Raw genomic sequence first — 72,089 nt, forward strand, 5'->3', positions numbered from 1 at the left:
ACTGTGAGTCTTCAATCTTGACTAAAATTTGCTTCAGAATCGGCTTCAATGGTGTTTTTTGAGTTGTTTTATTGAGCATTCTATGACGGCTCTCTTCCCTCTTCTTATATTTGTCATATATAGGTCTTAGAATGCGCGAAAAACCTAAACAAAAGTGTTTTTCCGTAGGATTGGAGTGTGACTCGTGATTTCTACGTAGTCTCGCACATGACCGTGTAGAAGCTCGTGTGGCCACACGGTCGTGTGTCCAGCCCATGTGGCTCCTGAAACTTGCTCCAATTTTCACTTATTTTTCGCTCCTTTTGCTCTCAAATGCTACTAAGCATAGAAACATGAATTTAAAGGATTAGGAGCATAAAATTCACCATTTTAATTCGAATAATAATCCAAAAATGCATTAAGAATGAGGCTAAAACATGTTACTTTTGGCATTTATTAATTTTGCCAACACCCAAAATAGTTGCTTAAAGGTACAAATTTAAACAACCCAAAAAAGGGTCAGTATAATCCAAAAAGCGTTGTGTTAGGCTTTTCATATGATAACACTTTTATATAGTTGGGAAAGGTATAACAAAAGTCGGCATAGTGTTGGATAAAACTGATTCTTATTTAAGCGTTGCCTTAGGCATGCATATCCCAACCTTTATACAAAGAGTTGGCCAAAGCGTATGTCGACAAGTCTATCCTAACACTTAGGAAAGTGTCAGCATAGTGTTGGACAAACTCGAATCTTATTTAAGTGTTGCCTTAGGCATGCATATCTCAAACCTTATACAAAGAGTTGACCAAAGCGTATGTCGGCAAGTCTACTTATTAGCTCAATAGATCAAACAGAAATTGCTAAGAGGGGTGAAGTGGCTTTTAAAAAAATGTGAAAGCTAGAAAGAAAATTGAAAGATGAACAAAATAATTTAGAATGGTTCAGCCCCAATTGCCTACCCTACTACCTTGACTTTCCACAACTAAGGATTTTCCCAAATTCACTAAATTGATAACCTTTAAGTATAAGGTTTAACATTAGAACTCTATTAAGATTTCTGTAACACCCCAAACCCGGCCTAGACGTTATAACCGAATCTGGCAATGTCACATGGAATGGGATTTGAAACCTCGTTGTTACGATGAAAACATTTCATGCTATTATCTTTAGTAAACTTTTGTTAGAACTTAGGAAGTCGTCTTTATTCATTTAAAACATTTGTTTTGAAACATGCCTCGTTGTGGAAGTTTTAATAAAATAGTCTAAGTGATCATACGTTTAGAAAATAATTTAACTTTTTGAAAACCAAATTTCCTATGACCAGCAGGTAGAAATTCATAAAGTAAAATAAATAAATAAAAACCCAAATTTAGAACCAAAGTCCCAGAGGGTCCTTAAATTACATCCCAAATAATCAATAATAATCAAATCATAAATCGTAAATTGAAAACCATGAAGTCCAAAAATTACTATGGTTACCGCTAAGTCCTCCGTCGCACCGATCCGTCTAAGTCTAGGGATTAACTATGCACATTAAACAAAAAAGGTGAATTTATGTAAACTCAGGGTGTAGTCCTGTAGAAACAAACAATTAGTATCCACAGTGCACAGTTGAACAGTCTTGGGCCTAAGCCCTTTTCAGTATCAGTGACAGTTTGGGCCTTAGCCCATCTCAGTACAGTGTCAAAAATGCAGTAGGTCCTTAGCCCATCACAGTATCAGTAGCAGTAGCAGTTATGCAGTAGCAAAATCCTACCTAACCAGCCTCTACACACCATCTTCGTCCAACCCTACACTCCATGTAGGGATATAATCAACCTACCCATCCCTTTTTAATAATAACCCATGCTAGCTAAATATTCTATGTTTTCACTATTTACTTATATGTTCATTCAAAGCTGTCTACTTGAGTCATTGTCACTAAATTATTTACATCTTAAGCTACAAAATTCCAAATTAAGATCTGCTTGATGTTTTCAGAACTAGACTCAGATACCTTTCTACCATAGAATTTTCAAAATTTATAGCTTATCAAATAAGTACAGTAAAATCTTCAAAATTATCCCTATTCTGCTATTTGACAGCTTCAACCTTTCCTTACTAAAAATTATTAATCTCTTAGTACTAAATATGAATGATGTTTCCATTTGTTTCTCTTGAAAGTAGACTCATTAAAGATTTAAATGTATAAATTTAAGCCCCTAATTATTTGTTTACAATTTTTGATGATATTCTAAAATCAGAATAGGGAAACAAGAAATCATTCTGACCTTGTCTCAGAAAATTTATTATATCTCATAATTTACAATTCTATTGCTTACACTGTTTCTTCGATGAAAAACTAGACTCAATAAAATTTAATTTCATATTTTATTCAACCCTTAACTCAATTTTCACTATTTTTGATATTTTTCAAAGTTAGACTACAGCTGCTGTCCAAAACTATTTTAGTGCAAAATGTTGATTTCCAAAGTTATAACACCCTTATTTCCTTTCTCTACAATTTTTTTCGCATCATTTTCTCTTATGTCTTGACAGCAAGCGGTTTTGACTTTTTTCCAAATCCCGTTTTCCGCATTTTGGGTACACACCTGGTTTCGTTAGATGCTAAAATAGTTCCCGATCACTCCAAAGCCTATAATTGAACAAATAACATCAATTTAATCTCACATAACGTGATCTCAAATCGAAATCGTATCGAGGTTTTAACCCATAAGAGACTAAACCTTACTTTCAACCGATAACAGTAATTCCCACACAAACTAAGACTCCGATTGGTGATTACAAGCCCTTGAATCATCCCCTAATAGGCAGAAACAAAACACTTTAGAAGAAAGTTAACAAATAGAGACAAATCACTTATCTAAAACTTGTTGAATGATCGCAAACAAACATAGAGCAACACAAGGCAGAGTGGGAAAAAAATCAAGAAGATGAAGGGTGGAAGAGAGCAGAAATTTGGCAGCAATGAAGAGAAAAACGGCAAAAGGGTGGAGGGATTTTGGGGAAAGTAAAAAAGAAAAAAAGAAAAAAAAAGATTAACAGAATATTTGATAACCACCCCAATCCCTTATTTCTCTCCATCAAACTCCCCACAAATCCACTACTCATATTTTTAGTCTATCTCAAACTCTTTTGGAGACACAAGCAAAAATAATGCCTATGCTAAGATTCAAACACAAGACCTCTTTCACACCAACACTCTACTTATCCACCAAACCAACAAGCTAATTTTGTTAATTATTTGCTAACTTTTACTTAAAAGTCTACTGACCAAATATAGGACTTATTCATAAAAATACCAAAATTTGCCCAAGTTCTGGCTTGAACTTGGGACCTCCCAAACACACCCAAAATACTTAACCACTGAAGCAAATACACAATTGTGTCACACATTCACAATACCCAAAATTAAAATTTTGAGGTGTTACAATTCTTGTTTTATTGACTTAAACTATAACCTTACTAACCTCATAAAATGCATAAAAAAGTAATAAATCACTTGATTACAAACTCATTAAGTATAGAATCAAGCTTAATTTGCCACAACGAATTATGGTTAATCAATTGTTAATATGAAATTTACTTTTCTAGAACACCAATTTCTCTCAACCGCATTTTGAAGCAGTGGTGCATCCTAGGACAAAGTTTGGAGGGGAGGCTAGTAAAATTTTTAGGAATTATAATATATATATTTTCCATAACCATCTAATACTCAAACGTGTTTATGCTTATAATATAATTTTTGTAACTAGTATAAAAATAAATTTTTAAAATAGGATTTGAGTGTAATTACGTATGTAATCATTTTAATTCTCACTCCCCTAAGAATTAGAAAGTGTAATTGAGTGCTCTAATTACAGCAAATTCGTGGGACTCACCAATCAATGGTTACCCAAACATGTTATCTTTGTGTAATTACTAGCAATTACACCCAAATTCAATTACTAGGTGGTTTTCCAAACATTGTGTGATATGTCGCGGCATCTAAGCCCTTTTGTTTTGTACTTTTTTTAACTGAATTTTTAAGAGTCCAAAAAAGGTAAATTACTTATTTGGTAATACTTATATTTAGTCAAGCTAAAAATAGCTTAATCGATTGATGTTATATACTATATTTGTCAAACCATTTTAAAACTAATTTTGGCTAAGTCAAAATCACTTTTTATTCAACTTACCTTTACTATTTTTAGCCAATTGAAGTCTTATAAATACCTTGTTCATTTTCATAATATACACACTTGCTTATCCTTTCCATCCTTTTAAGATTGCTAACACTACACCAAAAGAGGGTTTTAATGACCTTTTTAGCGGCGTTTGGACAAAAAACGCCACAAAAAATTGAGCATTAGCGGCGCTTTACGTAAAACGTTGCCAAAGATACGAGCATTAGCGGCGCTATATGTAAAACGCCGCTAAAAAAAAGCATTAGCGGCTGTCGAAACCATTTTTTTGAAAACAAAAAATTAGTTGTCGACTTTAAAAAATAAAACTGGAGTCGCCACCGATCCGTGATTTAGGTGTGATCAGCCCACCTTAAAAAAACAAATTTGGTCTACGAAATTTGAGAAAACGGGTTCGGGAGTCAGTTACGCACGAGGAAGGGTTAGCACCCTCGTAACGCCCAAAATCGGTACCGAATTTGATTATTTAATGTCTTAGTGTCGAAAATTTAAAAGATTTTGTAAACTCAAATATTGAAATCTGAAAAGGACAGTCAATTATTCAAGTCATGCGAAGAAATTGAGACCTAATACATTAGGGTACAATTTCTCAAAATCGCCGAATTTTGAATATCACTTTTGCTTTATAAGTAAAACTTCATTTTGAGGAAGCAATTATGTCATGTCCAATACGTTAGGACATAACAAATTAAGTTCCCAAAAATGATTTTTTTACTTATATATTTTAAATAACAAATATTCTCGGTTATTTGGAATTAACAAAGAAAATCGGAACCCAATACGTTAGGGCTCAATTTTCCTCGAATTTCCCTAACTTTGAATATCGTTTTTATTTTGAAAACCTTTGAATCATAAAAATGATTTTAATGTTTTGACAAAATCAAAATATATTTTCTTTAAAAAGTATAGTAAAATACTAATGTACACATAAAACCCATACTTTAATTTTAAATTATATGTATATATGTATTTTCAAAATATAAGTACAATACATAAATAAATTTTGAAAACATGTATATGCATATATTAAAACAAGTATATATAAGTATAAATATAGAAAATAAAAAAATGAATGAAATATATAAAACAAAACAAAAACTTATTATAATTTCTAAGAAAATATGTATGTATATATATGTATGTATATATATGAAAATAAGATAAAAATATAAAAGTATATATATGTGCATATATTTACAAAGAAATACAAAATATATATATAATATATAATATATAAATAAACTATGAAAATATATATATGTATGTGAAAATATGTATGAATTATAAAATGGAAAAATGTATATGTATTATAAAATGTAAATGTATATATGTATATAAACTATATATAAAAAACAAAGAAGATAATATAATAATAAAATATATAAAATATGTACATGTATTTTAAAAACATTTAAAATATATACATATATTTATTATAAAATACAAACATATGCGTGTATATATGTATAAGTATAATAATAATATAATAATAGTAATATATAATATAATAACAAAAATAACAGCAGCTTAATAACAATAACAAGATTTACAAACAAATATATAATCTAATTTGTAAAAGCAAATACAATGGACTAAATTTGAATCAAAACAAAATAAAAAACACAAAATCAAATTAAAGCAGAGGATGAATTTGCAAAATACGTGCAACATGGAGGGCCAAAAGGGAAATTAATCCCACCCTTCCAAAACGTTGTGCAGCATGGGATTAAAATAGAACAGATTTAATATGTCATGGAAAAATTTGAAAACAATAAAACCAATGGTTTTGGAAATGATGAAAAGCATGAAAGGATTAAAAACGTAAATAACCCATCAATGCTTAAAACCCATTTCAAATCCTAATTAAAATCCCTATTCCATCTGCAACTTCAACAGCCACATTCATCTTCTCCTCTGCTTTTCCCGCCTAAATCCCTCCTTCAACTTTGATTCCGACGAAGCATAGCAAGGGCATCGATGGCCCACCAAAACTAGTAAGAACCTCTTCTCTTCCTTTTTTTATTTGCTTTTAGAAACAAGGAAAAATAAAAAGAAAAACAAATAAAGAAACTGGAAAAAAGAAGAACCAAAATCGTCACCTTCAAAACTGTTTTTGATTTCTCCCTTTCGTATTTCTTCAATATTTTTCATACAATATTTGTCTCCCCCCCAAAAATGATTTTTTTACTTTGCTTTTATATCCCCAAAATAGAAAACTGTTTACAATCTACAATATTTTCGGTTTCTTCTCTTGCTTGCTGCTCGTGGTTGTGGTCTGTTGCAGGTACGTGCGTGTGTGGAGGTTGCTGCGACGTGGGAGCAGCGACGTGGGGGCGATGGTAGCGCCTGGATGGTTCAGCTGCTGACCTGCTGCTATGGTAGCGCCTGGATGGTTCGGCTGCTGACCTGCTGCTAATCTGTTAGGGTTTTTGGAACTTTAGGCCAAGTGGGTCTTGTAATTGGATTAGGGTTGGCCCAAGTTTTATTGGGTTTGAAATTGTATTTAGTTTGGGCCCCGGTCAATAATTGGGTATTGCAGCGGCGTTTACAAATAAGTGCCGCAAAAAACGGAAGCCGAACGACACCGTTTTCATATTTTTTTGGGCCCTTAGCTGCGCTTTTCAAAACACGCCGCTAATTCTCCTATCTTTAGCGGCGTTCTTGAATAATCGCCGCTAATGCTGCGGTCTTTAGCGGCGTTTTCTAAGATGCGCCGCTAATGCTCAGGCCTTTAGCGGCGCTTTGTAAGAGGCGTCGCTAATGCTCAGGTCTTTAGCGGCATTTTTTACAAAGCGCCGCTAATGCTACAATCTTTATCGGCGTTTCTCAGAAAGCGCCGCTAATGCTTCGGTCTTTAGCGGCGTTTCTTAAAAAGCGCTGGTAAATACCTGAGCATTAGCGGCGCATCTTAGAAAACGCCGCTAAAGACCGGAGCATTAGTGGCGCTTTCTGAGAAACGCCGCTAATAATAAAATCTAAAACCAATAATATTATCTCATTCTTTGATATATTCTTAAGTAATGTTTGAATTATATTTTTATATTATAAGTTGAAATTTTTTTATTTATTATGTATTGGTAAAATTTACATTTAAATGATAATAAATAATATTGTTTAATACAAATTATTTTTATTAAAGAGAAGTCCTAACTCCTAATTAACTATATATATATATATTATTTTTCAATTCCAGTTTATTTAAAATACTTTATTAGAAAAATTTATTAAATTATGAGTAAAATAAAATATCACACTACACCAAAAATTTATTTAATTTAAAATACTTAAATTGTTGTACGTGTTGTAAAGAATAAAAAATAAAATAAAATTTTATAAGAATTACAATAGATTAATTTTGATATTTAATTAGACTAAATAAATCGATCAAAGAAAGTAATATATATAAAACAGTACCAAATATCGTGATAAATAATATTATATATATTGATAAATTTATAACCAAAATCAAACATGAACAGAACAATGACTTAATAGTACGCCTAAGAACTGAAAATGAATGAAAAGGGACAAATATTAATGAGGTTGTTACTTGGTCTAATACGTACCCACTAGAAATTAATATTAGCTAAGTTTACATTTTAGTGTTAATGTGAGGTTAGTGTTTACGGCTTATAAGATAATGATCAAATATTTACTGTTTTAGGGCTTGATGTTTATTGGTTTATGGTTTAGGGTACTTAATGATTAATTTGAATGTTACAATGCATGGTTTTTGCGTTTCGGAGTTGCATGAAGAATACGAGCTAGGGTTTAGGCTTTAATTTTAAAATTTTCGGGTTATAGGGATTAATAGCTTTGGGTTTTAGGGTTTAATTAATTATCTATCTAAAACAAAAGCAAAAAAAAAATTATTTGTATTTTTTACTTCTTATTATAAGGGACTTATAGAACATATGCCACGATATATATATATGTTATATATATTATGAAACATATTAATATTGTGTTAGTTACGTACATTCGTTTTTTAGCTTAAAAATAGAGCATATATTGGGATCTAAATTAAAATTGTTATACATTATCAATTTGAATAATTTGAATAATTTATAAATTATAATGTTGATTATATTTACTGCATAAAATTAAAATAATTTTATAAATTCAGATTAATGTATCAATTTAAAATAAAGTCATAACAATTATCAAAATTAAAAATCTATTAAAAATCATTAAACTTATTTATAAAAAAAGAGAAATAAAATAAATTTAAAAATTGAATAATAGCAGCGTTTTCAGAAAACGCCGCAAAAGATAGGCCTTTAGCGGCGCTTATACAGAAAACGCCGCTATAGAACACAAAGTTGCGACATTTATTGTAAAAACGCCACAAAAGTTTAACCAAAACGACTTCATTTTTTATACTGTTTATTGGTATTAGCGGCGTTTCTGGTACAAACGCCGCAAATGATAGTTATGTATTTTAGGGTATCGGGATTAATATTTAAGTTTTGTCGTATACGGTTTGGGGTTTTAAGGTTCGATACATAATGTTTATTAATTTAGGATTACAGTTTTGAGTTCAGGGTTTTGGGTTTAGGTTTACGACTTGGGGATTGGGGTAGTTTAGGGTTTGAGTTTACATGTTAGTTTTAATGTGAGGTTAGTGTTTACGTACGGCTTATAAGATAATGATCAAATTTACTGTTTTACGGCTTGATGTTTATGGTTTATGGTTTATGGTTTAGCCTTATTGATTTGAATGTTACATTAATGCATGGTTTTTACGTTTCGGATTTGCATGAAGAATATGAGTTAGGGTTTAGGCTTTAATTTTAAAATTTACGGGTTATAGGGATTAATAGGTTTGGGTTTTAGGGTTTAATTACCTATCTAAAACAAAAGCAAAAAAAAATAAAATAAAATTATTTGTGTTTTTTTACTTCTTATTATGTCATTAATTAGTATATATATAGGATTATAAGGGGCAGGGTTATAGAATTCCGCCGCGATATATATATATGTATCTATATATATATGTTATATATTATAAAACATATTAATATTGTGTTAGTTACATTTGTTTGTTAGCTTAAAAATAGAGCATATATATAAATTAAAATTGTTATACATTATTTGAATAAATTCAATAATTTATAAATTATAATGTTGATTAATTATATTAGAATCATACATACTGCATAAAATTAAAATAATTTAATAAATTCATATTAATGTATCAATTTAGAATAATGTCATAACAATTATCAAAATTAAAAATCTATTAAAAAGCATTAAACTTATAAATAAAGACAAATAAAATAAATTTGGAATACATTATTTTAATAATTTCAATAATTTATAAATTTTAATGTTGCTAATAATTAATTTATTCTTACTGTATAAAATTTAAAATTTTTATCAATTTTATCAATTTAAAATAATGTATTAAGTCAGAAATATATTAAAAATAAAAATTATAAATAAAAAGAAATAAAATATTATAACAACTGAATTATTAGTGGCGTTTCTATGCAAAACGCCGCAAAGATCCAATTAAAAATAAAACAAAACGGCGCCGTTTTGTTGACAATTTAATTATCAGTGGCGTTTTTTCTCAAAACACCGCAAAAGATATAAAATTAGTGGCGTTTTCTTATAAGCGCCACAAATGTATTTAAATGAAACGGCATCGTTTTAATGAAAGATCAGTTTTGGGGTATACCCCCGCTCCCAGCCCCAATTCCATTTTTTTCTGTTCTAAAATCCCTAAGTACTGAAATCCCTAACTCGTTTCAGTGTTTTTGCTATCTCCCATTTCTAAAAATCAATTCTTCATCTCTTTCAAATTTCATTGTTTGGGTGTTTCCATTTCTTGCAAAACAACAAAATATCCGGTTCGTACATTCGGTAAACACACACAGTTGACGGAGAACGTCGAGGAGCATCATCGGAATCGGTGGTCGGGGGAATAAGTATTCAAGGTTCACTTTCCCTATTCTGCCTCCGTATACATTGGGTTTTCCCCTATTTGTTAATTTTATTTTTGGTTTGTTATTGTTTGTTGATCCTGAAATTAAAAAAAGTGTACGTATTCTCTGTTTATAGGGTTTTCGGTCTTCATCTTCAATTTTTTTTCATCGTCCTGAAGGTAATGTAATGCTTGGAATGTGAATTTATTTTGTGAATGGTTTCATTGGTTAGGAACTGATTTTATTTTGTTTGTGTTTAGGGTTTCATTCCATTCCATTTCATTGCTTCTTTTTCTGTTTTCTGCATCGTTCAGCAGGTACACAACTCATGCTTTCATTTCATTCCATTGCTTCATTGCTACTGTCCGATGATTTTATTTCATTGCTTCCTTTTTTGTTTTCTGCATCGTTTACTGTTAAGGGTTTGGACTAAATGTTAAGATTTCATTGCTGTCGGTGGAATCATCTGCTACTGTCTTTTTAGTGAATTTATTTTGATGTCTAGTTTAGGGTATAATTTATTAATTCATAATATTTTGCTGTTACAAGTATTTTTCATTGCTACTGTTTTAATTTGCGCTGTTCTGTTTGCTTTCTGTGTTCGTCTGAATGTTGTTCATACATTGCCAAATAGAAATGCATTGGTTCAGTTGACAAAGATAAAGACCTTGAACTGCAAAGATTCGAATTCAAGTTTTATTATTAACAATTTCTATGTATATATGGGTCTCAATCCCACCATTTTGACTTTTATCTATTATCGGATACATGTTTATACTTGTAAAACTTATAAAAATTTTTAATGATTACCAATAAGCTTTATGTTGATTATCTAATTTATTTCTCAAATCCAAATTAAATACTGAAGTTTTTTATTAAGAAAATAACATTATTTGTTTTTTTAATGATTTATTCGTAAGTGTACTATTTATGATTGTACATGTAACTTCTAAAAGATAGAATATTAAATCTGCTCTAATTATTAGCTTAAATTTGATTGACTATAATCTTAATTACTAATTATTTTATATTAATTCTTTATGTTTGTCCAGTAGTGATGACTTTTTGACTGCTTACCACTGTACATAAAGTATGCATATTTAATATGCGGTGTAAAGACTATGAATATAACCCTAGAAAACACAGCTATGTTAAATATGTCAATCAAAAGCTTTATAATTAGTCTTCAATTTAATCGAAAAGCTTGCGTACACATATTACTTCTGGCGTAATAAACTTTTTGAATACATCATCATACATAAGCTAAGATGGAACATAATCAGTTCAAACAACACAAATCATTAGTATTAGTCTTTTCTTTTTCCACCACCAATTTGTTTTCATTTGTACTGTTTTCATTTCTACTTTTTCCTTTTATTAAAATTCTGGTTTGGTGTTTTTTGGGTACTAATTTAGTTGTGTTTTTTGTTTGGCAACCGTCTGCTCTGATATTTGGGAAATTTGAGGTATTTATTCATATATTTCCATAGATTGTTTTATTAAAAAAACACCTCCAAATGTTTAAATTTCGTATTTGGTTATATGTTTGCTTTTATAGTTTACTTATTATTTTCGAGTTTTCAAATGGGTTTTGATTAATATTTTTGTTTTTAAACATGTGTTATCGGTTTTACATGACCAATTTTTGCGTTATATATTTGTATCCCAATTTACACGTAATTTTGCAGCCTATTACATAATTTAATAATTCTAAATCATAATTTTATTTTTTCCCCGTATTATGTACCCAAGCAAAAGCAATTACACAAATTGATCGATTAGTTTATTCGGTTTAATGTGAATTATTTATGGGTTTACGATTTTATGACAATGAATTATCAATTTTACTTCTAATTTAATAAATTATCGCCGTTAGATGTGACTTGCATAATTTAATGTATGTGTTTAATTATCTTTTAAATACAATAAAGTCATCGATTAATTGATTGAATGTCAATGAATTACCCATTTATAATACATACATTACATAACTTATTAATATATATATTTTAAAATGATACATAACTTACATAACTTATTAATACATAACTTATATAATACATAACTTACATAATACGACATAATAACATAAATATATATCATATGATAACTTACATAGTGAAATAATACTTATAAGTTAACAACTTACCCTTGTAATTTCTGCTGAAAATCAAACTTGCAAGAATTAAGAAATGGACCGGTCTTGGATGAATTTGTCAAGGGTAAGCAACGAATATAGAAATGGAGTACAAACTTTTTTGAATTTTGCATTTCAATATGCAAGCCAAGAGAACATGATTCTTTGCCCCTGTAACAAGTGTGTCAACATAAACTGGCATTATCATGAAGTTGTATACGAGTATCTAATTGTTGATGGGTTTGTTCGGGGTTATAAAAAATGGTTTTTCCATGGAGAATGTCCGCCTAGTACTTCTTCTTCAACAATGGACGTATCTTATCCTGGTCCTGCTTACCATCAGTCTATTGGAGGGGACGACATGGAAGGTATATTGCGGGATGCATTTAATATGCACAGTCATGGTTTTCAGTTGTTCCCACTTTGTGGCATCTGATGATTGTAATGTTGGTGCAAATGCTTTTACCGAACGGGGAACAAGTGTACCTCATGAAGAGCCGAATGGAGAAGCGGCGAAGTTCTATGCGCTACTTAATGAGATGAACGAAGAACTAAATGAGGGATCAAAATTCTCCAAAATGGCTTTCCGCGTTCGTCTTTTCCAGTTAAAATGTTTGGGAGGGTGGACCGGGAACTCTTTGACAATGCTGTTAGAGTTTTTGAGAGAAATGTTTCCGTTTGCAAAAATCCCTCAATCATGCAAAGATATGAAGAAAATGTTAAAAGACCAACAAAATCCATAGTTGCCCGAATGACTGCATGTTGTATTGGGGGGATCGGAGAAACCAACAGTGCTGTCATGTATGCGGCGAATCTCGTTGGATAAATAGAAACATAGAAGATGGGAACGACGATGATAATCCATCTTAACAAAGAAAGAAGCCGGTCAAGATTTTGCGGTATTTTTCGCTGATACTAAGGCTTCAAAGTCTTTTCATGTCGTCGAAGACAGCGGAGTCAATGACGTGGCACCATGATGGAGGAACCAATGATGGATTATTAAGGCATCCGGCAGATTCTTTAGCTTGGAAATCATTTGACAATAAATTTCCAAGCTTTGCAAGTGATCTTAGGAGTGTGAGGCTTGGCCTAGCATCTCATGGATTTAATCCTTACAAGACCATGAGTACTGCATACAGTACCTGGCTAGTAGTGCTTGTTCCTTACAATCTGCCTCCGTGGATTTGCATGAAGCAATCTTCCCTTATCTTATCTATGATTATCCTTGGAGAGAAAGGGCCTGGGAATGATATCGACATTTATTTACAGCCACTTATTAAAGAGTTAAAACAATTATGGGCTGGTGTCGAGACATACGATGTGCTGAGAAAGGAGAACTTTAATTTACGTGCAGCTTTGATGTGGACCATTAATGACTTCCCCGCTTATGCCAACTTATCCGGTTGGAGTACCAAGGGTCGTTATGCGTGTCCTTGTTGTGCTGCACATACATGTTCGCAATGGTTATACAATAGGAAGAAGTTCTCTTACATGGGGCACCATCGGTGGTTACCGAAAAATCATATATTTAGATTTCAGAGTTCAGTATTTGACGGTACTGAAGAGTTCAGAGAAGCTCCTTCACAGACAACTGGATCTAAAATCTTGTTAATGTTGGAAGATATGAATTTCAGTTATGGGAAGATGAACCAACCGGCAAATACGCAAAGAAATAAAAGATCAAATGATGAAGCTGATGATGACTCTGATGAAGAGGATGATCTTAATGAGGCGGACTTGTTGAAAAAAAAAGTATTTTTTTGAGTTGCCTTATTGGGAGCACCACCTATTACAACACAATCTTGATGTTATGCCTATTGAGAAAAATGTCTGCGAGAACGTTGTCGGTACAATTTTGAATGTAGACAGAAGATCAAAAGACAATCTTCAGAGTCCACTTGATTTAGTTTAGATGGGAATTTGACCTGATCTTCATCCGAATCCACTTCCGAATGGGAAATATCGGTTGCCGCCTTTAATTTTCTCAATGTCCAAGATGGAGAAAGAACTGTTTTGTATGGTGTTGAAGGATATAAAGGTTCCAGATGCGTATGCATCAAATATATCTCGATGAGTTAGTGTTAAAGATCGAAGACTATATTCGCTAAAATCACATGACTATCACATCTTGATGCAAGATTTACTCCTAGTTGTTCTACGGTGTTGTATGTCGAAGAAGGTGATGTCTTGTATAATTGAACTATCCAATATAATGAAAGCCATTTGTGGAAAAGTTTTGGATGTTCAAGAACTTCAGAAGGTACAGGATCGAGCCACTTTGACTTTATGCAACATGGAGAAAATCTTCCAACCTTCCTTCTTCACTATTATGGTTCACTTGATAATCCATCTCCCGCATGAAGCAATTCTTGGCGGTCCCGTTTTCTACCGATGGATGTATCCCATAGAAAGGTGTTATTTTATTTTTAAAATTTTCCTTCATTCCATTCCATTTATGCCTTTAAGTACAACTTTTTATAATGTTGCATATCGTGTTTAGGTTCCTATCCAAATTAAAGTCTTACTGCCGCAACAAGCGTTATCCAGAAGGATCGATTGCTGAAAGCTACTTGGCAAAGGAATGTATGACCTTCTGTTCGCGATATTTGGAAGATGTTGAAACAAGGTTGAACAGACCAAATAGAAATGTTGGACTCACAGATCATAACTTGGCCGATACTTATTTGTTCCAAAGTTTTAGAGAACCAATCGACAAAGCTGAAATTGTAGAATTAGATGATTTATCATGGGAACAAGCACATCGATATGTTCTGTTTCACCACGAATCAATGGAACCTTTACGCAAGTAAGTTCTAGAAATTTGATAAATATTCATCAATTAAAAATTGTTTATCTTCTAACAAGCTGAACATATTTTTAACATAGTGAGTAAAAACAAATATTGAGATCTCGTTCGCGCTTCCAAAGAATACAACATCAAGATATCAATAAGTTGTTCACAGAATCTTTTCATGAATGGTTAAGCCAAACGGTATGCAATTGGAGCTTTCATCGACAGATAATAATAATCTTTTCTCATAACATGTTTAATAACTCTGTTTACCTTCCATACAATAGGTTTGGAGTGGGAAAAACGTCACCGACGAAGTTAAATGGCTTTCCCAAGGTCTAAATCGGGTGGTTAAAAGATATAGTGCGTTCCTCATCAATGGATTCAGATTTCATACAAAATATCGTGAGAGATTGAGGAGAACGCAAAATTGTGGAATAGTTGTTAATTCATCAATTACAAGTTATGCTAGTGCTAGGGACAACAATCCTGTCGAGGGAACTGTGGAATATTTCGAACTTCTTACTGACATAATTGAGTTGGATTACTACGGCAAATGGAAAGTTGTCTTATTTCGAGGTGATTGGGCCGATGTTAATACTGCTCGTGGAATCAAGCAAGATCAATTTGGTTTCACAATGGTGAACTTCACTCGATTGATTCAGGCAGGACAACAATTGATTGATGAGCCGTATGTATTTTCTTCTCAAGTCAAACAAGTTTTTTACTCAAAAGATCCAACTGATGAGGGTTGGTACGTTGTACTCCATAACATCTCTAGAGACTTGTTTGACATGGGCAGTGGAAGTAGAGATGAAATTGACGACGGAACACAAACTTTGCCATTTCCAGAACAAAACTTAAACGAAAACATCCCTAGTACTAGTACACAATTTCAATGGGTCTGCCAGGATACGGATGAAGATATTTACGAATGATAATGTAGTAAGATTTTACGATTATTTAATTATATGTAATATCATAATATAAATATTGGTCTTTTTATATATTTCAACTATTTTATATGTGCTATTATTGTTGTAATTGTGTACTAAGTTTTCAACTAATTTATTTGTATTGCAGATAAAATGCCTAGAAGAAAAGTGTGAGAGCACCGCATTGTTCAAGGTACTCCAAACTCGGCGGAAACAAACAGCACTGAACAACAGACTGCTATTGGATCTTCAAATGTTCCGGTTACACCTGAGGAACCTATAGAAGTTCAAAGTAATTTAACATTTAATTTACATGTGTGTTGACTTATTGTTTATTTTTTTAAAATTTATTATATTACAATACTTTTATTTTTCAGCTGAAACTGGTGGGACGCAGAGAGTTCGCGGACGTATGCTACTGAAGGATTTATACGAGCTAGATCCAGTCGAGCGTGTCCAAGTATCCAGTAATAGCTTTGGTCAGCCTGTTGGATCAGAAGCTCGCCTCTTAGCAGGATACATGGGCATTCTAGCACGGAATGCAACTATGTTGCCAATTAACTTCGAGTTATGGCATAAAGTGTCTGAGAGTAACAAGAACCAAGCTCTCGATAACATTAAGGTAACAAAACGTGCATGTCATTTATAATACTTGGGTTTAAGTTTTGTTTACATTTACTTTCTCAAGTTGTGTTTTTTGTAGGCGAGATTTGCTCTAGAGGTCTCCGATGCTTAGGTAAAGAAGGTATTGGGAAAAAAATGGAGAGACCATAAGAGCACTTTAAAGAAAGACTATTTTAAGACAAAAACAACACTCGATGAGAAATTAAAAAATGTCCCGCCGGGAATGCTGAGGTACCAGTGGGAAGAGGTCGTTAGATTTTGGATTTCGAAGAAAGGAGAGGTATGTGTAACTTATAAAATATTGTAATTATTTTGGTGTATAGTATTTACTAATTAATGTACTAATAATTTCATAACGTAGGATCGTGAACGAGTTGGAAAAAGTAGTAGGTAGAAACAAAAATTCACTCACACAGCTGGGTCGAAAAGTTTTGCATGTGTAGCTCAGGCCGAGGTATTTTGAATTTTTTAATACTGGCAGATATTTATTACTTTCTATCAAATAATATTTTTACTATTGTATTGTATGAACTGTCGTCCGGTTAAAAAGTTAGAACTTCTACTTTTTGACATTACACATAGGAAGAAAGATGGAAACCCTATGACTCCTGAAGCTGCAGAAATTATGGTACATTTGCTTAATACAATTTGACTTGTTTTAATTATTTATAATGTTTATTTTCTAATGGTTTATTTCATTTCTTGTAATACTGGCAATAAGATTAAGTTATGTTGCATTTGTTTTTTTAATATATATTGCGTTCCTAACTATTTGATTTATTTTTTAGGAAAAACTAAAGGATAAAAAGGCGGAGTACGAAGCGATTGCTTCCAGTGATAGTTCTGTTCATATTGACGACATTGATAACCGGATTATCACTGAAGTTTTGGGTCCTGAAAGGTAGGGTCAGGTTCGATTTCAAGGATCTTTTGTTAACCCATCCCAATATTTTGGATCCAACTCGCAACAATACATGCCTTCGGGGAGTCAGGCTCAAGCTGAAGTTCAGAGGTCAAGAGACCAGATGGCTCAGATGCAAGCGACAACAAATGAGCAAATTACAAAACTTAAAGCGGAGGCAACATCGAGAGAAGCTGAGGTTCAAAAAAAAATGAAGAACTCCAGCTACAACTTAAAGCAGATGCAGCAGCGAGAGAAGCTGAGGTTCAACGAAAGTATGAAGAACTCCAGCAGTAGCTTAAAGCAGATGCGGCAACGAGAGAAGCAGAGGCTGCAGCGAGGGAAGCAGAGCAGCGTAAAAATTATGATGAACTCCAGCAGCAGCTTCAGAGTATGATGAAGATGTTTCAGCAGTTGAAACAGCCGCCGTCTTAGACTATCATGTAAATATACTTCAATTTTGACTTTTAATTATGATTTTAACTTTTAACATTTTTATAAGAATAATACGAATTTTATTTTATTTATTGATATTTATTATATATTATAGATTTATTGCTTTTGGTTTGTTTAGATTTGGTTTCTTCTGATTTGTTTTTACAGGAGGGATGAAAATATAAAAAAATTTCTTTTACAAATCTGCCAAAATAGTGGCGTTTTTAAAAAAACGCCGTTAAAGGTAATGGTCTTTAGCGGCGTTTTATGCAAAAGCGCCGCTAAAGATCAGGGTATTTAGCGGCGTTTGTAAGGAAGCGCCGCTAAAGGTCGTTGTCTTTAGCGGCATTTGTTTGGTAAGCGCCGTTAAAGTCCATGACCTTTAGCAGCGTTTGTTTCGTAAGCGCCGCTAAAGACCATAACCTTTAGCGGCGTTTTTAGAAATAAACGCCGCTAAAGTTAGCGACGCAGCCATTAGCGGCGTTTTTTGCGGCGCTTCTCAAAATGCCGCTAAAAGTATTTGCCGCGCTAAAAAGCGCCGCTAAAGGCCTAAAAAAGCACTGCTAAAAGCCTGTTTTGGTGTAATGTAAGTATTTTTTTTGTTGTGATCTATTATTGATTCCTACTCCCTTTTTATAATGAAAGAACTTATTAATACCTTAATATTTTACTATATATTGGTTCTTTCTCACATTTGTTTTATTTTCATCACTTTTAAAATGTATTTTATTATCTTAATTATTTTTCAAAATTAATAGAATTTTATTATAAATTAGGACAGTTGTCATTTAATTAAAAAATTTATATATATTAAAATTATAAAAATATATTATTTAGTAAATTAAAAAATAAACAAATACATAGTTTAATTAAGAGTAATTTTGTATTTTCTCCATTATGTGGTGTTTTCCCTATAAATACATAGTTTTAGGTTTATACCTAGAGTTAGCCACCTTAGTATTATTTTGCTTTAGTGTTTTCTTTTCTCCATGAATTTCTAAATCATCTTTTCTAGTCAAAGGGATTTTGAAGTTTGATTGTAATAGTTTGTAAGATCTAATTGCTCTTCATCTATTCTTTGTTCTTTAGCGTTTGCATGTGTTCTATTTTAATTACAAATATTCAAGTTTGTTGGATATTGGTACCATATTCAATTGCTTAGAACATAGTGACAAATAACATGATTACATATAAAGTATGTATGCAATTCATGGTATGTGGATACCCGATTTAATCTAAATGAACCTCGTTGGTGTGTGTTTGTTGGTCAGAAATAAGTTTCTCTCATTCTTAATACTACCGATAATTAAGCTAAATCCTAGGCACGAAGTTATAGGGCCTCTTGGTTATCGAAAGGTAATGAGAGATTGTTTATAGGGTTCTTAATGCTAGGTGCGACATGGGCAACTATAACTAATTTATTAAAAACACTAAAATTATATTTGCATCATTGATCAAACTCACGAATCAAAATTGAGATTTTACCTTGGTTAGACTCTCATTATATTGATTTTGCTATATTTTATTTTGCAATCTTTTTTTACAAAGTTTTAATTTTAATTTTAAGAATCCTTATTTTTATTTTACTTGTTTTTTTGAAGAATTAGAACAATCACTAGTCTTTGTGGATATGGCTCTACTCACAGTCATCTACAAATTTATTATTTTAGTAAGAATTTATTTTTGTAGGTCACGACAACCAAACAACTTTTGACACCATTGTTGGGGATTGGTGTCAATAATTTTATTTCCTTTTAAATTCAAATAAGAGTTTTCAAGAAGAGTGAATGAGGTAAATATTTCTTTTTCCTAATAATCATTGAGACCAAACGATAACATTAATGATGAAGTTGATATTTGTGGGTGTCGAAATATCCCTAAAAAAATGTATTTCAAATATTAACTTTCCTGAAAACATATATTATAAATAATAAAATATCTAATAACATAGTAAAAAAAATCCAAGTTTTGGTTCCCCTATAATCGAGGGCCAAGTTTGCCTTTAACGAGGATGATGAGGAAAGTCTTGACGATGTTGTGGATAGCTCGGTTCAAGTTTAGGGTGCTTCTAATAGTTTCTTCTATTGTTCCATCGACTGGGAATCCTTCTTCTATTAGTGTAGCTGCTGATACAGTTACCTCTACTTCAATAAGAGATGAGACAATACAGATTGACTAGGTCATGTTTAGTCTTTTTGTAAAACTTTGGTATTTAATGCAAACTTTAGCCCTTATTTGGATTCCCTGTTTATGTTATGCATCCTTGCATTTCTTTATCAACTTATTGTATTGATCTTGTGTAGCTTTTTCAAGCTTTTTTTTTTACTACTTGGAAGATGTAGGGAATTTTATTCTTTCCTTATTTGTTGTATTGTGCTCTTAGATTAACTTAGTGAGAAGTACCCTTGGCTAAGTCTTTCAGAAGGCTAGTAGTTTTATTTGCTATTAATTTAACGGGCAGTATCCTTGGAGGGTCTGTGCTAAATTAATAGAGCAGAGGATTTGTTTCACTACCTTTCTTAGTTGCAATGTGACACCTCACACTCGATTCGGACGGCAAATTTATATATAAAATATCACATTCGTTATCAAAACAACTCAAACAAACAAGAAACTGACGTCAAAGCCAAATCAAGAAGCATAGTACATAATTCATAATTTCCAAAACGCTAATAATTAATTTGTAACTTTTTTAATATAGTTAATTTAATGACTAATACCGTAATTAGTCTCACTTAAAAAGAGCCCACCACTTGACTTGATGCAGAGGTCAAGAAATATCTCTAAAAATGGGAAGCAATATATGATGTTTATAGTTGATATTGTTCTATGTAAGGGTGTTCAAATGGTTGATTGATCAGTTAACTAAATCGAGTTAGTATTAATTGACTTAATCTAACTTTTCAATCTTTAATTGTTAATTAAATCGATTTTTTTTTCAAAAAAATTAACCGAACAAAAAAATATTTCAATTAATTCAATTGGTTAACCAAAATTTATTTATTTATTGTTTAAAATGAATATAAAACATATAAAAAAATTGATAATGTTCATTTGACTGAATTAACCTAATTAATCAAATTAGTAATAGCCTAATACATATGACATATAATATTATTTATTAAGTTTAGTTAATTTGGTTAATTACTCGATTTTAAACTGAATTAATCGTTAACTGAAATTCCAAAAATCATTTAATTGATTTCTAACCAAATTAGATCAGTTAACTGATCAATTAACCGAATTAAATCAATTAATTTAATTTTAACCGAAACTTAAACACCTTTTTTAACTCTATGAATGCCAAAATCCATATATAGACTTATTTCGGATGTTAGAATTTTCCACCAAAAACCAAGTCTTTGTGGAATTAAAGTTTTGTTGCTAAGACCCACTGGATTTTTCATAACCACTATAATTAGATTAGAACTATCTCTCCGCGGATGCTCGAGTTTAAAATTTTTTAATTAAATTTTATTTATCTATTTTTTAATTATTATAATATTAACATAGAAATTAAAATTGTGATTATTGTTTATAATATAATATAAAGTCTTAAATTATAATGATAACATCATGGAGAAAATATTTTAATTTAAAAAATGTATAAAATTTATATATTATCTCTTCAATAATTTAAATAATAATGATAATTTTTATATATTAAAATTAATATATTATCTCTTTTATAATTACATAAAAATTATATTAATATATAAAAATGATAAATTAAAAGAAATTCTCTTTTAATTGTTTGCCATTAGATATCTAGTGAACTGATGCCACTAATTTGACTCTCAGAAAATGGAAGTTTGGGAAAGCTAATGGTTGTTAAATTAGACAAAAAGAAACAAGAAGTCATGCCAATATTTCAGTTAGCAATTTAACCGGACCAAAGTAGAACTAAATGATAACATTAATGATGAAATTAAAAGTTTTTTGTAGTTCAATGACAAAACAAAAATACGCTAATAATTGAGCCATTCATTGTGCAATTTAGCCTTAATTTATTTTTGGAAGAAATTGTATTTATGTGATAATAATAAATTTCAAAAAAATTATTTATTTTGTCAAAAATTTGTGATTATAATCATTTAAATATATATAAAAAAGTATCCAACAAATATATCAAATTATTGCAATAAAAGGATGAAGAAATCATAATATAACAATACACCAATTAGAAATAACTTCATTTCAAATATAAATGAAATTTAATGATGAAACCAATTCTATTAAAGACAAGGACTAAATTAAAAAAAATTAAAACCAATTATAGATTAAGATATGAATATATAAATAGTGAAAAGTGTAATCATAAACTTTTAAAATAAAAATATTCTAGAAAGCAATTATTTCTTCCACCCTCTTTTATTTATTATATTTTTAGATTGAATATACTATATTTTTTTACTTGTTGAAAAGGTTACAAAGTTACATAAATTTCCTAAAATCTTATTGCACTTTTCCTAAGATCCAATACAGCATGATACACCATTAATTATTAAATTATAGATAATCAAACAAGGTTATAATTTAGTCATTAATATTTTTAAAATTATTTTTATGGTGACCTGATTAAGTGTATGATAACAATTCTATTCTTTGATATTTCTATTAATTTAACTCTGATTCTAAATAAAAATTATAAATAAATAAATAAAAAGACAATTTCAAAAACAGTAGTGATCAAATTGTAATATTTTTAGTTTAATGAGTAAAACAAAACCTTATCTATAATTAATTTAACGGATATATACCCTTTATTTTTTGAAAGGAATTATCTTACTTAAAAATATCCCACCACTTGACTCACACATACGTCAAGTAAGGAAAGCAAAATTTGATGTTTACTGTTGATATTATTTTATGAATGCCAAAATCCATATATAGACTTATTTCGAGTGTTTGAATTTTCCACCAAAAACAATGTCGCTGTTGAATTAAAATTTTGGTGCTAAGACCCACTGGATTTTTCACAGCCACTCTTATTAGACCATAATTATCTCTTCACGTATGCTGGGGTTTAAATTTTTTTAATTAATAAATAAACAGAGATAATAAAGAACAAAGAATATGAGAGAACAAAAGAGAGTGTGTTCTTTATTGATCAATCAAAATATCTACAAAACTTCTTCAAAATCTCTATTTATAGGTATAAAAAGTATAAATGAAATAGAGATCTCTTCATGATTATTAAAATTTAAAGTACATCAAAAATTTTCTCGATCTTAATGGATATCAGTTTAATAATAGATCCATAACATTTATTTATTTTTAAAAATTATTATAATATTAACATAGAAATTATATTTGTGATTATTGTTTATAATATAATATAATATAAATGATAACATCATGGAGAAAAAGATTTTAATTTAAAAATTGTATAAAATTTATATATTATTTCTTCAATAATTGAAATTATAATGATAATTTTTATATATTAAATTTAATATATATATATTTAATCTTCCTTTAAACGAAATAAATTACTTGTTGAGTTATTGCATTTATTCTATGAATTAATTTTAAATTTTATTTGTCAATCTTCACAAAATTATTAGACACTTTGAGCAATTTAGAAAATCATTTAAAAGTAGAGAAATTCCATTGAAGAATGATACTTTTGATTATTGAAAATATCTGCTTTATTATAGATGGATGATATTTTAAAAACTTTTTTTAAAAGAGTGACCCCTCAACTAATAGAACAATAATTTGAAACAGTGGTCTGGGGTGATTGAATTTTGTACATTGAAAACGAGGGTAGAAGACAATTGCTTTCTTGTCACTATTGCTACAAATGCCATTGAATTTCCACAATAAATTTATCCCATATTTAGTTAAGGGAACCTCACTTGACTTGACACATGACACAAGTCAAGATATATCTCTGAATGTAAGTATTATACATTTTTATTTTTTTCTATTATATCAAGTAAATTTTTTTTATATTTATGCCATGTAATTATATTATGCAGTAAAACGTACAAGTCTAATTCATAATGACTTTCGATATTGCCTCACGTATCATCATGAATATGCTATTTTTGTATTATCCTTGTTTTCAAGGCAATATATATTTATATCAATTTTGTTTTAGGTAGATTTTAACATGTTTTTTTATTCATCTCAAGTACAATTTTTTTTAATTTTTTTCATATTTTAGTTATTGAATGTTGGGCTTAAAATATTATAAACATTCCTAATTATATATTAATTTTACATTAAGTTTTAACAGATAAATTTAGCATTATTATATTATATTATAATAAATTTCTTAGGTCAAATTTATCTTTGATTTTTTATCCAATTAGATATTCCTACACATTGTTTTTCTTATTTCTAATAACAAATTCAAAATTATCTATATCTATCTATAGTACAAACTAGCTCTTAAGAGAGTTTTAAGAGTAAATGGGTTGATAATAGTGTTTTTCAATTTTATCTATATATTAATATTTTTAGCTCTTAAAAATCTAAATTATATATAATATTTATTTACAACTCTAAATATTAAAGCTTGATTAGATATGGGTTATTTGAACTTTTCATCTTAAATAAATTTGAGGAAATTTTAATTAAATTATTTTAATATATATATATACATTTCAATGTATAATAATTTTAAACTAACATTTATTCTTCAGTAAATTTCACTTTAATCCCTTTATTTACTTTTTTAAAGTTGTTTTTTTTTTTTGGTCCTTTACTTTTCTTCTTATTGATAAAGTCTTTAATCTCATATGTTTCGAGTATCAAAGTGTAAATAAATATAAATATTAAAAAACACCAAAATTTTAAAATAAAAATAATTAAATAATAAATATTTAACTTTTGTAGTACAGATGTATAATTCAGACAATTTTAATATAACAAATAATCAAGTAACTGGGATTTAATATTTAATTAAAAATATTCATCCAAAAATTGTAAATCGCATAACATTAAAAGTCTTTAAATAATATTTAATAACTCTATTTTAATTTAAATGAGAATAGTTTATTAAATTAAAATAGATTTATTAAATAAAAAATGAGTTGAAGGGGAATAAAAAGAAAATAATAAATAAGATGGGCTTAGAAGGCAATTAGCCACATTTCAATTTTAGTGCGCACAGCAATTCACTTTCAAAATTCAAAATGGTAAATTTGCATGTCAGGTCCTTAAAACTACAAATGGTCACTTAATTAGAATTCTCTCATTTAATAACTCTTTTAATTTAAAAAAATTAAGTATTACTTAATATATTATTAAATTAAAATAGAGTTATTAAATGAGAATAGTTTATTAAATTAAAATAGAGTTATTAAATAAAAAAATGAGTTGAAGGGGAATAAAAAGAAAATAATAAATAAGGAGGGCTTAGAAGGCAATTAGCCACATTTCAATTTTAGTGCGCACAGCAGCAGCAATTCACTTTCAAAATTCAAAATGGTAAATTTGCATGTCAGGTCTTAAAACTCCAAATGGTAATAGTTTATTAAATTAAAATAGAGTTATTAAATAAAAAAATGAGTTAAAGACGAATAAAAATAATAATAAATAAGGAGGGCCTAGAAAGCAATTAGCTTAATTTTAGTCTTTTGACACCATTGGTGCCGCTAATCACTTTGGCACCATTGGTGCCACCAATCTCTTTGGCACCGCCAAGGTGGTGTCAGCTTTTTGCAGGCTTTTGCAGGTTTTTTTTTGTTTTTTTATTTTTTTATATATTTTCGTAAATAATAAAAAAAGTAATATTTTGATAAATAAAAAAAATTATAATATTTTTGTTAATTTTTATTTTTTATAATATTTTTGTAAAAAACCCAAACAATAATTATACACAGGGGTGACCGAAAATTCATATATAGACTTATTTCAAATGTTCTAATTTTCCACCAAAAACAAAGTCGCTGTGGAATTAAAATTTTGGTCCCAAGATCCGCTGGATTTTTCACAACCACAATTATTAGAATAGAATTATGTCCCCACGTATGATCGGGTTTAAAAAAAATTATTAAAAAAATTATTTATTTCTAAAATTATTATATATTAACATAGAAATTAAATTTGTGATTATTGTTTATAATAGAATATAAAGTCTTAAATTATAATGATATCATCATGGAGAAAAATATTTTAATTTAAAAATGTATAAAATTTATATATTATCTTTTGAATAATTTAAATTAGAGATAAATCTCGAAATTGAACATGAATTTTGATTTAATGTGAAATGATATACATAAACTTTAATTTGATTTAATAATTTACAAGAATTTGATCAAAATAAAATTTCATGTATAAAATCAAAGTTCATATATACAATTGCACATTAAACCCTAGTTCATGTATAGTTTTGAGATTTATCCATTTAAATTATAATGATAATTTTTATATATTAAAATTAATATATTTAATCTTCCTTTAAACGGAACAAGCTACTTGTTGAGTTATTATATTTATTCTGCGATTTAATTTTAAATTTTATTTGTCAACCTTCATATAATTATTAGAAGAAGGAATTTATGACCACAAAAAATAAAGATATATTTATCAACTAAATAATAAAAAATTATTTAAAAATAAAAAAAATCCCACAGAAGGACAATATCTTTAGTTATTAAAGGGATCTGTTGATAATCGAATGAAGGATATTTTAAAAACTTTTCTTAAAAGAGTCAGATCATCAAATGCGTATTTATTTTATATGTGCATGTATACATATATTTATTTTTATATGTGCATGTATACATATATTTATTTTTAATGAATATTCTTTTATATATAAATATATATGCGTATATATCCCTTCTTTATTTTCAAAAATGCTTAAATATCTACTTATATTTTAACACATATTTTATAATTTATATATATATATATATATTTCTATACTCTTCTTTATTTTCACAAATATGTATTTTGTTTATATAATTTTTTATAATCTAAATTATATATATAAATTCATGTGTATTCTTCATAGTTTTAATGTATATGTCATGTACCTTTTATTCTTTATATTTTTGTTTATTTATTTATTTATGTTTTCATTAAATTTTTTTATCTTGCTCGTTTATTTAATACTTTGCATGTCATTAACTTTTTTTTCTCCCTTATGTATATTTGTTTCATTTATTTATTTGTTTATATTATTTCTATGCCATTATCATATTTATTATTGTTGTATTTGTTATTGTGACATTTATACATACAACATAACATTGCATCATCTTTTTACTCGATTTTAAAAATAGAACTTTTCAAAATAAGGATAATACTCGTATTTAGGATTTTCAATAAAATTGAGCCCTAACGTATTGGGTTCCGAACTTTTTTTTGTAAAATCTAACAATCGAGGATTGCTCTTTAATCAAACAAAATAAAACTTGTCATCGGGAATTCAATATGTTGTGTCCTAACGTATTGGATGTGACACGTTGATTTCTCGAAATAAAGATTTAAAAAAGAAGAAGGAAATATTGGATGTTTGGGATTTTAAGAAATCGTGCCCTAACGTATTGGACTGCGATTTATTCATAAATTTTAAACAATTAGATTTTTTCTTAAATTTTATTACACGAGTTTTTGACTAACTCAACATGAAGAGAACAAAATGTTGTGCCCTAACGCATTGGGTGTGATATTTTTCTTTTGTCAAAATGAGAAGGTCTTAATAAATAATTTAATTTAATTAAGGATCGCATTTTTAAACTCTCGACTTCAAGGCATTAATTAATCAATTTGGTACCAATTTTTGGGCGTTGCGAGGGTGCTAATCCTTCCTCGTATGTAACGACTCTCGAATCCGTTTTTCTAAATACTCGTAGACCAAAGCCGTTTTTCAGGTGATCCAATCACACCGTAATAAAAGATTGGTGGCGACTCCCAACTTTTTCCATTTTTTAAAATCGACAACTTATTTTTATTTTTAAAAAAATAAAAATAGTTTCGACAATCATATCCAGAAGCTCAAGTAGATTGAATCCATGTCAAAGCAAGGGATTTTACTACTCAAGTTATTTATTGATTTGCGAATGTTATAAGCATTTTAAGTTTATACTAATTGTAACATAGGAGTGATGTATGGTGTATGATGTATGATGTATCTCATTCTTAAAACTATACATTTTCACTTTAAACTCCAAACTTAAATAAATAGAGATAATCTAAAAATTTAAAATAAAAATAAATAAGAAATGAATATTTAACTTTTGTAGTACATATTAGGGGTGAACAAAATTCGATTCGACTCGAAAAAATCGAAAAAAATTTCGAATTTCGAGTTAAACGAATCGAGTTATTCGAGTTAATCGAGTTATTCGAATCAACTCGAATTTTTTTTTCGAATTTCGAGTTCGAATCGAGTTGAGTTTTTGAATTCGAATAACTCGAATAATTCGAATAATTCGAATATCAAACTATAATATTTTACAGTTTTACCCTAAACTCCCAAACTTTTTTACTTTTCTCTCAAAACTTTTACTCCTTCCCACTTTCTCCCCAAAACTTTTACTCCCCTCCCCTCCCAACCCCCCAATCTACCCAAAATCCATTTCCCACCAAAATTTTACTCTTCCATTCATTTTTTTTTCAAAATTTTACTCTCAAAAACCCTCAAAACCTTTTACTTTCTCCCAAAATTTTTACTCCCTCCCACTTTTCCCCTAAAACTTTTATTCTCTTCCCATCCCACCTCTCATCTACCCCAAACCCTCCCCCCCTCCAATTTTTTTTTAATATTTTCCCTCCAAAATTTTACTCCCCCTATTTACTTTCCCTCAAACTTTTATTCCCCAAAACTTTTTATTTTCCCCCTAAACTTTTACTTCTCACCATTTACTCTCAAATAAAAATCAAAATTATCCAAAAAAAATCACTAAACATAAATAGTAATAATTTTATTTATATTTACTATTTATATTATTAAATTAAATTTCACATTTTATATTATTTATATTATTGAATTGTTTAGTCATATTGAATATTTATATTAAAATTGAATTCTTAATTATGCCATAAAATATTCGTGTTAAAATTTTATATTGGTATCAATTTCAAAATTTATTTTTAAAATAATTTTTATTAAAAAATCATATTTTTATATTTAATATATTTTTTAATTCCAAAATACAGAGTGACAAGAATCCGAAGATAATTGAAACAATTAAGCAAACAAATAAGCTAACCAGTATATAAAAAATTAATAAATAAATTATGAAGTGATGAAAGTTAATAAAAAATTTGATTAAGGTGGACAAATTTTATTACGATGGGTGACAATGGTTACAAGGACCCAAAATTATTTTTTTAAATTTAACTCGAACAAATATATTCGATTCGATTCGGTTCGAATTCCATCTCACTCGACTCGATTCGAGAAAACTTCAAATAAAGTTAGGATGATAAAATGAGATTCGAAAACTCAATTAACTCGAAAATTTTCGATTCGATTCGATCGAATGCTCACCCCTAGTACACATGTATCATTCAGACAATTTTAATATAACAAATAATCAAGTAATTGGGATTTAATATTTAATTAAAAATATTCTTCTAAAAATTGTAAACCGCATAACATTAAAAGTCTTTAAATAATATGTCACATACATGATTTTTTTAAAAAAAATATACATTATCTGTTCTTATTTATAAAACTTCCTTTTACCTCATTTTTCTTCATTAATGTCTAGAAATTTGAAGGGAGTCATGTACCGATTAAATTTGAAACCTATCAAGAATGAGCTTTTGATTGTTAAATTTGATGTTTTCCTATTAGTTTAAGATCCCGAATAATTAAGCATGCTTTCTTAATAATTGGAAAATATTTATTTAAAATATTACTTTTGAAAGTATTTTTATGAAGAATGTCTCGTATTTTCGGTCAAACTAAACAGCAAAGCAGATGTAACGTCGGGACATGGAGCATAGGACGTCACAATGATGTGACGAATTCTAAACTAAATCGAAGTAGGGCTAATGTCACGATGACGGGACCTACGATATCGTGATGATACGACGAGACAGCCACGTCTCTTAACAACTCAATGGATTTTCCTTCTCCCAGTCGAACTTTGATTCTCGGTTCTCTTTTCCCAATTTAATTCTAACTATTCTAGGGACATTTTTGTAACACCCTATATATAGCAACTTTAACCCGTATCCATTGTCAATTAGAGTTACGAAATATTACCAAGTAAAACATAACATTTAACTTCACAACAGAAACAATTATATTAATTAAATGTAATCATGGTAAAAATATAATTACGGGTCTTAACTCGAGTTTACAGGGCCTTAAAAACAGTTTGGGAACATTCAGGGATCAATTCGAACAAATCAAAAAATTTTACAAAAAATATTAAAATTTTGAAAACAGGAATCACACGATCGTATGACATAACTTAGATTTTGTGGACATTCGAAGTCTAGACACACAGCCTATCCCAACCCGTGTGAGTATTTGGAATAAAGCTACACAGACATGTCATAGGTCGTGTGTCAAATCATATGTACATTCAATGTTGAGTCACACACAGCCTGCGACAAAAATAATAATTAGACACGGCTGTGTCGGGTGACCGAAAATTCATATATAATTTTCCACTCCGAATGTTATAATTTTCCACCAAAAACAAAGTCGCTGTGGAATTAAAATTTTGGTCCTTAGGCCCGCTGGATTTTTCACAACCACTATTAGTAGACTAGAATTATCTCTCCACGTATGATCGGGTTTAAAAAAATTAATTAAAATTATTTATTTATTTCTAAAATTATTATAATATTAACATAGAAATTAAATTTGTGATTATTGTTTATAATAGAATATAAAGTCTTAAAATATAATAATATCATCATGGAGAAAAATATTTTAATTTAAAAATGTATAAAATTTATATATTATCTTTTGAATAATTTAAATTAGGGATAAATCTCGAAATTATACATGAATTTTGATTTAATGTGTAATTGTATACATGAACTTTAATTTGATTTAATAATTTACAAGAATTTGATCAAAATAAAATTTCATGTATAAAATTGTACAAAATCAAAGTTCGTATATACAATTGCACATTAAACCATAGTTCATATATCCCGTTTTCGCTTAAAATCGCTTAGCAAAAGTTGTTTAACATAATTTATAGCTTCATATTCCACCATAAAACAGCAAAATAAACACATTTCACCTATGGGTATTTTTCCAAATATGAGCCCTAACACGAATTATTGCTAGAATAAGCTAAACCGAGTTACGAGGATTCCAAAAATGCGAAGAACATTAAAAACGGGGCTAGGATGCACTTACTATGAGCTTGAGAAAGCAAAGAAACCTTAGCTATGGCTTCCTTCAAATTTCGGCAGCAACTAATGAGGAAGATGATGATTTTTGTCATCTTTTTCCCATTTTATTTTTTTTATTACCAAATGACTAATATACCCCCACTTAAAAAAAATCTATTTCTCTCATTTCTTATGTCTATTTTTGTCCATCAACTAACTAATGGTCTAATTACCACATAAAGACCTCCAATTTAAAATTTCATATCAATTAGATACTTCTACATATAGAACTCAACTTTTGCACTATTTACAATTTAGTCCTTTTGACTAAATTGAGTGCCCAAACGTCGAAATTTTCGAACGAAATTTTTACGAAAATTTTCCGTGAAATTGTAGACCATAAAAATATAATAATAACCATATTTTCCCTCGTCGGATTTGTGGTCCCGAAACCACTATTCCGACTAGGCCCAAAATCGGGCTATTACAATGTGGCCCTATTCGTAGACATGGTTTTCCCCAATTCACTTGCAAAAAAACACACACCTTTCACTAGAAGTCCAAATGACGTCCTTTGCTATGAAGTCTGGTTCGATTCACCTTAGATGGGCCTTTCAAACAACATTTAGACAAGAATTAATAGTTTATTTCAAGATTAATCAAGATTTATGGAAGATTCGACAAGAACAAAGAAAGACCATTTAATTGATAGTAGGATTTTCGTTAGATAGAAATTATATAAGGGTTCGACATCAAAGATCAAGATTGAGTCATAATTATAGATTCTTGAAAAAAAATTAAGGGTGTTACGAACGACAATTACGAATCCGATAGAAAACTTTTCAAACTAAAATCAATTCTGACTCAGGAAAACAAAAATAATTCTCAGCAATAGAATAAAAATTTGATAAAAAGAAAAGGGAAGAAAAGAAAATAGGAGAAGATATAGAGAATAGAATGAACAATTCTCTTTGGAATGGAATGGGAATCAAAATTTTAATATGATTAGGAAAAGGTGACTAAATACCTAGGTTTTCAAACTTTTAGGGGGTTGCATGGTAATTTACCCATACTGCCAAAATTTAAAAGGAAATAGAGGATTTCGGAGGCTTCAACTTGGTTTGCAATTGGGAGAAATAACCCTTAGGCCTAAGCCTATTTTTTGTTAAGTTTTCACTCCTAATAATATATATTCTAATGTGGTTTTTATCCTAGTTTGCTGAAATTTAAAAAAAAAATAGAAATAGGAGAGGTATGACTTGAACCTAAGACCTCTAGGGAGTGTACTAACTACTTAACCATCAAGCTTAAGTTATTTTTTAATTAATTATTTCAATTAACCCTCTATATTTTAGGGCATGACAACTCTCCCTTCCTTAAGGAAATTTTATCCTCAAAATTTACCTGGTTCAAACATATGAGGATATTGTTGACGAATTGCATCTTTTGGTTCTCACGTGGCCTCCTCATTGCCATGGGTCTGCCATAGAACTTTAAAAAGTGGAATTTGTTTTCTTCTTAAAACCATTACCTCACGATATAAAATTTGCATAGGTTTTTCCTCAAAAAACAAGTCCAATCACACATCAATCTCTTCGACTGAAACAATATGGGAAGGGTCAGATCAGTATCGTCTCAACATAGAGACATGGAAAATGTCATGAATTTGATCCAGTTTAAGAGGTTATTCTAGTTGGTATGCCACTAAACTAACTCTTTTAAGAATTCAATAGGATCCTATAAACCTTAAACTTAACTTACCCTTTCGATTGAACCTCAACACTTTCCTCCATGGAGATACTTTCAGGAAAACTTGATCGCAGACACTGTACTTAATGTTCCTCTCTTTAAATCCATGTATGAATTTTGTCTATCCAAAGTCGCTTTCAACCTATCCTATAGTAGTTTGATTTTCCCCTCAAACTTTTGCACTAACTCTGTACCCAAAACTTTCCTTTCACCTAGTTCGGTCTGGCACAAAGTGTTCGTTATTTACAACCATACAATGCCTCATAAGGTGTCATTTGAATACTCAATTGGAAACTATTATTGTAGACAAATCTAGCTAGGGGTAAATGTTCTTCCCAACTGCTCAAAATTTGATACTTTAGCCTCTTAACATATCTTCCAATATTTGTATAACTCGTTCAAACTACCCACCAGCTTGCGGATGGAAGGCAGTGCTAAAGTCGAAATGAGTACCTAGTGACTCTTGTAGCTTTTTCCAGAATCGAGTTGTAAAATGGGGATCTCGATCGAAAATAATCGATATGGGCACCCCATGCAACTTCACTATTTTTGAAATATATAACTTAGCCAGCTTTTGCAATAAATAATCCTTACAGACGAGTAAGGAATGTGCTAAATTAGTTAATTGATCCACTATCCAAACTGAATCTTTCTTAGTAGGTGTTAAGGGTAACCCACTAACAAATTCCATTGACACTTGTTCCCACTTCCATTCAAGAATTTTAATTGGTCGCAACAACCCAAAAGGAAACTGGTGTTCTGATTTCACTTGCTAGCTTGTTAAGCACTTGGCTAATAATTTTGTTACATCTCATTTCAGTCCAGACCACTAGTAAAGTTCCCTCAAGTCCTAATACATCTCATTTCCTCTAAGATGCATAGTGTAAGGGCTACTAAGTGCTTCCTAAAGAATGGACTATCTTAATTCATTATCATTCGACACACAATACCTCTCTCGGAAACGTAGGATACATTAGATGTTAAACCCGAAATCTTCGATCTTAAATTCCTCAACTTGCTTAATCTAGGGTAATAAGGACACGTCTAAGGGTTGTTTATCTCTAATTTTGCTAACCAAGGTGGGTTTCACTTGTGGATAAATTTGTGGAGTGTGTCGCATTTTCGATAAACCAAACGACAAAGCAAAGGCGACGTCATAACATGGAGCATGGGATATCACAACGATACGATGGCATTTGAAACAGAATCAAAGCAAGGTCAATGTTGCGATGAGGGGACCTACAACGTTGCGACGACGTGACGAGATAGCCACATCTCTTGACAGTTCAACGACTTTTCCTTCCCCTAGTTGAACTCTGATTCTCGGTTCTTTTTTCTCAATTTAGCTCTAACTATTATAGGGATATTTTAGTATGATTAGAACTTTAATCTCAGCCTATAAAAAAAAGCCTTAGTAACCCTAGAATTATTATCGTCTTTATCACTTTAAATTTAGAGAGAAGATTAAGAGAGAGTTTTGAGAGAGCTTTAAGGGAATTTCATGTTTTAGCCAGAGAGCTTTGTTTTTCGGGGTTTAGGGTTTGTTTTCTATTTTGATTATCGCAATCTTGTACTCTTCGTTTATTTCCCGATTAGTGAAGTTTTCTTTTTTTACCTGTGATTTTTTATCCTCTTCTTTGAAGGAGTTTTTTCATATCAATATTTGTGTGTGCAATTTTCTTTTTTCTATTATATCTTATTCGTTGCATATATGGATCTATCACAACAATTTCAATTATTTTCATGCTTATAGGTTTGGAAAGTATCATTTGTTTTCATTTTTTATTTTCTTAGATGTTTTCTTGCTTTTCAATTTTGAGTCAAGTTAATTTATGATTGGAATTACTTGCTGCAATAAGTTAGTTGTTTCAATTTTTTATTTAATACTAAAATTAAATATTTTTTTATTATTCTCTTTAAAAACCCATTAGAATTTCAGTTTTTCTTTTTAATATTGTAACTTTAATTATTTTGAATGTTTTGCCCTTTGTTTTTCATTAATACTTTAGTTTATTGATTTCTTTTCATTAATATTAGTTATTACTTATTAAGATATGAACCTTCTTAGAGCAAAATTTCTCTCAGTCTACCTCAATAAGGAGGTTAGTAGAATATTAAAATTTTAGTGACTTTAATGCTTTTCTTTTTCTTATTTTTAGGTATATGGGTTTTTATTGTTCATTTTTTTAATGGATTATAAATTTGTGTGAAGGTAATTTTTTTTTTATTTTGGTTGTTAGATGTGAAAGAAATTGTATATAATAAAATACATGTGAAAAAAGAAAATATTGATTTCTCATTAATTATTTTTTTCTCAAAAATGTAAACTAGTAATTCTAATATATGGTAGATGACAACGAGTTTGGAGATTTGCACATTAAGAAAAATTAATCTAAAGTTTCTTATATAAAACATTTATTTTTTTATTTTTAATAAATTTTATATAATTATTTACAATTAAATCTAATATAAATAAAAAGAAAAAAAAATCAATGCAGTGGGGCCCAACTTTTGGAGTAAGAGAGGGTTTGAAGTTGTGTATAAAGTCCAAGGCTTTGGCTGATTCAAATGCACAAAGGTATCAAGTGGGTGGTTTGTCGATATAGAGAAGATGGAAGCTAAATCGTTGTGGGTACTACTCGCTACACTTCTGTTTATCATACAAGGCTGGCCTCAGACTGAGGGGTGCTTGGAGCATGAGAGAATTGCTCTCTTCCAACTCAAATCTTTCTTCAATCACCCTGCCTATTTGAAGGATTGGGTGGATGTGAAGGGTTCGAATTGTTGTCAATGGGAAGGAGTTAAGTGCAACATCACTAGCAAACGAGTAATAGGTCTGGATCTTGATTCCACACGTAAACAACATTCACATGGGTATCTCAATGTCTCTTTATTTCTTCCATTTGAGAAATTGAAAAGTCTTGATCTGAGTAGCAATGGAATTGTAGGTCTTGTGAATAACCAAGGTTTGTTGCTTTTCATCTCTCCAATGATTAATCTCTGAAATTTAATTTAAGTTTGTTATAATTAATTCGTTTTTTTTTTTACTTTTCTATACTAGACCAATAACTTTCTCTTGCATGCAGTATCTTTATCATCTGCTTTCAACAACTTAGAAATCCTTGACTTATCCTTCAATAACTTCGATGCCAGTATCTTATCAACTAAGCTTCATCTCTCAATTTCTATTTATGTCTAGTAACTAATTGTAAGTTTATGCAAAAATAATATAAAAATATCTACATACTTAATTAACGGGAGATTTGAAATGCATTTTGCTAGTTTTTTTTTTAATAGTTAAAGTTGATATTTATATATATGGGATAAACCCAAATTTACGACGAACAAGAAAGAATAGAGAAAATTAGGCATATAAATTTATGTGGGAAAACTCTTTCAATCAAGAGAATAAAAAACCACGAGTAAAAGAGACTTCAATAATGAGCAAACAAACAAAGAGTATAAGATGGAGATATTCAAAAACAAACCCTAACCCTAAAAACAAAGTTCTTTGGCTAAAATACAAAATTCCCTCAAAGCTCTCTCGAAGTTTTCTTTTAATCTTCTCTCAATGTTGATGTTATGAATATATTTATTCTAGGGTTACTAATGCCTTTTTTATAGGCTAAGATTAGAGTTCTAATATTACTAAAATATCTCTAGAATAATCACAGTTTAACTAGGAAAAGTAACCCTCCTGAAAGTCTAATTACGCAACTGCTCTAAGTTAGAATTCGTCGTGTTGTCACGACGTACCAAGCTCCTCGTCGTGACATCGCCTCCGCTTTGCTCTTTTTCAAACAATCGTCGTGTCGTTGCGACATCGCATGATTCCTCGTCGCAATATCACCCTTACTTTGACTCTGATCTGACCTAAAAATGTGAGACACATTCCACAATATCTAAATATATATTGAATTTAAAAATAATTGTACAAAGAATATGTAATCCTTGAATATTAGATACAAGTAATTACCATTTTATATTAAAAGTTAGAAATATAAATTAAATATTCTAAATTTTTTTTATGTGAATAAGTCTTGATATGTGTTGATATATTTTATTGCTCTTGAATAGAATTGAAGAGTTTGAAAAACTTGAAGACCTTAGATTTAAGCTTCAATGGAATGAGAAGCCTCCGGCAGTTTCAAGGTATATCTAACTTTGATATTCTATATACAATCAACTAAGTCCCATAAAAATATATTTATGAACAAGTTAAAATGAATGCTTGAAACAAATAATTATTATTTGATATTATACAAACAAGTTCTCTTTGAAATTATATTACATAAATCTTTTACAGATGAGAAATTGCAACCGGTGATGAATTTGGAAGTGCTTAATTTGGATGGTAATTCTTTGAAGAACAATGATCTGATATATCTTCAGGGGTTATCAAATTTAAAGTCTTTGATTATTAGCCAAAACGGATTGGAAGGGTCAATAGATATTACAGGTACGTAAATTTTCATAAGATCAAAATAACAAGCTATATGTAAATTACAATTTCATCACCCTTTTTTAACACTTAAAAGAATTATATCCAAATATATTCGTTCTTTTGGTATTTAACTTTTTAGGTTGTAAACTAAAGTCATAATGATTTTTTGTCCTCCAATCTTACAAACAAAAAATCATTTTAACTCTCAATTTAATTTTTCGTCTCTTCTAGTCATTAAACTTTTTTTTTTGTCAAATCACCCCAAAATGAAAAAAAAGTTAATATTTGTTAATTTTGCTAATGTGACATATATGTGAATTGTCATATAGATGACATATCAACGTTTAATTAATTTTTAAAATTTAAGTACTTTTTAAATATTTTTTTTATTTTTTAAAATTTATTTAAAAAATTAAATATTGATGTGACATCTATGTGGCAATCCACATGTATGCAATATCAATAAAACTAAAAAAAAAATTGTTAAATTTTCTATTTATTTTAGGATGACTTGACAAAAAACATAAGTTTAAGAGATAAAAAAATCAAAAAAAATAAATCAAAACCTAAAATAAATTTTTTTTAAGTTAAAAGAGTCAAATAAGTTATTAATATCTAAATTAATAAACTGTTTTTAATAATTTTTTTATGGAGGAAAGTAGTTGAATTGCATGAACCAAAATTACTGATTTTTTGTGATATGACTTTGTTTGACTGATAAAAAAGGTATTTGATTTATTTGAATAGCATTCAATAATCTCACCAAATTGAAGAAGTTGGATATGAGTCACAATTATGATATTGAGAGACTTGGTAAGTGTCCATATATTTTACTTTATCAAATTGCTACCTTCATTATACTAATATCTAAATGCTTTGTAGATGGTAAAAGGCTTAATTTGACAAATTTAGAAGTGCTTAATTTGGATTACAACTCTTTCGAAAAAAGTTCATTGGCACAGCTTGGTGGGTTTTTCAATCTAAAGAAATTGAATATGCAAAAAAACCAGCTTCAAGGATCAATAAATATTAAAGGTGAAATTATTTAATATATTTAATTTTCCTTTAAACAAAATTAACTATTTATTAAGTTATATTTATTCTCTGTGATTTACTTTTAAATTTTATTTGTCGACTTTTAGAGATTGAACCATTTAGAGAATGAACTGATGCCAGCCACTAATTTAACTCTCAAAAATAGAAGTTTAGAAAAGCATTTTAGTAGTTCTTTTAAGAAAAAATTAATGTCTAAATATATAATGAGTTTAAAAATAATTGTATTAAAATATGTAATCGTTGAATATTAGAGTCATTGAGTAACTAATATGCTTTGAGTAACTTAGAGTCATTCAGAAAAATATTTTAAATTTAAAAAAATGTATAAAATTTATATCTTATCTTTTAAATAATTTAAATAATAATAATTTTTATATATTAAAATTAATATACTATCTCTTTTGAAATAATATAAAAATATATTAATATATAAAAAATAATTTATAAATTGAAAACTTATCTCTTAAATATATAAAGTAAAATATATGTACCAAAATAATAGGATTTCAATTTTAATTTTTTTTCTATGTGTTATCGATTCTTTAAAACATTTGACTATTAAGTTTAAAAATTTTATTTTAATTAATACTTGTGCATTTCACGGAAAAAAAAAAACTAGTTAACCGGCTTTGTAGATGTGGAATTAGTTATTTTACGTTCTATAAAGTATACAGTACGCTTTTTATTAAATTATTTTTCTATAATAATTTGTTGTCTTAAATTTTAGCCTAACAAGTTCCATTTCTAAGTGAAATAAAATTAATAAATTTTAATTAAGATATTATTTCAATAAAATATTTAAATTTCATATAAAATATATTAATTATATTTTATTAAATGGAAATAGTTTTTAATAAATGAAGTTACATTAGTAAATTTTATTAAAGATATAATTTAAATCTCATTAATTAATGTTTTATTAATATATTATAGTTTTTTAATTTAAAAATTCAAATATGATCTAAATATTAAATGTTGTTATAAGTGTATAACATCCAATAGTGGCTATAAAAGCTGACAATAAGTGAATTTTTGTGACTAACAAAAAATGTATTGAATTTATTTGGATAGTGTTGAATAATCTGACAAAGCTAAAGCAGTTGGATTTGAGTAGCAATAAAATTGAGAACCTCCAATCTTCTCATGGTATGTGTTGATATATTTTACTTTATCATATTCTTACATATGCATACCAATATCTTATTAATATTTCAAGAAATTTGTTTATCTCAATGCTTTGTAGATGGTGAGAGGCCACTTAATTTAACCAATTTAGAAGACCTTACATTGAATTCCAACTCCTTCACAAACAGCTTATTGGCACAGCTTAGTGGGTTTTCCAATTTAAAGTCACTGGATATAGGGTATAACCAGCTTAAAGGATCAATAAATATTAAAGGTGGAATTACTTAATATATTTAATCTTCCTTTAAATGAAATAAACTACTTGTTGAGTTATTGCATTTATTCTATGTGATTTAATTTTAAATTTTGTTTGTCAATTTTTACAGAATTATTAGATGCTTTAAGCAACTTAGAGGAGCTAGACATAAGCGAGAATGAGGTGAAGGAAATTGTGCCCATAAAGAATAAAGGTATATGTATCAACTAAAGGAAATCTTACTAATTGTTTTCCATTAGATATCAAGTGAACTGATTCCAACCACTAATTTGACTCTTAGACAATGGAAGTTTGGGAAAGCTAAAGGTTGCTACATTAAACCGTGTGTTCACCGATGGAACTGCTTCTCTAATACAACTTCTAGAGACATTCTCATCTGTTAATACATTATATTTGAGTGACAATTACTTCAACGACACCTTTTCTACTCAAGGTATAATATATATGTATGTGAAGATATAATTTTATAGTTTGGTTCCATTTAAAAATAGTATTTACTTAACGTAAATCATCTAAATAACTCTTATAAATTTGTAAAGATCAATTGCATGGATCGAGCAAAATAGAGGAATTGGTGTTGGATTATTCATCTCTCAACAACAACATTCTTCAAAGCTTTGGTGGACTGGCTTCTCTCAAAGCCTTGTATTTAGGTTCCTGTGGGTTGTCGACATTACATACCCAAGGTATATTAATAATTATGACATAATTATTTTGGCGGTCTCTTGATTAATTATTTTTTTATCCTCTCAGAAAATTAGAGTAACTTGCACAAATTTATTTTATAGGATGGTGTGATTTACGGAAGCTTGAGACGTTGGATCTTAGTGAAAATTCTCTTGGGGGAGCACTCCCTTCATGTTTGGCAAACCTGTCATCTCTTCGTTATTTGGATATTTCTGGTAATCAATTCATCGGAAAAGGTGCCTCCCCCGCTCTAGCCAATCTCACATCGCTTAGATTCATGTTTCTTTCACGAAATCTATTCGAAGTTCCATCAATTTTCATGTCATTTGCCAACCACTTACACCTCAAAGTCCTCTTTGGCGATCAAAACAAGTTAGTCAGAGAGCCTACCATTCAAACATGGGTCCCAAAGTTCCAACTAAAAGCCTTCCTTTTCTCGAATTGCACAACAAAGGAACTCCACATTGAAATTCCAAAATTCCTCTACTACCAAAATGATCTGAGTATGGTTGATCTTTCATATAATAATTTTGTAGGGAAGTTTCCTTTTTGGTTGTTAGAGAACAATACAAGAATGGGAGCATTTTTAATGAAGGGTAACTCTTTTATGGGCCATCTCAATCTTCCATCTCATCCGAAACCAAAAATGTCCATTGTTGATATATCTGGCAACAAACTAGAAGGTCCAATTCTAGCAAGCATTTGTTCAATCTTTCCACAACTAAAGCGGTTAAACCTATCAGACAATTTCTTTCAAGGAAATATTCCTCCTTGTTTATGTAGTTTGAACACTACATATTTAATATTAGATCTGTCACATAATCATCTATCAGGTGGAATACCAGAAATGTTAGCTCAAAGTGACTCGTTGGAGCTTCTTAGGTTATCAAATAATGATCTAAGTGGGAAGATAGCCCCAACGATCTTTTGCTCACCTTCATTACATTTTTTATATTTAGATGGCAATAAGTTTGATGGAAATATACCTGACATTGATATCTCAACATGTCATCCGTATAGTCTTACTGATATGGATTTAAGTAACAACAATTTGTCTGGAGAGCTCCCAAGATGGATATGGAATATGTCTTTAAATGCATTAGCAGTATCCAACAATCAGCTCAAGGGTCTTATTCCAAAGGAATTGTGCCATTATACCCTTCAAATTTTGGACCTTTCAAAAAACAATTTTTTTGGCCCAATACCATCTTGCTTCAATGCACACAGTCTCAGACATCTCCATTTGAGCAAAAATAGGTTAAGTGGTACCTTGACAAATGCATTCTTTAATAGCTCTTCCTTGGTGACTTTAGATCTTAGTGAAAACCAGTTGACTGGTGAAATTCCATACTGGATTGGAAATCTTTCAACATTGAGTGTTCTCCTTCTAAAAGCCAATTATTTTATTGGAGAAATTCCCATTGAGATATGTAAATTGTATTCATTAAGCATCATAGATCTTTCTCAAAACAAGTTTTCTGGTCTGATACCTTCTTGTTTGAGTCGTTTAACTCTTGAGCCAAATGATAAAAAATCTTCGACAATACTCTATGTGTTGGATTTTGATGGAATCTTGGATTTTGGAGGAATCTTGGAGGGAGCTAATTATATTGGAATGACCAGAGGGGATTTGACCGATTCTGGATTCAATCTATATTTATTTATTGAGAATCTAGAAGAAAAGGTGGATTATACAACAAAGGGAGCATCTCGCACAATCAAAGGAAACATTCTTGATTACATGTCTGGAATTGATTTATCATGTAATAGATTAACAGGTGAAATTCCCAGAGAGATTGGAAATTTGAGTGAAATCCGATCACTAAACTTGTCACACAACAATTTGACTGGACATATACCGTCAACGTTCTCAAAGCTCAAGCAAATTGAGAGTTTGGACCTGTCTCACAACAACTTAATTGGAAGAATCCCTGTTCAATTGACGGAGTTGTACGCCTTAGCAGTCTTCAATGTGTCATACAACAACTTGTCAGGGGGTATTCCGTCTCCGAAAGCTCAATTTGGAACCTTCGACGAAAGCAGTTACGTGGCGAATCCTTTCCTCTGCGGGTCTCCCCTACATAAAAATTGTAGCGACCTTGATTCACCCCCGACAGCAGCACCAAAGAGCTCAAACGAGGAAGAAGAAAGTGGTTTGATGGACAAGTATGTTTTCTGGGTGACCTTTTTTGTTTCTTACGTAATTGTGTTACTGGTTATTGTTCTCATCCTGTATATAAATCCTTATTGGCGACAAGCATGGTTTTCTTTTGTTGAACACTGCATCAAGACCTGCCAGTATTTTATTGAGGACAATCTTCTATGATTTTCCATCTTCAAAAGAAGTGGGTAGTCTTGTGCTTTGGTGGTTTACATTTGTATGTAATTTTTTTCATGTGTCTCTATTTTTCAAAGTTTGATGGGGTTATCTGCTTTTAAGTTTGTAGAGGTAGAATACAATAGCTCTGTGATGTAATAATTGCCAGTTTAGTATGAGAAAACAATATATAAAACTATGCATTTTCAGTTAAAACATTTAATATTGCATTATAAATTTTAGTGTTGTGATAGTAAAATGTTAAATTCAATATATGTTTCCTTTTCCATGATTACGTAAAAGCGAAATATACAAATCATATATATATTAATATAATCTACATTCATTAAATCATATGCTCAATTTAAACTTATATATATATATCAAACATGAATAATATAAACAGTCTTCAAATTTTTATATGATATAAATACATTTTAATTTTTGAAAATGAATAAAGTTGTAGTTTCATTATTTTATTTAAACTCAAATTTAAAATTATTTAAAAATAAAATTCACGTGTATTTTTTACTCTAAAATTAATAAAAATTAAATATAAACTTTATTTTATTTATATTCAAATTTAATGAATGACTATGTAATTTATATTAATTTATTTAAATTTAAATAAATTAAATATAAAAAAGTTCTTTCCTTTCAATAAGATATAGTAGGTTAACTTATAATTAAGTCATTAAATTCTAAAATTTTTTACTTTTTAAATAAAAAATTTCACAATAAATTATTGGAACATTTAATAAAATACTTGTAATACTCAATTATTGCCCGGGGCCCAAACTTAATACAAACGCAAATACAACACTCAGCCCAAATATTTTTAAACCCAAAAAATGGCCCAAAATACAATAGTTCAACATTGGCCCAATACCTAGCCCTAACAATCTTCAACAGCAGAACCCTAAGCAGTTAGCAGCAGCCGCCTTTGTCGCAGCAACCGTTCCACTGCCCACGTTCAGCAGCTTCTGCACACGACCTCTCGCTAGTGGAACCTGCAATAAGCCATGAACAGCAAACAATAGGCGATAAACGGGGAAAATAACAACAAAATGAAAGGGGGAGCGTTGGTTTATAAAAGGCCAATTGTTTTTTGTAATCGGAGAGACAAATATTGTAAAGAAAATATTGAAGAAAAAACAAAAACTAAGAATCAAAAAAAGATTGTATTGAAGAGAATATTGAAAATAAAAAAACAAAGAATAAAAAAAAACAATTTTGAAGGTACTTAGTTAGTTTTGTTTTTCTCTTCCTATACTGTTTTGTTCTTTTTTATTTTCTCTCTTGTTTTTTAAACTAAAGAAACGAAGCAAAGAAGGAGAGGGGGTCCTTACCGGTGGTAGCGCGCCGTCATGACGCCGTCGTCGTCGTTATGGCTGGTAGGAAATGGGTTTGAAAAGGTGGAAGAGGTGCTGCGGCGCAAATCTTCAAATGGCAGAAGGGAATTGGTTTTAGGGTTCTAAAATGGGTTTATATAGGGTTAAAAATGGATTATTTTCGCCATTAGTCCTCATGATTTTTGGTGCTTTTAAAATTAACTTATGTATTTATTTTAAATCTTATTGCACATTTTATTTTTGATTCAAATTGGTCCAATAGCGTGCAGCGTTTTAGGGTGGGTTGGAAAATTTCTTTTTCGGATTACGCGTGTTATAACTTGCTCCCTTCCTTGTTTTTATTTTCAAATTCAGCTCATAAATTCTGTTTGGTTTTTAAATTTAGTCCTTAATTTGTTTTTAGTTTCTTTTATATATTGTTTATATTATTTATTAGTGTAATCATTACTATATTATTATTAGCATTTACTATTATAATTATACCGTTATTTATTATTATTATATATTTATGCATATATGTATCTTATTGTATATATATATGAATATTTTTAAATGGTTTTAAATACATATACATATCTTATATATTTTTTATTACTACTTTATCCTCCTTAGTTTTATATACATGTATATACGTACTATATTTATATCTTATAATATTTATATAATTTTTATATATATTATAACCCAAATATATATACATTTTTTATAATAATATACATACATTATTCAAAATTATTATAAACATTTTTTTTTCTTTCTTTTGTTTTGCATGTTTCTTATATATAAACATACATATATTTTTTCATAATTTAATATCATATCATATTTTATTTATATTTATATTTTATTTATTTTTATTTAGTTCTATATATTTATTTAGATACCAATATGTATTTTTATATTATATTTTTATAACTCTATTATATTATATGTTTTAAAATATCCCTATGCATATTTGCAAAAATCCACTTTTATATCATACTTATATTAACGCATATTTTGTAGATATAAATACATGTGTAAATTAAAGTGCGTGTTTTACATTTTATCATGTTTTTAAAGTGAAGAAATTTTGGTTTCACCAAAGAATTAAAAATCGTTTTTTAGAAAATTAAATATTTGGCAATCGTGATTCTCGAGAAAGATCGTGTCCTAACTTACTGGATCGTGATCATTTTTCGATGAATTTAGCAAGCTAAGTATTTATTTCAATAAATTTGCAATTTTCAAATAAAAGCTTATTCTCGGGAATCAAAAATGTCGGGTCCTAACTTACTGGTCGTGACATTTCGTTATCTCGAAATAAGAATTTCTAAAACAAAAAGAAATATTCGGTATTTTGAAGATTTAAAATATTGTGCCCTAACTTACTGGGTGTGGTGTTTTATTTCTTTGAAATGAGAATGTTTTGTCATTTTAAATCCATTCAAGGGTTAAAAATTTCTATTTTAAATCTTTTCAAATTTTCGACATCAAGACATAAAATAATCAAATTTGGTACCGATTTTGGGCGTCACGAGGGTGCTAACCCTTCCTCGTGCATAACTGACTCCCGAACCTGTTTTCTCAAATTTTGCAGACCAAAATTATTTTTATGGTGAGCCGATCACACCTTAATAAAGGATCGGTGGCGACTCCAATTTTTGTTTTTAAAGTCGATAACTTATTTTTGTTTTCAAAAAAATGGTTTCGACAATACTAATAATCCAACTTTTTTATAATTAAATCAATAATTTTTTTATAAAAATTATAAAAATAATATAAAATATTTAAAACTAAAAATATAAAATTAAAAAAATGGAAAAATTATAAATATATTAATTTTTATAAATTTATAAAATCATTCAATATAATTAGACAAGTCAAAAATAATAAAAATCCAAATTTTTATAATTAAATAAATATAATTTTTTATATATAAATATTATAATAATTAATAATTAATAATTTTAATTTTTTTATAATTAATAAAAATTAAATGAGAGATTAACATTATATATAAAAGAGATAATATATATAAATTTATAACTTAAACGGAAATAAATATCTTCTATAATTAAATTAAATATTATTAATTTTTATAATTACTAATTGCATCTAATTATATTGGTTCGATTGAACACAAAACAATCAATTAAGAAATAGTATTTTGTATCATCCATGTTCCTCATATTTTTTTAAATCTATAAAATAAAGAATATAATATAATTATTTTATTAATAATGTTTCTATTGAATATTTTACGTTCATAAAAAATTATTAATATAGAATAATTATAATAATTTTATTAATAATATTTTCATTATCAATGTTCTAGTTATAATCACTTAATTAGATTTTGAATCTATATTAAATTGCACTAATTAATTTAGATTAATTCTCACTTAATTAGTGTTACAATTATATACCAATTAAAACTAATTTTTAGCACTATAAATGTATGCATTAGTAAGACATTTTTATTCAAAATAACATCTAAAGAATTATTAGAAAATTTATATTTTAGCATTATTTAATAGGTTTTGTTTCTATCACATAAAAAAGTATGATTTTCATTAGGAAATGAGATGTTTAGTTATTATTATTTAATATTCAATAGTTTTACTATTATTTGATTTCAATAATATTTACATACTTGTTAATGTTGTTTACTACTGTCTTGTGAAATATTATGTTACGGATAAAGAAGTAATAAAGAAATTGTAACATCCCTAACCCATATCCGTCGCTGGAACAGGGTTTTGGAGTATTATCGAAATTTACCGATCAAATAACAGACATTTTATATCAACTAGCATTCATATCAGAAAAAAATCAAAATCTATCATATTGTTCCTTATGTGAGCCCTCGAGACCCAAAATACATGTTAGAAATAAATCGGGATTAAACTGGGTACTCAAAGAATTTTCGGAAAACATTAAAATTTTTCAAAGGTGCAGGGGACACACGCCAGTGTGGCTACGCCGTGTGTCTCACACGGTCAAGAGACACGCCGGTGTCTCAGGCCTTGTAGGCATTCAAAATAGGGACACACGGCCGTGTCCTAGCCCGTATCCAAACTTATGAGCTCCCTGACCTAGGTCACACGGCCAAGCCACACGCCCACGTGCTAGGCCATGTGAGCATTCTATTTTGCAATTTAAAAGATGCAGAGGACACATGGTCGTGTCATCTAGCCGTGTGTCACACACGGTTGAGACACATACCCGTGTCTCTGCTCGTTTAGACAAAAATAGGTCATTTTCCAAGCCACATTTCTCACCCAAATTGACATCAACCTATACACATTAATTTGCACATCACCAAGCCATAACAAGACATTTTAATCAAGCTAGAATCATATCCTAAACATGTGTTATCACAACATACAACCAATATGCCTTTAGGCACCTTAAATAACATCTTATAACATGTCAATCAACATCTACAATCACTTATTGGTCCAACCACATATATGCATAATTATGCCATGTAACAGCCTAATTTTCAGTGGTGTCGGAAACAGTAATTCGAGATCACTAAATCCGACTAGTGAGTTCAAAAATTTAGTAAATTAATATTTATGAGTCAAGTGTGAATTTAAAAGTATTATTGAATTAGAAAATATTGTGATTTAAAAGAAATTATTAGGCAAACTGGGTTAAAAATGAGGTATTGAGACCTTGAATTCATAAACTGAGCCATTGTAACACCCACAACCCGGCCTAGGAGTTTAGACTGAATTCCGAATGAAACATTGATCGCCAAAGTGATCGTAGATAATTTTTTACAAAACCATTTTCACATCAAATCGTAATACTTAATCGTTTAAAAACCAGTAGGTGGAATTACAATTAAGTTGAACATTTAACCGAATTTAAATAACGAATAAATTTTAAACGAAATTTACACCACAGCTTTATAAAATCTTATAGTTTCAAAAACCAAGTAATCAATTATAAACTAAAAACACAAGGTGAAAATAATTCATCTAAATCGAGACTATTCGAGACCTCCGTGCACCGAGTCTAGCATCAGAGTTCAGAAGTGCACCTGAAAAAGAAACATTAAGAGGGGGTGAGCTACTCGAGCTCAGTGTGAGTTCGAAACAAAACAAGAGACAGAATTCAAAATAGAAGCGCAACAGCTTTTCATATACTCATCGAATCAGAAAACCTACTTGGGTCTGATGACCCAAAAGAATTTATCAATCAGAGCTCATAAGCACACGGTCACATGTGCTAATCAATCAAACAAAAATAATCAGATAATCTCACACGCAAAGCACTCAAATAGATGCGTATGTATGTAGTATGATATTAAAAGAAACCACCCATCCAGCCAAACACACCTCTCCGTCCCCCAATCACACCTCGTAAGAGTTGTTTGAGCTCATCCAACCAATCACACCACACAGGACCAAGTAGGCTCATCTAGCCCTACACCAAATAAAGTCATCCCGAGTTGCCCGACAACAATGATCTGCCACCCCGGATTGTTCAGCAACGATGGCTTATCAAAGTGCAGTTGTACTGCCAGATCAAATATATGTATACTAGTATGGCTAATGTACATGCGGTATACAGTGCAATGCGACATTCCGCTATACCGGTAATTTGAAGTTAGACTACCAAATCAGATAATGGTACATACATAGCTAATGTACTTATGGTACAGTGCGATACAATAACCTAGTATACCAGTAAATTGCAGTTTAACTACCAGATCAGATGATTATATGCAGCGAAGTTGACATATATGTTGTACAGTGCAGTGTGACAATCTGCAGTACAGACAAGTTGTAATTGAACTGCCATATCAAATTAGAATCAGACTCTCTTCTCTTCAAAACCCAATCCCAAAATATTTTATACAGGTGTATGTATGCATACAATCACACAGAATAGAGACACTCTATCAAACAGTCAATCAACACAGCTATGCACACACACCCAACAGAACAGATTCAGATTTAGTCAACTCATGTGACAGTTAAAGATACACTCAGGCCGAAGCCCAAATTAGACAATTCTTTGCCACCCTAACTAAATATCAGCCAAGGCAAACACACAGACAACTGTTTGTAACAAAGACACACAAAATCAAAATAAGTGACTTAGGACCACACGCCTGTATGCTCTGGCCATGTAGAAATGCCTAGGCCGTGTGGGGGTCAAAAGCCCGTGTAAAGAGGGGCACACGACCGTGTGGAAAAGGTACATGCCCCTGTGAAGAGGGGCACACAGCCGTGTGACTGAGGCATATGCCCGTGTAGTCCAAAGACATGGCTGTAGGGACAAGCTGTGTAACTCTCTTTTCGATTTCACTAAATTTGAGTATAGTGCTGACACGACCGTATGAGGGTCTCACACACCCATGTGCCTACAAGACAAGGCCGTGTGTCCAAAACACAAGCCTGTGTGGAATCCTTAAATTCTCAAATTAGCCATACGGTCGTGTGGCCAGGCCATGTAGTACCAAATCACTCAAATCCTAATCCACAAACTGACATGCCCATGTGCCCAAAGGACACGACCGTGTGAGAAATGATAAAATCCCCAAGTCAGCCACATGGCTGTGTGGCACTAAAATTAGCTCGAAAACCCTAATTCCCAAATAACACACACCCAGGTGGAAACCCCAGTGGCCACGAAATCACCTCAGAACAAACCAAAAAATACCGTTTCAGCCCTCGCAACAGCCCCAACCTTCGTAATGACAAAGAGGTATCAGAATATGTCGTATTCCCAAACCTTTTTCAACAACTAACACCCCAACATTGTCAGTTAAAAACACGAACAAGGATTTCCAAAACAATAATTCACAAAATTAAAGGTAGACAATATTCGAATCCCACACCTATTTTGACGATTGAAATGTCCTGATGTCGACTTGACGACAAAAAATAAATGGATCTCTGCCAACCACCACACCATCGATTCAAAAAGGTAAAAACCAAATAAGAAAACAAAGCCAAAGAGAATAAGAGAAAAAGAACAACATGCCAAAAAGAAAAGAAAAGAAAAATCAAATCAAATCAAATCAAATCAAATTAAAATAAATAATAAATAATTATAAAAATTAACTAAAAATAAAATAAAATTCAAGTCTCTCCAAAATACGCACCCAATGTGTAATGACCCAAAATTCACGGGCATCGGAAAAGTATAATATCGGGCCTCCGTCTTAGTAAGCTGAGTCTGAAAATAATTATTAGAAATATTTACTAGACTAGTTGTGTATTTAATTAGGTTTTAGATAGGTGAATTTAGCTTAATTAGGAATAATTAGCAAAAAGGGATTAAATTGCAATAGAAGTGAAAGTTTAATTATAAATTAAAAGAAAATAATAGGGACTAAATAGGCAATTATGCCAATTGCCAAATTTGAGGCGGCATAAGTATAAAAATCTGAGATTTTTATGTGTTAAAAAAATGTTATTAAATTATTATTATTATTAAATTAGTATTATATTTTAAATAAATTAAAAAAAGTTGACAAATGTATTGTGTATATGAAGACACATGGAAAAAAATGAAATACATATATTAGTAATTATTACATATTTACTTATCATTTAAGTAAATAATATTAAAATATATTATTATTATTATTATTATTATTAACTAATGAATAAAATGAATAAAGTAAAAGAAAGAAACAAAGAAGAAAGAAACAGAATAGCTAGAAAAGAAACAGAGAAAGAGACGAAAACAGGGGAAGGAAAGGAGAACGAAAAATAAAAGGGAAAACTAGGGATTTGAAGCTTGAAGTTTAATAGGTAAGTAAAATCAAGTCCTTTTCTCATAAATTTGATGTTTTTGGAATCCTAGAGTGAAATACTCTTGGATTTAAGTTGAAAATTTGAAAGTTAATAGATTTTTGAGTAGGGTTTATTTTGAATAAATGATGGAATTGAGGGTTTATTTGATAGAATTTCTAGTTAGAGTTGATACAAGGATTAAATTGTGAAGTAAGCTACAAGGTTTGAATTTTAGGGATTAAATTGGGAAAAATTCGAAATTAGTGAAAAATGCTGAAAAATTTGTAGATAAAATTTAGTTTAGAAGAAATTTGAATAGAAATAGAGTGTGAATTAAATTAGAAAAGTAGATAAATTTAGTTAGGATTAAATTGGAATCAAAGTATAAATTAGATAGAAATTTTATTATTATTAATTTATGTTGTAATTAATGGTGTAAATTATTATTATTTTCGTAGCTAACAAGGAACTCGAAGCATCGGCACACAAAGGAAAGGAGAAGGTTATTGAGGAATAATCGAGTAAATTCGGGTTTGTATTACTATAATTCAAGTTATTTATTATTAAATGCTAAATTTTAATTTATATGTGTCTAGTAAATGAAATGTGAGGTAAGTATTAATATTAGTATTAATATTAGTATTATTATTATTATTATTATTATTATTATTATTATGAGTGGGAATTAAATTGAATAGTTGATATGAATTAATATTTGAATTGTTTGTTGATTGAAAGCGGGAAATGAATTTGAATCGAATTGTGAATGGTATTAAATTGTATGGAAATGTATTGAGTTGTGAAAATGTGTGAATTTGTGAAATAATTATTGATTGAAAGGTGGAAAAATGATTGAATTGAAAGTGTGAGAAATTGTGATTGAATTGAGAATATATGTGATTTAAATACCCTATTAACTAGTCGGGCTGAGTCGAATATAGTTGGCATGCCATAGGATTGGAAGAGTTCAGGGATACTTCGACCTCGAGTCGATGAGACACTGGGTGTCACTATATTTCTTCGGATAGATTCGATGAGGTACTGGGTACCAACTTTCTTCGGCTTTTCCGATGAGACACTGGGTGTCAACTATTGCTTCGAACTATCTGATGAGGCACTGGGTGCCATTCTGGTGTGTTTGGTTGGATCCGTGTATCCGCCAAAGTCCGAGTTTTGTTAATAGGGTAAATAATGAAATGATAAACCGAACGAGTTGGTCAACGAGCTATTGAAATGATATGAAAAAAAGTTGAATTGTGAATTGAAATGTGAAATGAGATTGAGAAATGAACCTAAGGTTCATGATTTGTTCAAACTCAAATTGTGGATATACGATATTGGTTGATGAATTGCTATTGTTGAAATATTGAATTTAAATTGTATATACGAATTATGCATTACATGTTTATTATTGTTATAATTTGAATTATGGTAATACCACTGAGTATGAAATACTCAGCGTACGGTTGTTTCCGTGCGCAGGTCGATAGAAGTCAAAGGTCCCAATTCAGCATCCAGATTAATCCCGACTTCAGCATAACTTTGGTGATGTATATTTTCCTTTGGGTAATGTGGCATGTACATAGGATGTGTATAAAGGTTGTTATGTTTTAATATAAATGGTTTAAAAAATGTTAGTATTAAAAGTTTATGAATTATTATGAAAGAAGTTTATCTATTTTGATTTATTTATTACCTTGTTAAATTTTAAATTGATATTATGTTGATTGAGTTTGATTAGAAGTAATTAGAATAGAAAATGTGAATGTGAAATGAATTGGTTGATTTGGTTATATTTGGAAAAGATATGGTTTTAATTGCAGGGGTTTCTATGTAAAAATAAGCAGAAATGCTGCCGAAATTTTTATAAAATTTATAATAATAAAAAAGAGAGAGATGAAGTCAATTGGTAAACAAACATATGAATTTATGATTTTATTTCAATATGTTTGTTAGTTATTTAAGAATTTTTGTAAACTGTCTGATATGTCCGGTAATGCCTCATAACCCTGTTCCGGCGATGGTTCGGGGTTAGGGGGTGTTACACAATGACTCAAGCCTAGAACCCAAAAAAACAATAATACTCGCACCACCACCAGACCAGCAGGCTCATATTTGTCACTTACACGCAAAACTAAACACAAAAGCACACCTTTCCCTCAGACCCTAACCACTAAACCCAAAACTTCTAGCCCCAAAATTTGAAACATTACAACTCGCCCCTCTTTAAAGAAATTTCGTCCCCGAAATTTCCAACTAACAAAACTATGGTAAATCACAACCTACACCATAACGCTTTCACTGCGCACTCTAGCCAGAGCAGACCCAAATCAAACCCAAGACCTCTCATACACACCAAAACACTTAACTACTGAAGTAGATGCACAATTGTCCTATCACACACAATTTCAATACTCCAATTTAAACAAAAAAACATTCCACATCATATCTGACTCAAAATCATTGAGGACACTCCCAAATTCAATGTCCCATGTGTTAGAGTATGCCCAAAGATCAATCATGAGATGGTTGTAATAACATACTTGATTTATCATGTTTATTAATATAAGGCGTTATCATTATTATTTCAGTTTCTTTTCTGTGTGTATAAATAAACTGTTTTCTAATAATGTCCTAAGAATAATATGATTATTCTTAAAAGATCCTTAGTCAAGTATTATTGTTGGATAGGACAACGATAATGCATTAAGACTAACATGTCGTTGATTGATGATAAAGAGTTATCATTGATATGGAATGTCAGAATGGATGCATGAATATGTGTGTTAGAGAACAACATATTGGACTGACCCATTATGAGTATGTTTCTTGGATTATTATGCAATTGTCACGACATTACTCATAGTGATTAATATGTATATGATCCTCAGACTTGAGATCATCATAATCCCAACATCGTGAGTAGTATATTTTGATACAGTCAAACGTACACCGTAACTGGCTGTTCTATAAAGGCTGGTGTTGGATATACCACAATCGATGTAGAGGGATATGGTTGGTCGATATAGAATAAGTCCCTCTTACATAATGGGAGGAATATATTAGGCCACTTGATTAAGTGAAACTAGAAATGCATGGCCATGCTCAAATAAGTTGATATGAGATGTCATACTTATTTGTATATCGTAGTCTGCTTAAAATATCAAGGAACATGGAATGGACTATACAAGCGTGACTATTCCATGACTTGTGTCCAATCCAGAGATAAAGGACTTAAAGATTATTGCATAAAAGGTTAATCATAAAAGGTTGTGTCGAATCATGATCTCTTGTGACTTAGGTAGCAATGATGCATTGCTAGATGCCACTCATTGTTTGTAACATAGGAATCGTTCTAGTATTACTGCTAACGTTACAAGAACCTACAGGGTCACACCCTATAGTTGAAATGAACGGAATAAACCATAGTTGGTATTATTTTTGGGTTTCGCTTGAATTAAATTAATTATAGAATTAATTTAATTCGGTAATCAAATTTCCAACACATTATGTACAAGTTTGTTGTACGCATAATGAGGACATGAATTTGGTTAGCATATGAATTCAAATAAATATATGGTTTACCGAAATTATATTATAATTATTGTAATTATAATTTTCGGTTTAAAATATTATTTTATTTATTTAATTCCTAAAAAAACCCTAAAATAATAGGATATAAGAATCCCGTTTTTCTTTATTTTTGGTCTAGCAGCCGTCAAAGAAAAATAACTCTCAAAACTGTTTTGGGATTCCTTCCGTTCGTTGTCAACTGGGTGGATTACATAGAGGCCGGGATCACGATAGATTGCGGCTTGGTTCAACAGCAGATCAGACTATTCGTTGTTGAGGTGTTGCTGTCTACTCTGAATAAACATTAGGTAATTTCGTAACCTTGATCACCCCGATTCGTTCCTCACACATGGATCCATGGTTAGGGTCGCCGATTTTATTTTTTTTCGCTGCGCCGTAGGGGTGCCGGCTATCCAACACCATGGACCCGCATCTAAGACACACTCCCAACTTCTTTCAACAGTAGCTAGGATAACACTTATTACAATGCTCACAGAGCGGAGCGCTCGTACCACCACTAGCACCCTCCATAAAACTACTATTGCCACTCAAATGCGTTCTAACACTCTTCGCAGAACGAGGCTCCAACCCCAGAGAATTGCGATCTCTCTTCTTCCCACAATCCACACAACTAGCTTGAAGGGTTTCAGTACTCTCCCTTATCCTATCCTCGAACACCTTCTCTAAAACCTCCCTCACTACCCGAGTCAATACCTCAAGTAGTGATTGTAAGAATAGGGGCTGGTTGAGAGAATAGGGGAGAGAGCTTTTTCAGTTTTATTTTTTAAAAACAAGGGTGAAATGATGTTTTTGAAAAAAAAAATAACTTAAATAGGGGTTTCAAAACGACATTGTTTTGGCTTATTTCCCTAGACACCAAAATGGCGTCATTTTGACACGACCCGCGTCTGACCCGACCCAAGAGCTAGGATCCGTATGTTTTTTTTTAGCGGAAAGGTTATTTGCGCTTTTGGCTCTTTCGTTTTTTCGACCAATTTCAATTTAATCCCATTCTTCGTTTTTCTTTTAATTTTACCCCATAATTTTTTATTTCAATTTGGTCCTTGGACGAATGATGTCGTTTTAAGGACACGGAAAAATTTCCCATTTAGTCCCTTGTCCCTTACGCGTGTTTTATTTTAGTCCTAATTTCAACCCTTTTTTAAATTTATCCAATTAAATTTATCCTCTTTTAAATTTATTTTTTAAAAAAATATTTTGCTTCTTTATCTAAGTATTTCATTTAGTATTTTATTTAAATTTATATTTTTTAATTTCATTCTAGACTCTAATTTATTCCTCGGTAATTATTTTCAATCTTTTATAATTTTTATTATTTACGTATTTAATTATTCACTTCTTCTTTTTTACGATTTATGCCTTTAACTTTATTTTAAATTCCAATTTTATCCTTTATTTTTTATTTCAATTGTTCATTTTTAATATTTTATTTCTTTAAATTATTTCTTTGCCCTTATCTTCTTTTCATGATGTTCATACTTTCATCGTATTACACATTTTATTATTACTGTTATTTTTTATGTTAATTATGATGGCATGTAGTACAATTATTGCTATTATTATTAATTTTTTTATATTATTGTTAGTATTATAATGTATTATCATCATTCACTAGCATTGTATTTTCACTTTATTGATTTACCTATCTATTATCTTTTTTGCTCGTCATTATATCATGCTAATATTTGTGCCAAGTATCGTATTTAAATGTATTTGTCCGTTTTTATACCATACCCGAATAAACTAAGTATATATTATTTTAAGTGTCACATTAATTTTTTTACCCGATACATAAAAAGGAAAATTTTAAAATTAAGGCAATGTTCCGTACTTGAAAATTCTAAAAGTCGTGCCTTAACTAACGGGATTCGACTTTCTCTTTGAACCTAGATAGCCGAACATTCCTTTTAAAATTAAAACACATGAGATTTGAATATTAATGAAGAGCAAGTTTATTTTCGAGAATCCGGGATATCGTATCCTAACTTACGGGACATGACCTTTTGTAACCTTGAGATAAGATAACCTTTTACATACATTTTTTATTTATTCAAGTGATTTTCAATTGAAAATAACATGATTGTATTTTAAATGCTTCTCAAATTTTTAATTTTCGACACTAAGACATCAAGTAATCAATTAGGTACCAATTTTGGGCGTTACGAGGGTGTTAATCCTTTCTCGTGCGTAACCGACTCCTGAACCCATTTTTTGGATTTTGTAGATCAAAAAATCATTGTTTTAGTAAATTAAACCTTTTATTAAAACGATCAAATTACGAGGTAATCCGACCACACCTTATAAAAAAAAGATTGATGGCATTTTTATTTTCAAATAAAAAGTCGGTCTTTTCAAAAAAGATGGTTTCAACACAAACATTGATTTTGTGGCAAAGACTTCTAATTATTTTCAAGTCTTAATTGAAATTAGGTTGAGGTTTCAAATTTTAGCGTAAAAGAGAAGAGAGAGGGATTGTCCGAATCAAGACTTCATTTCAACAGAGATCGTTAGCCACTAAACCATAGGTTCAACTGAAATATATATATCAAACACGTATGACACAAACAGTATTTAAATTTTCAAATGATATAAATACATTTTAATTTTTTAAGATGAACAAAGTTATCATAATTAAATATGTAAAATTCATTATTTAAAAATTGAGTTTACGTGATATTTATTTACTTTAAAAGTAATAAATTTTACATATAAACTTTATTTTATTTATATTAAAATTTAATAAATGTCTATATAATTTATTTAAATTTACTTAAATTTAAATATATTTAAAAAATTCTTTACTTTGATTAAGATATAGTAGGTTAACTTATAATTAAGCATTAAATTTTAAATTTTTTAATTTTTTAAATAAAATTTATCGCAATGATAACATTTAATAAATTATGAATAAAATTATGTTAGAACCATAAAAAAATTAATTCGCTTATATGTTAAATTTTTTTGAGTCTTATGGATTTAATCTTCGAAATGAGCATACAACTTTTTAGAGAAAGTGGCTTTCCTTTTTTTTAATGATGAGACGTTAAAAAATTTACAATATGTGCAATGTGGAGTATAACTTTTGCACAAAAATCATTTACTTGATTTAACAAGTGAAGTCCGATTAACCTTAATTGTATTAGATATCTTTTAATTTGAGCTAATTTTTTTATGATAATAAATAATAATATTTAATTATTCTTATTATATATGTGTGTGGTCTCTATATTATTTAACAATCTCCCACTTGAATCGCGCACACACACAAATATTTATCACCTTATAATTAAGTATATGTTGTAATATATTATATGTTGTAATATATGTTGTAATAATATAAAAAATAACATATAAAACAGTTTTAAAAATATATATAAATAAAAATTTGAAAGATAATATATATAATGGTTTAAAATAAATAATATATAAAAAAACATAAAATAAATAATAATAAATAGTTTAAAATAAATAATCTATGAAAAAAAACTTAAAATAAATAATGATAAATGAGCTTTTTTTTAATAAATAAATTAAATGGACTAAGGACGAGATTGAAATCAAACTAAAATTTAGGGTTTAAATTGTAAATAAATAAGAAAGGGGTTGCCAGGGACCAAAATAGAACGCGCGCAAAGAATGAGGGACTGACTGGGAAAATATTCTCAGTCCTTATGCGCAGCATTTCAATATGGACCAAAGTGAAGCAACCATAAAATTATGCGGCAAGATTTAAGAAAAAAAAGAACCAAATTGCAATGCGTCTTAAAAGCGGAGGGACCAAGCGCGTAAATAGCCCATTTTCTAAAGAAACACACGAATCCCCTAAGAGCTTGTCGAGTCATGCGTGGATCTCCTCTAAACGACGCCATTTAGCACTCGGGGGCTAAGGTCCAAAACGGCACCGTTTTGTCGTCCGTGGCTATTTAAGTCAAAAAAAAATTTAAAAATCATTTTAGCCCCATCTTTTTTATAAAAAACCTCTCAAACTTTCTCCCTCTCCCTGAATCTGGCCAGGACGTCGACGAGCTCTCACGGTGCTCCGCTGCAGCTCCGCCGTGGCTCTACCGTGCCGAAAAGCAGAATACGTTTTGAATCCCTTTTTTTCCTTAAAAAAAGGTTTTCTTTTTCAAACACAAACCCGATTTAGGTGTTTTTAAACTGAAAACAAAGATGAAAAGAGGAAAGAAATAACAAAAAAATACCTTCCGGCCTCACTGTTTTCCTATTTTTGGACAAAGCCCAAATGAAACCCTAAAGGTTTTTCGTGGCTTTAGCGAACAGAGGAAACCTCCAATGGTGGCGCACCGCGAGGATGCGGGAATGTTTCAACCCCCTTTTTGTTTTATTTTTTTAAAATAAATTTGTAATAACTAAAAGAAAATAGAAAATTACCTTCTCCAACTTTAAGTTCTGTATTTTTATTATTTTGTGTCTGAAAAAACACCAAGAAGTTGTTTGTGGTATTTATAGTCGGATTACAAACTCTTTATTTCTATTTTTTATTTTTTTGTTATTTGTTTTTTGCTTGTTGGCTTTTGTTTGTTGCCTTTGTTTTGCAGGTGTCAGACACGTGCTGCGATGGTGGTGTGCGAAGAGGCCGTTCAGAGCACATGGAAGGAGCGGCGGTGGCAATGGCTGTCAGAAGCTAGGTATGGCGCTTGGGGGCTAGGGTTTTTGTTAGGTGTTTGGGGTGTTGGGCTATTAGGGTTTTTAATTTTTTTGGGGATTTTTATTTATTATTTTGGTTTTATTTATTATTTGTATTTGGTCTTGGGCTCAGGCAAAATTGGGTCATTACAACTGCCCCTCTTTGCTCATTTTTATGTAACGAGAATGGAGCAAAGACTTTTAAGAAGGACCAATTTTGCTCAGTCTCACCGAATCTTTACTTTTTGGTGCTCATCTTCTTCTAGTAGCATCGTTCTAGCCCACTGCCACTTTAGGGATATGAGACTTGTGGTTTTAATCCGCTCCACTGCAACTTCAAGGAGATAAGACTTGCTATAGTAGATTTAATTTGACCTACTACAACCTCAGAGGTATAAGATTCATTGTTTTAATCCGCTCCACTGCAACTTCAAGGAGATAGGATTAGTAGTTTCAATCTGCTCCACTGCAAATTCAGGGAGATAAGATTGGTATCTTCAACCTGCTCCACTGCAACTTCAGAGAGATAAGGTTTGTGCCTTTAATCTGCTCCACTGTAACTTCAGGGAGATAAGATTGGTTTATTTTTAACCTATTCCACTGTAACTTTAGGGAGATAAGGTTTGATATGATCTACTCTACTGCAAATTTAGAGAGATAAAATCTGTAATTTATAGCTTTAATCTGTTCCACTGCAACTTCAGGGAAATAAGATTCACTATCTTCAGTCTGCTCTACTACAACTTCAGGGAGATAAGACTTGTAACTTCAACCTGCTCCACTGCAACTTTAAGGAGATAAGGTTTGCTATGATCTACTCTACTACAACTTCAGATAGATAAGATTCGCAATTTATAGCTTCAATCTGTTCCACTACAACTTCAGGGAAATAAGATTCGCTATCTTCAGTCTGCTTCACTGCAACTTCAATGAGATAAGACTAGTAACTTCAACATGCTCCACTGCAACTTCAGGGAGATAAAGTTTGTTATGATTTGCTCTACTGTAACTTCAGAGAGATAAGATCCTAATTTATAGCTTTAATCAGTTCCACTGTAACTTTAGGAAAATAAGATTCGCTATCTTCAGTCTGCTCCACTACAACTTTAGGGAGATAAGACTAGTAACTTCAAAGAAATAAGGTTTGTGACCTCAACCTACTTCAATGCAACTTCAAGGAGATAAGATTCACCATGGTAGATTTGATCCGACCTACTGAAACTTTAGAGGTATAGGATTTTTCGTTTTACTGTCCTGTTCTCTAGGGAATATGATCTGTAGAATCTATTTTATGGACCTATTTATGCCTAGTGATTAGGATGTCATGATCAGAATGAATCAAATGCTCCTAACTAGATGTGTATGAATTATATTTGCGTGAATGCATATTGTCATTTTTTTTAGAATGATCATTTTTAATGCATAGGCTGTTATAGTTCGTTGTTCATCAAGGTTCTATCACTGACATATTACGCTGCCTTCTTGCTCAGTTGGTATCTTTGACAGAAAACCTGAAGAAATAGTCACAATTTAGACCATTTTTCCCAAATATTTCCAACCCTTAAGTTTGGTTAGTTCTATATAGTGGCCCTGTTTTCAGACTCTTGTACTATTTAGAAAATTTTTTTAGAGTAATATGCAAATCTCCTCTTGCTTAAATATTATTAGTCCATTAATTGTTATTTCATTGAAAAATGCTTGAAAAATATTATCACAATGGATAAGATGGAATTTTATTGAGAACAAAGCTCGAAATGAATAAATTAATCAAGATAGCAAATTTTGCTAAGATACGAAATGAATAAGATGACAATAGGTGTCTCAGATGTCGTAGCATGAGCTTCACTGCACAAAGCTTCTCGAGGACCCTTTGAATTTGATATGTGCTTAGAAGCTCTAGAAGACTTTGTTGATGCCCCAATATGTAGCATCCATCCTTCTTGTTAATTCGGAGAGGACAGGACTACCACATGCCCCACTTTTGATCAAAATTTTGAATTGCCCATTCCTGTGATTTCAATTCAAAACCCCTTTAGTCTTAAGGCGTCCTTTGCGAATTTTCACATTGGCCTCTCCTTTTTCTTTTCTTTTCTTTTTCTTCTTTTTTTGAAATATTTTTTGATTAAATCTGAACTCATAGGATTAGGCAAGCCCTTGTCATCATTCCTAGTCAAAATCAACACTTTTCTAAATAAGGCCCTCCACATAAGATCCATACCAATTTGGCATCCATTTTCTTCTGAAGTCCTTTTGTATAGGAAGAATCTTTTTCGATACTAGGTCTCCCTCATAGAATTCTCTAGGGCGAACCTTTTTGATAAACTCGTATTATTTATTTTTGGTACATTTGACCATGACGGATAAATTTAAACTTTTCTCTTCAATTGGGATTGGATCCAAAAATACTCAAAAAAAATCTTAACTTCAATGGGTAAAACCACAATAAGCTAAAGAGAAAGTCGTTACCCCGGTAGAGTTTTTTTTACACCATTCATTTTGAGACGATATGGTGTAAATCTTGAACAGGCTACAAACTTCTGATATCGCTCTGTTGTTAGTGCATTGTCAGATATGATCCTTTTTGGCATTCCATACCGACATATGATTTTTATTTCTTTCAAGAATTTGCTGACTGCCGGCTTGGTAACATTGGCATATGAAATAACTTCCACCCATTTAATGAAGTAATCGACGACCACAAATATGAATCGATGATCGCCAAAAGCTTTTGGCGAGGTCGGCCCAATGACATCTATGCCCCACATAAAGAAAGGTCATAGATTCTATTGATTCTTTGTAAGGTAGGATCTGTTTCTCATCTTGTTATACCATCTTTAACAAATTAGGAGATAGGTTACAGTCTCAGTCATCTTCAAAGTCTTGTGGTTCCTCTGGACACATATTTTTTTCTTAAAATGAGGTTTTGAGTCAATAGCAGTGTTGCTCATATCATTGATATCTGGAAACTTATTATAGGGACGAAGGAAGATCCAAAGAACAAAAGAATCGAAGAATATTTATCTGTATAGTATGATTATGAATGAAATAGAAATAATAAAAAATATTTGCTCGAAGTGAGAAACAAAGATGTATTTTATTGAAATAAATATGTTAAGCATATGTCTATTTCACAAAAGGATTCTTATTACTCCTAGGCTTAGAGTAACAAGTGTGTTTTGAACATTACTCTGAATTAGCTTTAAAAACTACAAGAATCTCTTCCGTAGCCCAATTGTTTAAAACACTTCCAAGTACATAAGGGTGAATGCCTGATAAATTTCCTTCCAAAATTCCCTCTTCAGATATGGCGTTGTTGTTCAGATTCCTTGACATTTCTTCTCGGTCTTTGACTTATTCAAGGAATTCCAATTCTTTATTATTCATCAAGCTCTACACCAAAGCTTTGAATTCAGCACACTCCTGGATTTCATGGCCTTCTTCAGCGTGGAACCCACAGTAGCTCCTTATCTCGTTTGGTATCTCCTCCGAATTCTGAATAATTAATTCCATGTCTATCATTTGTTTCAAAACCCATTTCAATGGGGTTTTTACTTCTGCAATATTGGTTTTGGTTCTCTTTCCTCCATTCTTAATTATCGCGTTTACCCCTAGGTCTAGATGACTAGATAACAGATTTCCTGCCACATTAGGTCCTGATAGATCGTCAAACTTCACGATGCCCATCTTGATAACCTTTTCAACTAACTTTTTAAATGTAGTACAATTTTTAATTGAGTGTCTTGTTATTCCCGCGTGGTATTCGCATTGGGAATTCACATCATACTATTTTGAAAATAGAGGTTTGCACGGGTTTCGAGTAGAACGGAGATACCACATACACATCAAACAGATTTTGATACAACTCTTTATATGTCATCGGGATGGGTATGAACTGGAGTCTTTCTATGTTTGGCTTTGAGTTGGATTTTTTCCTTGAAAAGCCTTGATAACTAGTGGTTAATGCATCGGCTGGCCTACAATGACCGATTTGGAATACCCTTTGTTATACATGCCCAGGTTATTCACCTCATTTTTCTTATTCTTTGGGGTTGATCTTTTGACGGCTTCCCCCGCATCTATCTTTCCACTTCTTATTACGTTTTCAATTATCTCGCTAGACATTACTATATCAGAGAAGTTCTTCGCAGCGTTTCCCAACATATGGTTAATGAATGGGTCTTTCAAAGTATTGATGAAAAACATCGTGGTTTTTATCTTCAGAAAAGATGGCTGGACTTATGTTGGTACCTCTCTCTATCTTTGGGCATATTGTCTGAAGCTCTCTCACTTTGCTTCTTTTCCATATTCTGCAGTGTGATTTTGCCAGGCACCACTCTGTCACGTAGCCATATTACTTCATGAAAGCCTGTGCCAAGTCCTTCCATGAGTGAATTTTGGCAAAGCTTACTTGGTTGTACCATTTGGCAGCTGACCACATCAGACTATCTTGGAAGCAATGAATTAACAGTTGATTGTTATTAACGTATCATGTCACTCTTCGGCAGAACATCGTGATTTGAGCTTGAGGACAACTAGTCTCATTATACTTTTCAAATTTTAGAGTCTTAAATTTTGGCGGGAGTACTAGATCTGGGACCAAACTTAAATCCTTGGTGTCAACCCTGCAATGGTAATCAGCATTTTTCATTGCTTTGAGTTTTTCTTCTAACCATCTGTACCGATATTCGAGTTGCTTTGGCAGTTCCACCATTATTTTTTCTATTTTTACCATTTCGTCTAGATCAGGAACTACATGATTGGTTAGATTTCCCCCCGGATTGGAACCTGAGCCTGTCGGGTAGTTTATTGGTATCGAGGTACCATTCTGATATTGTTGGAGTCTGATAGTAACGGGTGCCCCTTGAGGATGCGCGTCTGGTTAGGCCTGGACATTTATCAGGGTAAAACATGGGGGATAGGTAGGGTCTTCATTATCATCCCCAAAGTTGACCACTGGGTTTTTCCCTTTTTTGAGCCCTCCATCCAGTAATTGCGTCAATTGGCTTATCATACTTCTTTGGGATTCTTGCATTTGATCCCTCATGTCTTGTTAAATTTTAGCTAATTTTTCTTGCATCTGTGCTTGCAACTGATCTTGCATATTTCTTTGCATTTGTTCTAATCATTCCAATCTCTGATCCATTGCCTTGGTTTTGCGACGGGTACTGTAGCGATATTTAATTGCTAAACCCTCGTTGGTTTTGGGCAACTATAACAATTTTGATTAATTAGGGTCCTTTTGTGAAATTTTAATACATGCAATGAAATGTAATGCAGATGAATGGAATAAATACAAAAAGAGACGTTGATTCTAATTCAATTTTATTAGAACAACTTTACTAGAAAATAAATTTATTTATATAAAACGGATATTTACATATACAGCCTTGCCCTAATACTCTAAGTGAAGACATCAATCATTTTCTTTATATTCGTATGTTAAGATCGAATCTCGCAAATTCTTTAAAGGGGTGCCTCCTCTATCTCCTTTTTGCTTAATCCAAGCTGCGACCCATGGTTCACTCAATCCTCGTGATGCTCATTAGCTTCTTTAAGAAAGTTGGAACGTTGGTGGCTCTCGAATAATTCTTTGTCAACTTGAATCCTCGGGCAACAAAACAAAGTCATGTACTCATTCATTAGACTACCACCATTCCCTCGTTATATTTTTTCGAACCATATTCAAACGACCGCATTGTCTTCCACTTTATTAAGAAATCCATTTTCCATGACAAGCTCTCTATTTAGAAACTGAACGTAAATCAACACCTCTTTTCTGTGATGAAAATGCAATACAATCATAACCAAAACAAAAGAAAACACGACAATACAAAAATATAAATAACAAAAATAGTACCTATTTGGATTACCACTAGGGGTTCAGTGTGGTTCTACCTATGGTAGGCTCTTATGGCTCAGTATATGCAGTTCGATTCTAAAGTAAAGATACCTGAATCGACAGATTCCTTGATCCTTACCCATTATAGGCTCAGATTGACTGAGTTCAGTTTAGGGGAATACATTTCCCTATGGCTATACGGAGATGAAAATCTCACGAAGACATAGGTACGGATGTATCTCGAAAGCGATTCACTATCCTATTTCAGAGGTAAATACCCCACGAAAGAATAGTTTCTCACTCCCACTTAGAAGGGTATAACCGACCGGTTATGAAATGTAATTTGCGAAAATATATCCAAAGACTCGAACTAATAAAGCAAATATGACAAGATGATGCAAACCATAAAAATGAGATATAACGAAAGGATCATAAATTTAAACCAAATTATTAATTTTCGACAAAAGACAAGAAATAATCAAAATGTGGGTTGACTCTCTTATTTTACTCTCCAATGGAGTCGCCAAGCTGTTGAAACCATTTTATGAAAGGTAGTCGACTTTTTATTTAAAAAGGAAAATGAAGTCGCCACCAATCTTTTTTATTTAGGTGTGATCAGATCACCTCATAATTTGATAATTTTAATAAAAGTTTAAATTTACTAAAACGATAATTTTTGGTCTACAAAATCTAGAAAACGGGTTCGGGAGTCAGTTACGCACAAAGAAGGATTAGCACACTCGATACGCTCAAAATTGGTACCTAGTTGATTACTTAATGTCTTAATGCCAAAAGTTGAAATTTTGAAAAAGATTTTAAAATACAATATCTTTTTTATTGATGTTAATTTTAAAAATGCTTGAATTAAATTGAAATGAGTATCAAAGGCTCATTCGTCCCACGATAACAATATGTTGCATCCCGTAAGTTAGGATGCGACATTGGAACCCTTGAGAATAAGCTTGCCTTTGATTTTAATTTAAAACTCAGGTATTTTAAATTTAGAAGGATGTTCGGTTGTTTAGATTTAACAAGAAAATCGAAACCCCGTAAGTTGTGGTACGACTTCTCGAATTTCTAAAAACGGAACATTGCCTTATTATTATTTTTTTAAGGAATTTTTTGAAATGATTTTAATGAAATGTGATGGAATGATAATATATAACATGGAGAAATAATTTACGAACAAAATGTTACACTAATGAATCACAATAGCATGAAAATACGAATAAACGAATTATAATACACATAATAACAATAATTACACAACACATCACTTTTAATACTAATATTAACAATCAAAGAAAACGAAACAAAATAATATATAAAACAATTTAAAGTAAATAATAGTTTAAAATAAATGATTTATAATAACAATTCAAAATATATAATAAAAAGTTTCAAATAAATAAAATATAAAAAACTAAAAATAAATAACAATAAAACAATTTAAAATAAATAATATAAAAAATAACATATAAAACAGTTTTAATATATATATATTTGAAAGATAATATATATAATGGTTTAAAATAAATAATATATAAAAAACTTAAAATAAATAATAAAATAAATAGTTTAAAATAAATAATATATGAAAAAAACTTAAAATAAATAATGATAAAAGAGCTTTTTTTTAAAAATTAATTAATTAAATGGACTAAGGACGAGATTGAAATTGAACTAAAATTCGGGGTTTAAATTGTAAATAAATAAGAAAAGGGTTGCCAGGGACCAAAATAGAACACGCGCAAAGAATGAGGAACTGGCTGGGAAAATATTCCCAGTCCTTATGTGCAGCATTTCAATATGGACCAAAGTGAAGCAATCATAAAATTATGCGACAAGATTTAAGGAAAAAAAACAATGACCAAATTGCAATGCGTCGCAAAAGCAGAAGGACCGCGAGCGTAAATAGCTCATTTTTTAAAGAAATACGCAGATCCTCCAGGAGTGGGTTGGGTTGCGCCTAGGTCGCCTCTAAACAACACTGTTTAGCGCCTGGGGGCTAAGGTCCAAAACGACACCGTTTTGCCGTGGCTATTTAAGTCAAAAAAATTAGAAAAATCATTTTAGCCCATCTTTTAAAAAAAAAACCTCTCAAACTCTCTCCTTCTCTCCTGAATCTAGCCAGGACACCGGTGAGCTTTCGCGTTGGCTCCGCCGTAGCTCCGTCGTGGCTCTACTGTGCCGAAAAGCAAAAATTGCTTTGAATCCCTTTTTTCTTTAGAAAAGGTTTTCTTTTTCAAACACAAACCTAATTTGGGTGTTTTTAAACTGAAAACGAAGATAAGAAGAGGAAATAAATAACAAAAAAAATGCCTTTCGGCCTCACTGTTTTCCCCTTTTTGGACAAAGCCCAAATGAAACCCTAAAGGGTTTCCATGGCTTTGGCGAACGGAGGAAACCTCCTATGGTGGCGCACCACGAGGAGGCAGGCATGTTTCAACCCCCTTTTTGTTTTTTTTAAATAATTATGTAATAACTAAAAGAAAATAGAAAATCACTTTCCCCAACTTTGAGTTCTATATTTTTATTGTTGTGTGTCCGAAAAAACACCAAGAAGTTGTTTGTAGCCTTTAAAGCCAGATTACAAACTCGTTGTTTCTATTTTTTTGTTTTTTTTTTTTTGCTTGTTGGCTTTTGTTTGTTGCCTTTGTTTTGCAGGTGTTAGATGCGTGCTGCGGTAGTGGCGTGCGAGGAGGCCGTGCGGCACGCGTGGAAAAAGCGGCGGTGGCAGTGGCTGTCAGAGGCTAGGTGCAGCGCAAAAGGGGGGCTAGGGTTTCTATTAGGTGTTTGGGGTGTTGAGCTATTTGGGCTATTAGAGTTTTTAATTTTTTTGGGGCTTTGTAATTTGGATCCGATGGATTGTTAATATTTGGAATTTTTATTTATTTTTTTGATTTTATTTATTATTTGTAATTGGTCTTGGGCCATGGCGAAATTGGGTCATTACACAGTTTATCCAATATGAAATCAATTAATATTTACAATTTTTTAATTTTTAAAATAATTGTAGAAATGCAAACTACGAATCAGTTAGGTAGTATTTAATAATTTGTAATTTATGAAATCTGAGTGTCGCAACCATTTTTCGATTAATAATAATAAAAAATCTAAATCAGATACGAATTCTTGAAAAATTATGGAAATTATGATTTTGACAAAACACAAATTATCTATCAAATAGTATTTTAAAAAGAAACTTTAAACCTGTATTAACGTTCAGAGAAAAAAATAAATCTTGGAGCAATTACGTGTGAGAAGAGTTTTAACACCTCACATATATTATCTAATTTTCAAAAATACAAATTTTATTCGGTATTTAAATTTGAAATACACACTTTTTAAAGTATTTAAAAACAATTATATATTTGAAATCGAGTTTTATTTGAAAGATTAAGAAATTTTCGATTTACGAAAAAGACATTCCTTGTTTTAAATAATGAGCAATCGAGTATAACAATGGATCCACGTTCTAAATTACTTTTGAATTTTTTGAATTTTCTATATTTTTGTTTTCATTTTTATGTTCAATTATTTGAAATATATATTCAATTTTTTGAATTTATTGTTTTTTAAAAACTATTTTTTTAATTTATGGTTTTTGATTTTTTTTTAAAATAATTAATGATGAAGTGGTTATGCCACTTAGTTGTTTAAAAACAAATTGTATTAATTATAGAGACCAATTTACATCACAGATGTCAAATTTAGGGGTTAATGTAATAAAAAAAATTAGAAATTAATTTAAGAAAAATTATCAAATTTAGGAACTAACCTAGGGCTGAAGCCAGAATAATTTTTTAGGGGGACCGAAAGAAATTTTAATTTTTTATAGTCTATATCTTTATAATTTTTAAAGTATTAAATTAAATTTTTATAATTTTAGGGGGCAAAGTATAATTTTACTTTTACTATTTTAAATTTTAAAAAATTTTAAAAACCTAAATGATAATTTTTCATTTTAGGGGGAGCCATGGCACATGCCAACCCCTTAGAATCGTCTCTTAACTAACCTATATATTAAGTCTTTTTTGAACAACAATTTCTCACTTTTTTTTATGTATTATTTCTAAGGAAAAGAATTCACAAATTGCAATAATATGGTTGATTAAGTTTATATCTATAATTAGTATATGGTAATATATAAGTTATAGATTTAAGTTTTTGTACACTAATTTGGGTAATTTGTGTTTTTGTATTTTTTAAAATTTAGAATTTTAGTCCAAGTTCAAATTGTAATAGTTAAATTTATTAATTAAATTTTAAAATCATGCTTTTTTTTTTGTAAATTACAAATAGTGATTAGCACGCCTTGAATCCAGGTCACATCTAGGGCAGTGAATACCCTTAACCAGCAAGCTAATGTACGAGGTAGGGGTGAGCAAAACTTGATTTGACTCGAAAAAATAGAAAAAAAATTCGAATTTCGAGTTAAACGAATCGAGTTATTCGAGTTATTCGAATCTAACTCGAATTTTTTTTTCGAATTTCGAGTTCAAATCGAGTTGAGTTTTCGAATTCGAATAACTCGAATAATTCGAATAATTCGAATATCAAACTATAATATTTTACATTTTTACCCTAAACTCCCAAACCTTTTTATTTTTCTCTCAAAACTTTTACTTCTTCCCACTTCCTCCCAAAACTTTTACTCCCCTCCCCTCCCAACCCCCCAATCTACCCAAAATCCATTTCCCACCAAAATGTTACTCTCCCATTTACTTTTTCTCAAAATTTTACTCCCAAAAACCCTTAAAACCTTTTATTTTCCCCCAAAATTTTTACTCCCTCCCACTTTTCCCCTAAAACTTTTATTCTCTTCCCATCTCACCTCTCATCTACCCCAAGCCCTCCCCCCTCCATTTTTTTTTAAATATTTTCCCTCCAAAATTTTACTCTCCCCTATTTACTTTCCCTCAAACTTTTATTCCTCAAAACTTTTTTATTTTTCCCCTAAACTTTTACTTCTCATCCTTTACTCTCAAAGAAAAAATCAAAATTATCCAAAAAAAAATCACTAAGCATAAATAGTAATAATTTTATTTATATCTATTATTTATATTATTAAATTAAATTTCACATTTTATATTATTTATATTATTGAATTGTTTAGTCATATTGAATATTTATATTAAAATTGAATTATTAATTATGCCATAAAATATTCATGTTAAAATTTTATATTGGTATCAATTTCACATTTTATTTTTAAAACAACTTTTATTAAAAAAATCATATTTTTACATTTAATATATTTTTTAATTCCAAAATACATAGTGACAAGAATCTGAAGATAATTGAAACAACTAAGCAAGCAAAGAAGCTAACCAGCATATAAAAAATTAATAAATAAGTTATGAGGTGATGAAAGTTAATAAAAAAATTGATTAAGGTGGTCAAATTTTATTACGATGGGTGACAATGGTTACAAGGACCCAAAATTATTTTTTAAAATTTAACTCGAACAAATATATTCGATCGATTCGATTCGAATTCCATCTCACTCGACTCGATTCGAAAAAACTTCAAATAAAGTTAGGATGATAAAACGAGATTCGAAAACTCGATTAACTCGAAAATTTTCGATTCGATTCGATTCGATCGAATGCTCACCCCTAGTACGAGGTTCAAAAACCATGTCCTTTCAATTACTAACTTTAACATTTTTTTTATGGTAAATTACACCCATAGTCACTTTAAAATAAGGTGTGTTCTATTTTGGTTACCTCAATAAAATTTGATTTAACTGCTCTAAATAAGATAATTGTGCGAATTAGTCATTGTCATTAAAATTTCTGTTTTCTTTTAATGGATTGCTGACATGACACGTTAGCTCATTAAGTGACTAATATATGATTTTTTTTGTTAGCTTTTAGCTAAAGTTTAGGGATCTCTCTATAAAGTTTAGGAGAAAATATTTTGGACTAATTATAGGGAGTTCCTTAAATTTTAGTCAAGAGTCAACAAAAAATTTTACATGTCAATCACTCAATTTGTTAATGCACCACATAAGTAACCATTACAAGAAAATAAAAATTTTAATGGCTCGCACAAATATCTTATTTACAATGACTAAATTAAAAAAAATAGAGTAATTAAAATAAAATAAAACAGACTTTATTTTAGACTATAAGGAAAAACATTTTCCACGAGCGTTACGAACCAAAAATGATCCATGAAAACGGCGCCGTCTCCATTTGACTAATGAAGACGTATCAACTCCATTACAAAATCCCTCTCCCAACAGAAACGCCCAACCGTGCGCCCTTTTCTGCCCTGAAAACAAAACGGTCGGAAAATTGCAGAAAAAGGGGAAAAAAGCAAACAAAAATGGATGGCAATTCGTCTTCTCGGAATTCCTCACTTTCAGGTCGGTTTCACGTCTCCTTAAATGTTCTCATCTGTTTGGTTACCCAGAAAAAACAAAAAGAAACTCAAGGAAAATGGCAATGGTGAGTACGAGTTGGTGACTGTTTCTTTCATTGTTCGGTTTATTTTTGAAAAGCTTTTGCATTTTCCATGGCAGGTGCGTTTAAATTTAACGAGAAACGAATTTCGGCATCGTCTGCGTCGGGTGCACTTTATCACTTTGGTACAAGTGGGATCTCCGTCGCAGTCGCCACCGGCCTTACTCATCCCCTAGGTTAAATTTTTATTTTTCTATTTTTAATTTATGCTTCGTGCCATTGATCATTTCATGACTAATTCTCGTTTTTTTTTTCTTTGATTTGTTAATGGACCTAGAAAGAAATCTAATGAATTAGTCTAATCTTATTTCTTTGGTGGATTGCGCGGTTGCAGTTAATATTGTTGTTTAGTTGAATTTTTTCTTAAATTATGAAGGGGAATGCCATTAGTGGGAAGTTTCCCATTATTTAGTTTGAATTAGACTAACAATATTGGATAGGATGAAAAAAATAAAACACTGTACATGACAGGGAAAGAATAATGGGATGTATGAATATGTCAAAATATGGCACAAATTGTTAACACGAAGGAAGTTACAGAAATATCCTTCTGTAATTAAAATAAGTTGTAGTATTTGAGTGTACTTTAGTTTTTTT

General features: G+C 30.4%; 2 protein-coding genes and 1 long non-coding RNA gene across 7 annotated transcripts in view; 2 read left to right on the plus strand and 1 right to left on the minus strand.

Moving 5' to 3' along the window:
• Positions 1-35,529: 35,529 nt before the first annotated feature.
• LOC107953199 (receptor-like protein 15) lies at positions 35,530-43,045 on the plus strand. 2 transcript variants are annotated; one of them, XM_041099617.1, is made up of 11 exons: positions 35,530-35,904; positions 37,016-37,090; positions 37,245-37,397; positions 38,130-38,195; positions 38,265-38,417; positions 39,510-39,584; positions 39,682-39,837; positions 39,950-40,033; positions 40,121-40,273; positions 40,380-40,526; positions 40,629-43,045. In XM_041099617.1, the coding sequence occupies exons 1-11, from the start codon at positions 35,550-35,552 to the stop codon at positions 42,851-42,853; spliced, it is 3,642 nt and encodes a 1,213-aa protein (XP_040955551.1). In that variant the 5' UTR covers positions 35,530-35,549; the 3' UTR covers positions 42,854-43,045. The 2 variants fall into 2 exon arrangements, with proteins under 2 accessions (XP_040955551.1, XP_016743927.2); XM_016888438.2 differs by having other exon boundaries at positions 38,130-38,417.
• Positions 43,046-43,597: 552 nt separating this feature from the next.
• On the minus strand, positions 43,598-44,430 carry LOC107953198 (uncharacterized). Its single transcript, XR_001699118.2, has 2 exons — positions 44,194-44,430; positions 43,598-43,854 (listed from the first exon to the last, which is right to left on the minus strand). It is a non-coding gene; the product is annotated as an uncharacterized lncRNA (long non-coding RNA).
• A 26,793-nt stretch (positions 44,431-71,223) lies between these two features.
• The window catches only part of LOC107953197 (mitochondrial substrate carrier family protein ucpB), a 4,602-nt gene continuing 3,736 nt past the window's right edge, over positions 71,224-72,089 (plus strand). For 2 of the 4 annotated variants that reach the window (XM_016888437.2, XM_041099619.1), the window contains exons 1-2: positions 71,260-71,477; positions 71,552-71,668. In XM_016888437.2, coding sequence (XP_016743926.2) covers positions 71,417-71,477; positions 71,552-71,668 — 178 coding nt within the window. In that variant the 5' untranslated portion in view covers positions 71,260-71,416. Of the gene's footprint in view, positions 71,478-71,551; positions 71,669-72,089 lie in introns of all 4 variants that reach the window. The other 2 variants (XM_016888436.2, XM_041099618.1) reach the window with 2 other exon arrangements.

Source organism: Gossypium hirsutum, chromosome D08 (genome assembly GCF_007990345.1).
Source record: "Gossypium hirsutum isolate 1008001.06 chromosome D08, Gossypium_hirsutum_v2.1, whole genome shotgun sequence".
NCBI classification, from domain to species: domain Eukaryota; kingdom Viridiplantae; phylum Streptophyta; class Magnoliopsida; order Malvales; family Malvaceae; genus Gossypium; species Gossypium hirsutum.

Bases quoted from the DNA above. Each gene is read 5' to 3' on its own strand.
- LOC107953199 (XM_016888438.2), top strand. From the start codon at position 35,550: ATGGAAGCTAAATCGTTGTGGGTACTACTCGCTACACTTCTGTTTATC. The intron at 37,091-37,244 runs GTATATCTAACT...AATCTTTTACAG, and splicing joins AAGCCTCCGGCAGTTTCAAG to ATGAGAAATTGCAACCGGTG. The intron at 39,838-39,949 runs GTGGAATTACTT...CAATTTTTACAG, and splicing joins AGGATCAATAAATATTAAAG to AATTATTAGATGCTTTAAGC.